Source organism: Nicotiana tabacum, chromosome 8 (genome assembly GCF_000715075.1).
Source record: "Nicotiana tabacum cultivar K326 chromosome 8, ASM71507v2, whole genome shotgun sequence".
Taxonomy (NCBI): domain Eukaryota; kingdom Viridiplantae; phylum Streptophyta; class Magnoliopsida; order Solanales; family Solanaceae; genus Nicotiana; species Nicotiana tabacum.
In genome coordinates, this window is record NC_134087.1 from 146,738,795 (window position 1) to 146,810,883 (window position 72,089).

Sequence of the window (72,089 nt, forward strand, 5' to 3'; positions counted from 1 at the left end):
AGCAATATAAGGTAATTAGACACGATTAATCAAGGGCCCATTCAATTAATCACCATACAAAATGTAGTTGAACAATCATATCATAAATCCGGCTCGATTATAACAACTTGAGTCAAAACTTCAACCAATAATTGGTTCCATCAACCCTAGATAAGTATTTAGCTACTCATAACAAAATAAGAGAAAACTACTAAATTGTTCATAATGTAAAATTGCAAGACTTAAAAGGAAATAGAAAAACTCTAATGTTTTGTTGATCTTCTCACACTTGTTCTTCCTCCAAAAGTAGTCTAAAATTGGCTTCTCCCCTTCGGTTGGGCGAGTTTCTACAACTTATAAGGGTTTTACAAAAGTTTTCCCGAAATTACACTTTGGTCCTCAAACGTCCAGCTGCGTGAACAGTGCACCGTGGTCGCGGCCAACCGCGGTCGACCGCGGTGAAAGCTGACCTTTCTGCCTCACTTCAGTAACCTGCCGCGGTGCCACCGCGGTCGCGGTGGCCTTCTTGCCCAGGCCATTTATGCTTCTTCGTGTTCGGGTACTTCTCGAGTGGGTGTTTTTCTTCACATTATCGCCTCCAAAACACTCCATGTTGCTTCCTCTCATATAATATTCCCTGCTAAACAAAAGAACACTATTTACATCATTTTGTTGGCAATTTCTCTATAAAACAACAAAGTGTGGTCATATTAAGGTGTAAATATCAACTATATCGCCTACTATCAACACCCCACACTTAAATTATTGCTAGTCCTCGAGCAATCCACCACACTCCATCAAAATTTCTTCCCTAAGCTTTTCCTTTAACGACTAACACCATGAACATTTTACAAAAATTTGCACCTAGTAGTGAACAACCTTTACCTCAAGAGTCAAACCTTTTGTACCTTGCAACATTTGTACTTACTCAAACTACTCTATACAAGAGTCAAGACTTAACTTTCCTTTGTGGATCACATGCCCTCACATCACACAAGAGAGTAGTTCCACATATAACGATAATTAGAACAAGTAGGAACTAAGATAGACAAAATTCGCTCACTCTCAGAAAGAACATTCCCATGCCACAAAGATGCGCCATAGGCTTGCCCGTAGTGTAATACTTTACTGATTGAGCCCATTCAGTCTAAGATCAATAGGACTTTACTTTGGTTGTAATGTAAGCTAAGGGGCGGGTAGGATATATTTATATATAGTGACTAACCTCCCTAAGCACTTTTAATACAATTACATTAAACTTAAAGATCATAGTTATGCCAACCAAACACTCCACCTCATTTGTTTAAAATATCTCCATCCATTAGGTACATTTTATACAAGTCACCACTTATCAACCATTATAATTGTTTATGACCCATATTTTTTTTTTCGTGGTACTTTTTCTTTTATGCTTCAAATTCCACACCTTTTCTCTATCTCAATGGTTCCACTAAAAAACCAAACCACCACCCCACACTTTTACTTTTGCATATTTCCATTACCTTTCAAGTGCTTATTGGGAGGTAAAATGGTTCAAACGGCAAGCTATTCAAACAATTGAGTAAGGTTCGCAATGTGGTTGCCAAAGAAATAGGCTTATAGGCTCAACGGGGTTAACTACGATGTATTGCATTCAGGTGGGTTTACTTTATATATCTGGCTTAACAAAGAAATGCCTATATCACTTCTAAAACTGAAAGAAACTACTATTTCGCTTTGCAAACACACAGGGCAAGTTCTAGGCATCAAATATGAAACATGGAACACAGTAAAACTCACACACACATGGCACGTGACTCACTCCAGATTGGTTTATCAAGACATTCTCTTTTGAGTGTTCAAGTTAGATACAAACGTACAATTTTAAGGCACTCTAACAGGATTTAACCAATGAAGTTAGGCGTTAGACTCTAGTGTCTATTGTGTTCAGGTGTAAAAAATTGATTTTCGCTCGTAGCCCATTAATCCTAACCTAAAACTAAAAAGAACAAAAACAAAAATTACCTATACCCGGTTCAAGCTAAACCCTTGGAAAAGAACCGTGGCCCAAAGAAAAACCAAGGGGGAGTTACTACACCTAAAAATAAAATAAAAAATCTTTTTGGTCTTTTCTCTAGACTACTTCCCTCAAGAAAATTGTCTAAAGGATCCGTCATCAGGAAGAGTCTCCATATTCCAATTTTTTTTTTCAACTTAGTCCCTCAAGAACCCCGCCGAAAGAGATCCGTCGTTGGGACAAGTCACTTACTATTTTAGCTTTCCTAATGAACTATTACTCTACATCAAAACAATCAAGGCAAGAAAAAACAAGCAAAATTAAACAGTCAATTATTACAATTACAAACATACAATGAAATATCCCCACCCCACACTTAAAATGAAGACATGCCCCCATGGCTTAAAATTTAAAGAACAGTGAGGTTAAGGAACTTCCCTGAAGGCTCACTCTTGATCGGAGACAGTGTCTGGGTTCACGTTGCACGCACGTCCCAGCGCTCTCAACCAGCCCAAGAATTTCTTCTCCGATTTCACTTGCCTCTCAGCCATCGCATCAACACGGACACCCAAATCAGTGACTGGGGTACGCAAACCAGCCATATCCTGCTCCAAAGCAGTCATACGGGTGCTCCGGCGGGGCTGTGATGGGCCTGCCATATCAGCTCTCGGAGGAGGGGGAACCTCAGCTACCTCAGCATCATCATCATCATCAGAGTCATCAACATTCACCACCGGCTCTCGTCCAATTCCAATTTTTCTCGCCCGGAACGGGGCTTTTAGTGGAAATCTCCTATCAACCCAAGGGTCTTTAGGGACTCGAGCAATACGGCACAGCCGGGTGATCAGCGAAGGGAAGTAGTGGCCCTTGGTTAGCTCAGGTGATCTAATGAACATCTCTTCATGGATGAGCCAGGCCATATCAAAATCACTGTGGGACATGAAACAGTGGATTGCGGACGCCCGTGGTAGATTAACATTTGTCGTGTTGCTGGATGGCAACAATCGACTGTTGACAATGGTGAGCCAACACTTAGCCTCCCAATTCAGACAGTGGGAGTTGAGAGTAATCATGTGCTTGATCCATAGGTGTTCTCTATCCAGCACACAGATAGTATCAAGAAGAGTGCCCCACAAGGCCCATGTTCCGCTAAAAGTACGATAAGGATCAAATTCACCCCGAAACACAGGCAGCCTGTATACCCTGCGGATGGTGTCAAAGGATGTATTTACCGGGGTATTGCGCACCATCACAACCCCATTCTCATGTTCTGGCAAGTTCGCATAGAACTCCCTTACTAGTTGAACATTAGCCTCCTCCGGTACCTCGAAGAAGATGTCCAGCTGACACCGCCTCAGCTCATTAAACATGTTGGGGCATTCCACCTCCAAAGCCGTTCGATCAATGTGCACCTCAAGTTGTAACTTCTTAGCTACTTTCTAGTTGTACCTATCCTCTGCTGCTCTGGATACAAACCGAGTGCTATCGAACTGAGGTGCACTGGCTTGGCTCCTAGCTCGTAAGGAGCCTCCCGGTCCACTAGTGGAGGGTCCGGTGTTTCGTCGCTTCCTGGAAGAACTCATTGTACCTGTCATACAACGAAACGCCTATTAGTGAGTGCGCAAAATATGTGACTATGGATGGTTACTCAGACTTCACCATAACCATGTCACAATAGCTCCTTATATCTCCATTGGGGCAATTTCCCAAACACCTTGTGAGCAGGGCACTATCCAGACACATATAGCCCTCATGGGTACATCAAAGCTCCTCCCCAATCAAGTATACTACCACACCAACACACCCCACACTTACTTCATTCAATCACCCACCAATAACACCGTTCAAACATGCAATGCACAACCCCTTCACCAATCAAACTCAAAAACGAAATTTAAAAGCAAAAACAAGAAGAAAAAGAGTATGCCAACAATTACATCCCAACACAATATAAAATGACATAAACTACAACACAATACAACACAATACTAAAAAAAAGAGAAAGAAGAGGTGAGGAACATACCGTAGTTGAAGAATGGGGAGAGGAATGGAGGTGAGGGATGTTAGTATAAGGGAAGAAGAAGAAGAAGAAGAGAGTATTTGATGGGTTAGGGTTTAGAGAGAGAGAGAAATTGGAAATATGGGGGAGGGGATCGGGTATGTTGGGTTTAAGAGGGGGGAGTTTGGGTTGTAAAATTAAAAGAGGAGGAAAATAAATAAGAAAAACGAAAAAAATAAAAAAAAATTAAAATTACCTGGGACCCACCGCGTTCCACCGCGACCGCAGTGGGTTTAAAAATTCGAGGTAGAAAGTTCACGCTTTACCGCGGTTTACCGCGATCCACCGCGGTCGCGGTGAGGTGAAATATCTGAGGCAGAATGTTTGCCTTCCACCGCGGTCGTGGTGCTATATATATATATATATATATATATATATATATATATATACGAAGTTACATGAACACACTAACAACACACTCGTGGGTTGCCTCCCATGCAGCGCCTGATTTAACGTCGCGGTACGACGCAAGCATTTGATCATCATTCCTCATCCGCGTACTAGGGCTCTTCCAAAGTGATTACCACTCTATCACTTTTTTCTTCAGCCATTCCAAGGTAATGTTTTAACCTTTTCCCATTTACTGTGAACTTGTTTGTCCCATCTTCTGATTCAATCTCTACAGCTCCACTTAAGAACAATTGCACCACTCTGTAGGGTCCTGACCATCAGGACTTTAACTTACCTGGGAACAATCTCAATCTCGAGTTGTATAACAACAGTAGATCTCCGGGTTTGAAGTTTCAATCCAAGATGTTCTTATCGTGCATTAATTTCATCCTTTCTTTGTATAATCTAGCACTCTCAAAGGCCTGGAACCTGAATTCCTCTAGCTCATGTAACCCAGTGATTCTGTTAGTACCTGTTGTCTCCATGTCTAAGTTTAACTACCGCAATGCCCAAAGTGCTTTATGCTCTAGCTCAACTAGGAGGTGGCATGCCTTGCCAAACACCAACTTGTACGGTGACATACCAATTGGGGGTTTGAAGGCTGTGCGGTACGCCCACAATGCATCATCCAATTTCTTTGCCCAGTCAGTTCTTGTTGCATTCACTGTTTTTGTGAGGACACTTTTAATCTCCATGTTGGACACTTCAACTTGCCCGCTCGATTGTGGGTGGTACGGGGTGGTCACTTTATGATGAACTCCATATTTTTCCAACAGCCGTGCGAATGCTCTATTGCAGAAATGGGTTCCGCCATCACGAGTATAGCTTTTGGGGTACCAAAACGCGTGAAAATATTCTTCTTCAGAAAACCTAGTACCCCTTTAGCATCATTGTCGGGAGAGCCACCGCTTAGACCCACTTGGAGACATAGTCAACTACTACCAATATGTACTTGTTACCATACGAGCTGACGAATGGCCCCACGAAGTCAATCCCCCACATGTCAAAAATCTCCACCTCTTGAATTGTGGTCATTGGCACCTCATGTATACGAGATATGTTGCCAGTCCTTTGGCAATCATCGCAACTTTTAACCCAAGCATGAGCATCCTTGAACAGAGTAGGCCAGTACAAGCCTGACTCCAACACATTAGCTGCTGTCTGAATTCCTCCAAAGTGTCCACCATATGGTGAAGCATGGCAAGCCTGCAAAACAGAATGTTGATCTTTCTCGGGAATACACCACCGGATCATGTTATCTTCACATATTTTAAACAATAGAGGTTCATCCCAATAATAATATCGACAATCACGAAAGAACTTTTTCTTTTGAATTGAAGAGAGTTCATAAGGTACAATACCACTTGCTAAATAATTAGCAATATCAACATACCAAGGTGCCTCATCCATTGTCATTGCCAGTAATTGTTCATCTGGGAATGTCTCTGTTATATCCTCAACCTCTACCTTCTTTTCAGCTCCTTCCAACCTTGAGAGGTGGTCAGCTACTTGGTTCTCTTGTCCTTTTTCGGTCACGTATTTCCATATCGAATTCTTGCAACAGAAGAACCCAGCGAATCAAGCATGGCTTTGACTCCTTCTTTTCTATCAAGTACCTAATTGCTGCATGGTCAGTGTAAACAATAACTTTCGAGCCAATCAAGTTTGACCTGAATTTGTCGAATGCAAAAACAACAGCCAACATCTCTTTTTCCGTTACAGTGTAATTGAGTTGTGCACCGCTCATCGTTCTGCTTGCTTAATAATTCGGGTGCATCAGTTTACCCTGTCGCTGCCCCAAGACTGCTCCTATGGCGTAGTCACTTGCGTCGCATATGAGCTCAAATGGTTGCTCTCAGTTGGGTGCAACAATGATGGGTGCAGTCACCAATCTTTTCTTCAGCTCCTTAAATGCCAACCTGCAATCATTAGAAAACACAAAGGGGTGATCCTTTTTAAGGAGTTTGCATAATGGGTTAGCAATTTTGGAGAAATGTTTTATGAATCGCCTGTAGAACCCGGCGTGCCCAAGGAAACTTCTCACCGCCTTGACCGAAGTAGGCGGTGGTAGTTTTTCAATCACATCAACCTCAGCATGGTCGGCCTCAATTACTTTACTGGACACTCGATGTCCTAGGACTATCCCTTCCTGTACCATAAAATGGCACTTCTCCCAGTTCAACACTAAATTTGTCTCCACACATCTTTTGAGCACTCTTCTTAAGTTGTGAAGACAATCTTCGAATGAATCTCCTACCATAGAGAAATCATCCATAAAGACCTTCATAATATCCTCTACTATGTCTGTGAAAATAGCTAACATGCACCGTTGAAATGTCGCCTGTGCATTGCAAAGCCCAAAAGGCATTCTCCGAAAGGCGAAGATGCCATACAGACAAGTGAAGGATGTTTTCTCTTTATCTTCGGGGGCTATTGATATCTAATTGTACCCCGAATAACCATCCAAGAAACAAAAGTGCGAGCGCCCGGCCAGCCTGTCCAACATTTGGTCAATGAAAGGCATGGGGAAGTGGTCCTTCCGGGTGGAAGTATTCAATTTTTGGTAATCCATGCAAATCCGCCATCCCGTGACTGTGCGAGTTGAGATCAACTCATTGTTCTCATTTTGCACAACAGTCATTCCCCCTTTTTCGGCACACATTGGACAGGGCTGACCCAATTATTATCAGAGATGGGGAAGATGATTCCCGCATCTAACATTTGATCACTTCCTTCTTTACTACCTCTTTCATGTTCGGGTTCAGCCTTCGTTGATGTTCTCTGGAAGGTTTGTGCCCTTCTTCCAAGAGAATCTTGTGCATACAGAAGGCTGGGCTGATACCCTTTATGTCTGCCATGGTCCAGCCAATGGCAGTCTTACTTTCCTGCAGTACCTGTAAGAGCTGTTCTACCTGCACATCTAGCAAACTGGATGATATAATAACAGGCAAAGTAGAATCAGGGCCTAAGAAAATGTACCTGAGGTGAGCTGGGAGCGGCTTCAGCTCCAGCTTGGGTGGTTCCTCTACTGATGGATTTGCTGGAGGTGTAGCCCTTTTTTCTAACTCCAGGGACTCGAACTGAGGGTCCATTTTCCAGAATCCTTGGCCTTCAAGTGCCATGACCCACTCAGCTAACCCTTTACCATCCATCTCTTCTAAATTTGTCAGACATGCCTCCAATGGATCTTTAGCAGTCAGGGTCACATCATCTTCTTGCAGAATCACATCCACTGCCTCCACTAGAGAGCAATTAGCATATTCACTGGGTCTCCTCATAGATTGCTGAACATTGAATATGACTTCTTCATCGTTCAGTCTCATTTTTAATTCCCCAGTCTCACAATCGATCAGTGCTCTCCCAGTGGCCAAAAATGACCTACCTAAAATGATAGGTATCTCCTCATCTACCTGACAATCCAAAATAACAAAGTCTACAAGTAACACGAACTTCCCTACTTGCACCAACACATCATCAAGAATACCAGTAGGCCTTTTTACCGAGCGGTCAGCCAGCTGCAGCAGCATCAAAGTCGGTCTAGCTCTGCCAATGCCCAGTTTGGTGTATACATCCAGAGGCATCAAATTATGTTGGCTCCCAAATCACATAATGCCTTTGCAAAGGCATAACTCCCAATCATGCATAGAATAGTGAAGCTACCTGGGTCTGACATCTTTTGAGCCATCAGTTTGGTCATTACTGCACTGCAGGTCTACGTCAGAGTCACTGTGGATAGGTCCTAAAAATCAAACTTCCGTGACATTAGGTCTTTCATCATCTTCGCATAACCTAGCATCTCCTTCAAGGCCTCCATCAAAGGAATATTCAACTGAATTTGACGCAGCATCTCCATGAATTTCTTGTATTGATCTTCCTTCTTTTGTTTTACCAGTCTCTGAGGGAATGGTATCGGTATCACCCTTTGTGCACTGTTTGCTGGCTTCTCTCTGTTGGGGTTATGTGGCACAAAAGACACCACCTGCTCTGCAGCTTGTTCATTTACCTTAGCCTTACCCTTTTCATCTTGACCCTGTTCAACCACCACTTCAGTCAGATTTGATGGTTCATCTACCTCTAGTGGAATTGAAGTGGCTGGCGTAGTCTCTTTGTTGGCTTGTGCAACCTCCTACTCTTTGTCTAAATCTCTCCCATTTTGGAGACTTACTGCCATCAGCTGATTCGGGTTTGGCTCCTTGGGGTTAATATTTGTGTCCACTGGCAATGTTCCCTGGGGGCGGTTGCAACTGCCCCAACTGAGTTTCAATGTTCTTTATAGCTGAATCATGTACTGCCAACTTTTCTTGCATCTTACCATTTGTCCCAATGAGTTGCTGGAGCATCCCCCTGATCTCTACCATATTGTTATCTTGCTGCTGAGGAGGTGACTGATATGTCAACTGTTGCTGGTTCTGCAGTGGGTAGCCCTGTTGTCTCTAGTAGTATGGCACCATTTGGCCTTGAACTTGCATGCCCCCAGGCTGAGGCATGTTAGGTCTGTATTGCTGATTTGGTGCCGGTCTCCACTGATGTCCTCCTTGTCTCTGACCCCCAAAGTTGTTAACATAATTCATATCTTCCCTTGCCCCTTGATTTTCACCTTCTCCACTCTATGAACACACATAAGACTGATTAACACAGGGTGTACACAGTCCTCCATTTGTCGTGTCAACAATATGAACCTATTTGGTACCCATCTCATCTATCTTTTTTGTCAAAATACTCATCTGAGTCATGATTGTGGCCATGTTCTCTACATGCGAATTATTTGGGTCAAGAGGAACTGAATGCACTATGGGTGCCAGTGTTGTCCCTCTAGTCACCCACCCCAAATTCTAGGACATCTTGTTAAGAAGGACTTTGCACTCGGTGAATGTCTTACCCAAAAATGCACCTCCAGCTGAAGCATCCACATTGGCCTTTAGATTGTCAACTAACCCCATGTAGAATCTCTGGCCAAGCATCTGGTTTGGAATGCCATGGTGAGGACACTTCACCAGCATCTCTTTAAATCTTTCCCAAGTTTCTTGAAAGGTCTCAGTCGGCTGCTGCTTGTACTACAATATTTCATCAATCTGCCTTGCAGTCTTGTTGGGCGGGTAGAACTTATTCAGGAACTGTTTACTAATTCCTCCCAAGTGACAATGGAATTGATTGGGAGCGAATTTAGCCAAGTCTGAGCTTCCCCAGTCACAGAGAACGGGAACAGTAATAGCTTGATAGATTCTGGGGTCACATTTGGCTGCCTTTGAGTCACACAATTGACAAAAAAAAATTCAAATGTTGCTGAGGGTCTTCAATGTGTGACCCGGAGAACAATCCCTTATTCTGCAGCAGATGCAGCATGTTGTTGGTGATCTGGAATGTCTCCGCTTGAATTGCGGGCACAACTATGGCAGTTGCCAGGTTGTCAGCTGTGGATTGCAGCTTCTGGCACAAGAGGTGCCACCACTCTGACATTTGGGTCAGCTGGCTCATCCATGATGTTTCCGTTGACGTTCTCTACGTCACCCATGTCAAATTCAAGCTGGTGTGATTGTTGTATTTTTTGGATCCTCCTGTTGGCACGGTTCAATGCCCTGAATGTTTTCTCGGGGTCTGAAAGTCCTTCAAGCAGTTCTCTAGTTCTCGAAGAATTTCTAGGCATACACCTGAATTCCACAAGAGTTCAAACGTTAGAATTTCAATGAAAATTGTTTAACACCTTTGAAATTTGATTTGAACTAATAATTTTAACACTACTTTTAAGCTGTAATAAATAACACCGTTAGTTCCCCAGCAACATCGCCAAAATTTGATAACGCCCAACTATACCTTTTAAAGGACAAAGCGGTCGCTGCAAATATAATCCGGTTTTTAAGTCCGGAATCGAATCCTCAGGGAACTAACCTATCTATTACCCTCTTCGGCAATGTTATTATCAACTCAATCAATCTCTAGATGCAAGATTTTTTTGATCAATAACGATTGGGTTTTTGTTTAACTACTTCGACTACTATTAAAAATAACGGTAAGCTAAAACAAAGATAATTCAATGGTAAAAAGGTCTAGGGCAGTGATTTTCCCAATTGCTAGTTTAGGTCCTGACTCTTCCGCTATAATCTCGCCATAATACTCTATGAGGATTAAGAGCTATGAGTATCGTAATTATCTTTCGATCAACTACAATAATTTACTAGAGCATTCTCTCGAACTACTCTAGCTGACAATAGTTATGCAACTCTAAAGTATCCCACCAAAGTTTTGTTATCTCTAAACCCACTTTTAAGTTCAAGTAATGAATCTCTTCAATTACCCAAAAGTGGTGTTGTTCAACCGCTGTCTAACCTAATACTCCTTTTCAAGCAATATAAGGTAATTAGACATGATTAATCAAGGGCCCATTCAATTAATCACCATACAAAACATAGTTGAACAATCATATCATAAATCCGTCTCGATTATAACAACTTGAGTCAAACTTCAACCAACAATTGGTTCCATCAACCCTAGATAAGTATTTAGCTACTCATAACAAAACAAGAGAAAACTACTAAATTGTTCATAATGTAAAATTACAAGACTTAAAAGGAGATAGAAAAACTCTAATGTTTTGCTGATCTTCTCACACTTGTTCTTCCTCCAAAAGTAGTCTAAAATTGGCTTCTCCCCTTCAGTTTGGCGAGTTTCTACAGCTTATAAGGGTTTTACAAAAGTTTTCCCGAAATTACACTTTGGTCCTCAAACTTCCAGCTGCGTGAACAGTGCACCGCAGTCGCGGTCAACCGTGGTCGACTGCGGTGAAAGCTGACCTTTCTGCCTCACTTCAGTAACCTGCCGCGGTTCACCGTGGTGCCACCGCGGTCGCGGTGGCCTTCTTGCCCAGGCCATTTATGCTTCTTTGTGTTCGGGTACTTCTCGAGTGTGTGTTTTTCTTCACATTATCGCCTCCAAAACACTCCATGTTGCTTCCTCTCATATAATATTCCCTGCTAAACAAAAGAACACTATTTAGAGCATTTTGTTGGCAATTTATCTATAAAACAATAACAAAGTATGGTCATATTAAGGTGTAAATATCAACTATATCGCCTACTATCAATATATAATTAGTTTTATGAAATTTGTTTTTCATATGTATAAATCAGATACCAAATATACAAAAGACATATTATATAAAATTTGTATAAAATTTATATTTAAGTTGTATGTTATTGTAGTTGTATTTATCTGGGTAGAAATAATGTGTGAAAGTTGTAGATAAATTGTATAATATATAATTAGTTGTATGAAATTTGTTTTTACTATATGTAAATCAGATACATAATATACAAAAGACATATTGTATAAATTTTGTATAAAATTTGCATTTAAGTTATATGTTATTTAACTATTTTCAGAATAATTTGCCAAATACATAAGCGGCACCCCAACAGTGTCATTATTGATTAAATATCGAAGAAATTTCATTCAGATAGACGGTGAGATTATATGAATGTTATTGTATTAAAATTAGAGTTTAATCAACATAAAGGAAATAATAATTAAGTAATGGATATTAGCCTTATGGCTCTCTGCTGCGGGAGGTTTTTTTTTTAAAATATTTAAATATAAAGTACTTTTGGATAATTTTCTAACTGTCCTAGAAAAGTATAATTAGGAGAAGGATTTGTTCCCGATGAATTTTGATAGCAAGGTTTCGTGGGTTCTGATGTAGTGATCATGTTTAAGTGGAATAGGTTTGGATCTTAATCCATATTTTATATCACCTGTCAACCTTTTTGATGCCCGAAGTACAGCTCATTGTTGAGGACTTTTAAGACTTTCGAGCTCTCTGCAGGCTAATTCTGAAGTATTGAGCCTCAGTGGCAAGAGGATAAACAAGGGGGTGGTATTACATGAGATTGGAACCGAAAAGCACCAAAGGAGAAGGTTGTCAAGCAGGGTATTTGAGGATATAAACAACATGGCATCTGTTTAAGAGTTGAGAAAGATGTAGCAGGTTAGAGCTTCTGGTCTCCAACATTAGGTTAGCCATTAAGTTATAAATTTCTTCTTCATCTCCATTTCGCTGTCTGATGGAAAATAAAGAAAATAAGGAAAGAGAAGAAGAGAAAAAAAAGGTAAAGGGGTAACTAAATCCCTTAATTGAAGACACTAATAATGAATTGAGAGCCTTTTAAGGTGGAATGTATATATTTTGTAAATAAAACTTGTGTAGGCAGGGTAATTTACTAAACATGAACATTTAGGGTAATAAAATTTTCAAGAGTGTATAGGAATAAAAAAATCCCTAATATAATATGGCAGTTTAGAGAAATAACCCACGATTTAACGAGATTTAATACATATCCAGATATGGTTTACGTAGAGTCTGTAGATTATTTAATTCGAAAGCGAGTTTATGTCATATATATAGCGAGAATAAGTCTACATGGAATGCTTACATGGAATAGTAACAGTTCTTCAAAGTTTTTTTTTAAAAAAAGGAAGACAAATAATGTTCTAATTAAATATTCCGTCAAATTTGCTTCGCCTAAATGCGAGTGGCCATTGTATCCGTCATTTGTGTATCATTTAAAATTTCTATCCGTCGTCTTATCTACTTAAGGTGACAACGTTTTTTGTTCCTGAACATCCGAACTGAAATGTCGTCATGTCAAATGTTTAACACTTTAATTTTATTACAAACTGTCAAATATCGAATACCTTCATTACTTTACTACTACTATTAACAAAGGAGAAGGGAGAGTAGCTTCCGGTCAAAGTGAAATGACCGAAAAATCATGATATTTTAGTTTATTCCATACCACGCGTCACTAACATTTACTGAACTATTAGGTCCCACTTGACTTTTGCTGCTTACACGTACAGTTGCATGCTTTATGACTATTTACTCTCTAACCATATGGGCCCTCCTTATTAGAGTAACTTTTATCATTGTTAGACTCAATTTTTCATGTGCACTATCTTTACAAATTCATATTGCACTCATAAATAGTTATCAGAACAAATATATAGCTAGCAAAAAGAATCTCCATTTGGTTTTAATATATCTGATAATATATTCGTACAAGTTTGTTATAGACTTTAAAAAAAAATTCTCTGATTTGACGCTAAGTTATAGTAGTACTTAATAGTTTTATCCACATTAAATCTATTCATCCAGAATGAATGTCCTATTTTACTGATTCTATTTTTACGTTACAATTAGTTATTATAGATTAGTATATAAAAATGTTAATTTGCTTTTATGCAATGTCTTACAAAATTGAGATTTATAAACTAACAAATTTAAACTAATAATCTCACAAATTTTGTTATCTTCAACCTTATAAGTGTTCTTTTTGGTTTGATGAAATTTAATTCTTTGTCATTTATATCTATTCAGTTAATTGACTTTAGTAGTAGGATTAGAAACGATTTGACAAATAAATAAAATTACAATAGTAACACTATTTTAAAAGGTTAAATAGAAACATATTGGCCCTACTGCCAATATTAATAAGACTATATAATTAGGCTAACAAACTATCAATATCGTATTTATTTTACCCAAAAGGAAGCCTGTAAAGGCAAGGAAAAAAGGAAAAGCGAGAGCAGGGAAAAGTAAATAGAAACTGGAATTCATAATAGGGGCCAAAGAACACTGCTACCATCACTCGGAGAAGAAATTACAAATAGGACACATACAAAAAAGAAATGGAAGAATAAAATGCAGAAGATCAGAGAAAGTTTTGCAGATTTGGGATTAGACCTGATGAGGTAAGAAGAGAGACAAAGAATGTAATCTGGAGAGAGTATAAGGCGTGACATATAAACCATAGTTCATAGGTATCACATGTTCTTGCTAAGTCTCAATAACTTCATTTTTGTCTTAGGGGTGTCAATTTGAGCCTAAACTTATTTGGCCCACCCAACCTGCTTAAGTTTAGGTTGGTCATACCCTTTGTTGAACTCAGTCTATCTTGATCCAGCTTAATTATTTCGGCTCATTTAAAGTTGGGCTTATTTTTAACCCAAATTGATCTATGAGTGACTTTGCTAAAATATCTTTAAAATAATTTTTTGTTTAATATTGTATATATGACGATAACAAAAGAAAAAAAGTGTTATTTGATAATTAAACAATTTATAAAAAAATAATACACATTAATTAAAGCTTGATAAGAGTTTGGCGGGTTGGGCTATGACCCAAATTTTAGCCCAAGTTGACGCAGTTCCTCTCAGGCCAAGTTACTTTTGGGCAGGTCAATGACCACCCATTTATTGACTAAGCCCAAAATCAGCTTAATCCGCTCATTTGACACCTCTGTTGTTTGGCATGCACTATTTCTTATTTACTAGAGTTTATTTACTACACTAAGAATAGTAAACAACCTCTATACAATGAAATGTTCTCAAATAAACTCAATGTCTTATAGTCCTATCTAAAATTTTATTAGAGAACTCAGAGGATGCACGTCAACAACATGTGAATTTTTCTTTTCTGCAGGTTAGGTTTTCTTGGAGGTTTGATCATTGGATTTCTATAAATACTCTATTTAGCTATTGGTCATATCTTCTATGAAATTCTGCTACTTTGTTGTTAATTTGCTTCTTTTCGCTATAACTCACAAGTAAAAATCTAGGAGCTTTAGTATACTATTTTTTGCTCTAATAATTTTCTCTGTGACATAAAAAGAGAAAAGTAGAAAAATATTCCTGCTCGGAAGTACTAATATAGATAATCATGTAGGCGAAATTAGCTTTACAAAAGACCTTTTATACTAAGATAAATAAACTTGCAGCATAAAAGTCATTGAAAACCAATTCCTACTAAAAGGGGACAACCAATATAGGCAGTAACATAAAAATATGTTTCTATCACTTATTCTCATACTACATACACAGAAGTAAAACATCTCCGGTAGAGATTTGATGGATTATAGATGCAATTTGTTTAAAAGCTTGTAAGATTCATGCTAGGTTGATTTTATTTTGCTAAAATTAAGCACTATTAGAGTATTTGATGATAGGATATAATTACGTATTTTAGTTGCTTATTACATTCTAATTTACTGCACTTTAATTGAGTTTGAGCTTTAATTGCTAGTGTTTTGCACTAATAGTGTGTTTTATGCCTTGTAGGAGTGATTTCGAGCTATGTAGATGTTATGGAATGAATTCAAGTAATTTGGAGCTTTGAAGTATGAGTAAAAGCCCAAGGAATTAAGCTGGTATCGTGTTCGGGGATCAACGGATGATCGTTAAGAACGAACGACGAATTGAGTAAGCATATTGCACACTGTCTAGTAAAATATACATAACTTTTCTTTTAGAACTCCATTTGGGCTTTACAATATATGGTTGGAAAGAAAACTCAAAGGGATACAATTTTTATGTTTTATGTTTTTCCAAATTCCAAACAAAACAGGGTGAAAAGTGCACGTCAAGTGCGCGGTCACGCACTGGCCACGCAAATGGGGCAGAACACTGGTCAATATGCGCGGCCCATCCGTATTTCAGTGATATTCAGCTGTATTAAAAAAATACAGACCTTCGAAATACATAAAAACATGCAAAAAATAATGTATTTATATAATAGTACAACGTATTTCAGTGTATTTGTACATAATATAATATATATAATTTATTGTATGTGACTTAAAAATAAAGAAAAAAAGAAAGTTCGCCTGAGGTGGCGTGTCAAGGCAATTAGCTTGTTATCCACGAAGTGTGTATATTCTGTTGTGAGCATCACAAGCAATTCCAAAAAAGCTAAAAAGGTTCGTAAGAAGGAAACTGAAATCACATAGAGCGCAAATTGTTCGGTAACTTTTAGTATCAGATATGGCCAGATCACAGTGTTTTCGCCGGACGGCCACCTATTCCAAGTAGAGTACGCACAGACTTAACCTCCCTGAGCATTATGAGGACTTGTGCATGATTACTGCGGTAGAACTGGAGGGGATAAAACAAAGTCCTTATGCGAATTGTAGTAATTCGAATGGGACAACTGAATTAGAGGAGGTGGTGTTGCAAGCTGAGTGTGTGAGGATGATTGAGAAAAGAGCCAGAGATGAAAGAGGAGACCTTCTGAGAGTGTGTAAAAAGGCTAGGCTTAATGGGAGAAAGAAGAAGAGAAAGCGCCCAGCCTGAACAGAGTAGCAGTGTCGTGCCGCGACGTTAAATCAGGCGCTTGTTGGGAGGCAACCCATCTTTACTATTTTCTTTTAGTTTTTTTTTTCTTTCTTATTATTGTTGTAGTATTTGTTTTTGTTTTGTAGGATTATAAGAATAGGAACCGCAACCATTGGATGAGTGCAAAAGCGAGTTAGACGGTGAAAACTAAGTGTGGGGTGCCACACAAAGGACGATGCCTAGGGGAAGTATGAGTACCTCGTGAGCTGCTATTGTTTCGGTCTTTGGCCTACCAGGGAGTCTCTTTTACCCTCTTGTTATTTATAGTATGCATTGAAGACATTGCACAATTTTAAGTGTGGGGTGAGGAGATTGTTTGAGTGAATTTCTGTGCTAGCGTAGCTTAGTATTCGTTCTTAGTGTAGAGTTTTTTTTTAAAAAAAAATGGACTTTTTTCGACGATGGATCTCCTAGACAATTTTTTGAGAGATTAAGGTCCTCAGAAAAACACAAAAAGATTTTCTTAGCCTTGAGTAGTTAGTAAATGTAATCTATAAGACAATAATCCCCTTTGGATTTCTTTGGCCGGTTCTTTTCCAAGGGATGAATTTTTGAACCGGGTATTAGTTTTTCTTTTTAGAGTAGTGTAGCATGTAAAGACTCAGACTAAATTCAGCATATTCTGTGACTTGTTTGATATTAACAGAGTTAGGCCTGAGCATGTGGATTATAACTTTCTCCATGAGTTTGTGAGGACTAACTTTGCATTTAAAAGTTGAATAGCTTCTTTGTGACGCTTAGGCTCATTGTCTTGACTCCTATGCTAAATGTTGTGCTGTGTGCTTTAAAAATTGGGACTTAACTCAGTACTTGCTTTGATTGAAAGTTGAATTGCAGTCATCCTAAGTGAATCATGTGCCAATGTGGTGAGATTTTTTGTATAAGTCTCGTGTTGTATATTTGTGTCTAGAACTTGCCCGGTATGTGAGTTGAAGTGAAATCCTAGGTTCTGCTCGGTTTGAAATATGATTTTAGGCCTTCTTTGATCTTTTTGAACTATAATGATACCACAAATCAAATCTATACCTAGTTAACCCTTTTGAGCTATAATCTTTTATTTGGCACCCACATTATAAGCCTATACCCTTTTTATTCTTAATTAACATTGTTTTGATCATTTACCTCTTAAGGCACTTTAATTGTAAAATGAGTGCTAAAAGAATTAAGAAGGGACTGAGTGTGGGGTGCTTCTGAGTGGAACCAATGAAAGAAAGAAGGGGGCACTTATTTTGTAAAATAATACACTACTAGCGAAATTTAGAAAAGAAAAAGAAAAAGAAAAAGAAAAATCTGAAAAAAAAGAGATAAGGAAAAGTAAATAAATTGTTGTCCTATTCTTGCTAGTGGGGTATACATTAAGGTAGTGCTTAAAGAAAAAAGGGAACGTTGTTGGGAGTGATTTTTGTTGAAAATGGAAGTTGGGATTGAAGAATTTGCGCTCAAAGTTAACTATGTGATGTGTTAAAGTGCTTAGGAGGGTGAACTACTATTCCTAAATATATCCTACCCGTCCCTTATCCCACATTATAACCATAAAAAATCCTAATTGATTTGAGATCTAGCAAGCCTACATTAGTAGAGATTTACATTAAGGGCAAACATATGGTACCTTTTGTGCGTATGTGAACTTCGTTGAGAGAGTGAGAGAATTCTTCTAATGATTTGAAGTCCTTAAATTACGTTCAAATTTTTTTTTGAGTGTGCGGACTATCTTTCTAGATTTTGTGGTGAGGGCACATGTTTCATGATGGATAGGCGACTTTATTAAACTTTTCAGTTAGAGTGAGTAAGTTGGCCTGAAAGTAGTTATCCTAAGGAGTCAGTTTCTGAGGTTGAGATGTCCCGAATGTGCTATTTGATTGGTTTGAATTGTTCAATAGCGTACTTGGCATGTTATTAACATGGATAAGGAAGTCCAAGAATGCATATGCAGGGGGCTAATTATTGGTATCAACCAAAATCATGGGTGTTTAAGCTTAATTGAAATGTGTGGTTTGATAGCGATAAGCTTAATTTTGTTCGATCGGTTGTGGGTTGATTCTACTTTGCTCGAGGACGAACAAAGGTTTATGTGTAGAGTGGTGATGTTGGGCATATTTCTATATATTTTGATGTTACTTTACCCATGTTTTAACCTCTTTTTGTTGCTATTTGGTATTAAAAATGCCCAACATAGTTTAATTATTGGTTTTATGACTAATGGAGTTGTGTGTGATGATTTAGGGTGTTTGGAGTGCAAAAATATGAAGAAAAGATGCTCCAAATAGAGGAAAGAGAGTGGATGCGTCGCACCCAACCTTGGAAAGAAGGTTACTTGGTGCACCCTTAGCAGTGAAGTCGGCCCATAGCATCCCCATAGCATCCGCACCTGGGCAAAGCTGAGATGGAGGAACAGAAGCATCCACCCTAGCATGCGAAGCTGAGAAGCGGAGGACGAGGTGGATGCGAAGCATCCACCCCAGCATCAATCCCTGAAGCAGATTCGGACTAGGATTAGGAGAACTTTGGTCTACGACTTTTGTACGCAATATATAAGCCAAAAACACCTCTTTTAGGTCATCTTACATATTGGGAAAGGAGAAAAAGCCACGACAAAGCTTGGGAACCACGAAATTCGTCTTGAGTTCTTACTTTTTCCTTCTTTTATTGATTTTTATGTATTCTTGGGAATTACTTGAAATTGTTACCATGAGCATGTGTGGCTAAGAACCCTATTATTCTAGGGTCATGGGTAAAACATGAATGTTGATGCTTGAAGTTTAATTTGACAAAGTTGATTTTATCATATTGGGTTGTTTATTTAATTCTATTTTTAATTATTTTGCTGAATAGCTAACAGTGAAATACTATCTACGAATCTAGAGTTGAACTCGAAAGTGGAAATTCTAGATTGCATATAGAATTAAATAGAGCAAGTTCTTGAACCCGGGCATCGGGGAACAGATTCACAATTAGGATAGTCATATACCTAATTGTCTTGCTTGGTTGAAATACAGGAAATAGAAATGCATTTTTGTTAATCTTAATTCTATGGACATATAGGCATTAAGTTAGCTTGAATAGGCGAGTAAGAATTCGACAGATTCTTATGAGCAATATCAACCCTATCAATCAACAATCCAGATAAATCAATTAGTCATTTTAAGCCAAGAACACAACATGATTGTTAGCTAGCCCGTGACCCTGGAGGATTCTCTCCTACTGATTGTTATTTGAAATTGCTATTTGTTCGGTTGATTTCTAGTTAATTCATTGCTTGATAGTTTTAGGTAGTAAATTAGTGACTTCTATATTTTGTGAAAAATCTCTTGAATCGATAAGTTAATTGAGTTTGACTCAGTCAATAGTTAATCACAAGTCTTCGTGGGAACGATACTCTACTCTCTACTTTATTACTTGACGATCGCGTACACTTGCGTAAGTGTTTTTGGTCGCAACAAATTACAAGAGTCTCGTTACTCACCAGTTTGTATAATTAATGAGCTAATAAGGTGGAAAATTAGTGCCAGCAGCTTGCTTATCAGTAACAAGGAGATAACAATAGAAACCCCAAAATTTTTAGTGCGTCAGAACTCCCAAAGGTCTCAGATGAACCCCGAGTAATGCACACACTGAGAGAGGTCTAATAGTAGGATTCCGGTGGCCTTGGCTTTTAGCCGGCCAAGAGTATAATCTTAGAATAGTTTAGAGTGAGTGAGTTTGAGAAAGCAGTAGCAGTAACAATAGTTAAGTTTTTTTCGGGGAAACATGGAGGGGGTTTATATAGTAGTAAAGATTAACACACAAATAAAGAAATACAGTCAATCGAACATAAACAAGGAAAGAATAACATGCAAAAGTCAATTTAGAATCGGATTAGGAGAAAAAACCAGATAAACCTTAGTTTGTCAAAGGTCAAAAATTGACTGGAGATCTCGGTAAATCGAACCCTGATAGCCTTGCTATGAACGTATACAAACAAAATATTGTCCAAATCTTGAAGAGCGAAGTCAAATTCCCTTGATTCGGAGATTGGTACTTGCCAAAGATGGGCAAGCACTTAGTAACACCATAGTCTTGTAAGTAACAACGAGGCAGTACATATAAGGTAAGTGAATCATGTAAGGAATCCATGATTTGATCAGATTCAGAGAAGATTGGGGAGGAGGCGCCTAGGATTTCTAAGCAAGATAGAGGGAGAGTGTTTAGGGGCGAGCGTCTTGGAGAAATGGGTATTAGGGTTTGGGGTTGGGTAGTTTAAAGGGGCGGAGTGATCGTGGGCCGTTGATCTTGAGAGATTAACGGCCAGGATTTAAAAAATAGATGGGGCGGGTCGTTAGTGGGTCTGGATCGGGTTTGGGGAGAGGGTTACTTGGTCTGGGTTGTGGGACATTGGCCAATGGTATGGGCTAGCTTTGGTCCGAATTTTGGCCTAATTTTGGGGCAGATTTTAAAAATAAAGAAATTAAGAAAAAATAAATTAATAAAATATCTAAAAAGTATAAAAAATATTATTTAAGAAAATAAATATTTTAAAATAATAATTGAAGGTTGTAAACATATAAAAAGTTATGTTTACCCCAAATAAAATTACAAATATAATTAATTGTAAAATATAGGCTATTATCGTAAATACTATAGATAAAACAGAAGAATGAGAATATTATTGTGTAAGAAGAGATAAAATATTATAAAATGCATAAGAGTATAGAATGTTAAATTGGATGATTTAATAAACTTAAAAATAATTTAAAGAGATAATAAATATTTCAACAAATTAACATGTGAGAAGATCAAATTTAAAGCTTTAAAAATTATTGAAAATTATAGAAAAATACTTATACGACCTTGTAAGTTGGGTAAAATGCAAAATGATATTTTGAAAATATATGGAATATTTTATAAAACATGAGGGCAAAATTGAGTATCAACAGAAATATCCAAATGCAAATTCGGACATACGTGATCATAGGCTAAAAACTCGTGTTTTAGTCGTTGTAACAACACTTTAATTATTGCATTTTACAAAGGTTTGAGCTTAAATGATAATGAATTGTACTAAATTCATGCTTTATGCCTTGCAGGAAGCTAATCCGACTTAAGAACTAACTTTGGGATGAATTTGATTGATTTGGGGCTTTGAAGTCTGAGTAAAAGCTAAATAAATCAAGTCGGGATTGTGTTCGGGAGTCGCAAAGCAAGCCCGGATAGCAAAACAAATGAAAAAAACGAAGCAACGCAAAATATTGCACTGCCGCGCCGCGGGGGGGCGATGCGTGGGGCGCCGCGGCAGTGCAAATATTTTCGCTGCATTGTTTTGCTCCTTTAAAATGCATTTTGCCTCAGTCCAATCCATGTATGTGTCGCACGGGGCGTCGCGGAGCGCGCCGCAGGTGTGTAAAAATCACAAAATTATTCTATTTCGGACTAAAAAGGGCATACTTGTCAAAACCCCTTCCTAAACGATTAAAAAGGTAAAAGCAGTGCCATTATTAAGAGAGACCTGTTTTTGGAGAAGAAAAAGAGGAAGGAGATTCATCTTGAAGAAGAGAATCAAGGAGAAACATCAACTTGGAGCAAGGATTAAAAGAGTTTTTCTAAACCTTCTCCTAGTATTTACTCATATTATGTTTATGACTTATATTGTTGATGTTTGTATAATTATGAGTGGCTAAAAACCCAAATATTCTGGGGTTATGGGTGTTAGACGATTATGTTGTTTGAAGCTTAGATTGATGATCTTGAATTTATCGTTAAGGGTTGTTTATTTGATTCTGCTGTTAATTATTTTACTGCGTCGCTAATAGTGAAATACTATTTACGAATCTTGAGTTAAACTTGAAAAAGGAAATTCTTGATTGCATATAGAATCAAATAGAGCAAGATCTGGATCCTGGGCATCGGGTGAAAGATTCACGATTAAGATAGAACTATACTTAATTGCCTTGTTTGGTTGAGAAATAAGATTTGTAAATGCATTTGAGTTAATATTAATACCATAGAAATATAGGTATTAATTTAACTTGAATAGGCGCATAAGAAATCGACAGATTCTTATGGGTATTATTAACCCTATAATCAATAACTCAGATAATTCAATAAATCATTTTAAAGCTAAAAACGTAGTATGATCTCTAGCAAGCCCATAACCCCGGGATATCTCCTTTATTAATTGTTAAAAGAAAAAATCATAAGTGGCGTAGTAACTTTGCGTTGTATTATTGTTTGTCTACTAGTTAAATTGTAAATTGGTTATTTATGTATTTTGTGATGAATTAGCTTGAATCGATAATTGTTTGAGTTTGCATCAGTCGTTAAGTTAATCACAAGTCCTCGTGGGAACGATACTCTACTTATTACTATATTACTTGAAGATCGCGTACACTTGCATGAGTGTTTTGGTCGCAACAATACGCCCAAGTCCAAAATACCATCCGGGCCTAACAGAACCATCAAAACTCCGATCCGAGATCGAATACTAAAAAGTCAAACTTGGTCAACTCTTCCAACTTAAAGCTTCCTATTTGAGAATCATTCTTTTGAATCAATCCCGAATCACCTGAAAAATAAAACCGACGATTCACACAAGTCATAGTACATCATATGAAGCTACTTAAGACTTCGAACAGCTAAACGGAATACAAATGCTCAAAACGACCGATTGGGTCGTTACAAGAATACTCCTTCCAATGTGTTTGCGTTTTCCCTCGAAATTATTAAAGCACATGATAAAACTATCCCTAACATTTGGTTATACTTTCCCCTAGCATATTTCTCACGTTGACAACTTTTGTGGTACTTTCTAGTGAAATACCAATATCAATACCAGAAGTTTTGATCATAACAGAGCAATTGAAGTGATAAAAAGAAATATACACTCAGAACATCGGCTATAAAAAGATATTAGGCTAGATGCATCACACAACATTCTCAAAAATAAAATAGCTATAATTATTAATATAATTAACTTAACTAAATTGTTCATTGTTGCAAGTTTAAAAGATATTTAATTATTTTAAATTCAACAAACGAGTCAATATAACAACATTATTGTTGTCATTTAAATGAATATCGCATCAATTTTAATGCCCATTTTTATTTTACATAATTTTATTCTTTTTTATGTAAATTTTTAGCTTATTCACACGTGCAACGCTAATATTTTAAAGCTAATAACAATAATAATATAGATAAATGATAGGCCTCAAAAATATATCTTGAGGTCCCTAGTGAAAAAATAAAACAAGTGGTTAGTCCTTTTACAATGCCTAATTTTCCGGTACTCCACTTTCTAGCTCCCTAATGAAAGTATATATACATCGTTTCATAATTGATTAGTTAGGGTCAATACCTCTTTTGCAACATATTTACAAAGTATATATATGTTCAGAAAAGTTGTTTTCTTCTTATACACTATTACATCCTTTTGTCATATTATAAGTTTTACAGGATGGTGATGGCGACAAGATGTCTTCAACTTTTTTGCTTAATTGTTTGTTCTTTGGCCATCATTAAAACTGAAAGTGCAACAGACTTGGATTTCTATGAAGTGAAGAAAACAATTGTTAAGAACGCGGTGTCAAAAGGAGCAGGTTAATTTCTTAACTTATATACAACTCAAAATCTAAATTGGGAAATCGAAAATTGAAAGAGTGTTTTTGGCCTTATTTATTGCCAGTATGTCTGGATGGATCACCTCCAGCATACCATTTTGAACCAGGATTCGGAGAAGGAGTTGGAAATTGGTTTGTACAACTTGCGGTAAGTCATGTATAATATATACATGTGTAATTCAACTATATATATATATATATGGACTTTGTGCAGGAATATTGTTTAAATATTTGAAAAATTTTACCTTGTAATATTTCAGATTTTTGCCCTTTTCGAAATTTCTTAAATCTTTGGAAATTTTCATGATATTCTTAGGGAGGAGCATGGTGCACAAGCGTCGAAACATGCAAGGAACGAATCCGTGACAATAAAGTGGGTTCTACAACTATTATGGGACCATTCACATTTCAAGGAATTTATAGCAAGAATCAGAGTGCAAATCCAGGTTTTCTTGGATTATACTATCTAAATCTCCTTCTGAATTTATAAAGAAAAATTTATTTGTGGAAACAGTAGCTAAAGTGAATATTTCTAGTTTATACATATCTTGTTACTAATTCATGAGGTAAAATATGCAGATTTCTACAACTGGAACAAAGTGCTTGTTAGATACTGTGATGGTGGTGCATTTACTGGAGATGTCGAATACGTTGATCCTGTAATGCCCTTTTCAAGTTATAATTTCAAATTACAATTTTGATATGTTTAATTATCTGTTGAATATCTACTAGGAAAGAAATTAGCACTCCTTAATTCTGAGGGTTTCTTTTATATTTTTCAAATCCAAGAACCTTACGAGAGAACGTGGAATTTAATCATACTGTATTTTGTTTAGGCTACTAATCTTCATTTCAGAGGAGCAAGAATTTTTGAAGCAGTAGTGGAGGATGTGTTGGCAAAAGGATTAAAGAATGCCAAGAATGTATGTAAATTCTATATTGTAGTTGAAATAATTAATTAAGTATACTAATTAGATTTCGTGCTGAAATTCTTTAACGATTGCAGGCTATTCTTGCTGGAAGTTCAGCTGGTGGATATCCAGCAATGCTATATTGTGATCATTTTCGCAGTCTACTGCCAAATACTCCTAGAGTGAAATGCTTCGTTGATGGTGGTTATTTTATCCATGCGTAAGATTTTCAAATATCGTATATTATCGTCTATTACAAAATCGTACAAGTTTTTAATTGCAATACTATAACTTTTGAATTATCGCTTTTTAATAGGAAGAATCAAAAGCAAGCAAGAGGCTTCGAAGAAATATACAACGGACTTGTTACTTTACATGTAAATTCTTATTCCCTTCTTATCCTACTCTACTAATTTATGTTAGTTTAATATAAGTTACTAAATAATACCTCTATTTTCATTTTATTATTTTTTGTACACGTGCGTCATATAAATTAGAACAATTATTTTAAAAATCATATAGATAATATATTAATGTATGTGTATAATGAGTAATAAAAATATTAAAACAAAAATACTATAAGGATCAATTTGACGAATACTCAGCCTATTTGAATAAAAGATTATAGTTTAAAGGTCTGCGGTAGTCGTGGTAATTTTTCAGATTAGCGTATCATGCTAGGGATTTTTTACATGTTTTTTTTCCGCATTAATATATTTTACTTTGAAAATATTCCAATAACTAACAAAAAGAAAAAAGTACAATTTGATAAATAAATATTGTCGTAGTAATATGACCTCAAATTAGAGTAGACTATAAATTTGAATATTACCATTTATTATAGTTAGCAGTTCTAACAAGGATGATTTTATATCTAAAAAGACGAAAATACTTGTACAATAAACTTTAATTTGAATATCGCCATTCACCATTTATATATTGTAGTTACCAGCTTTAACATGGATGATGCTATATCTCATAAAAAGAATATAATTATATAGTTTCATGATTTCGTAAAAAGTAACAAAGAAAAATTAATATAAAATATAAAATGATCCGCACTTTATAACCACATATATATAGATCTAGATGGGATAGTGACTCAGAGAAGAATTTAAAATCCATTTATATTAGAAAGACAAAGTGAAACTTACTTGAAAAAATAGTAGACATAAGAGAAAATTGCAAACAATCCCCATGTCGTTGATAGAATACGAGAAGCTTTGTAATGAAAAGTAAAACCACAAAAAATATTATTTTCGAAGAGAAGGCTACCTTTCTTTGATGCATGCTATTTTACTTTACTATATTTGAACATATAGACAGCTTATTATGCACTTCTATAGAATGCTATGAAAGATTGTGCAAGAAAATTATTATAGTGGAAGATAAAAAATACAAACAATCAGTGATGACTAAGAAAAATTATAATATTGTTACAATTGTAAAAAGTATAGAAAGCCTATTAACATGGAAGATGAAAAAAACAAAACATAAACATATAATTATATTTATGTATACGATTATATTATATATGGAGTGATATCTGAGTGAAGGATAAAATGATCATTCAACTTTTAATGGGCATTTTGGTCTTTGAACTTTTCCTTTAGGTCTTTATATTTATAATATAGTATGATCTGATATGATATGATATAATGTTCATAGTTTTAATGAAAGAAAGAAAAGACTCTTGGCCTATTCCAAAAGCATCCTTAAAATTTGTGGTCTAAAACATACCATGATATTTATATAACAATAAGACGTCATGTTAAGCGTAAAATAAAAAATTTAAAGTTAAACGAAGGAGTCAAGAGTTAGTCAATTCTTTTTTTTTTTTGCTATCTAAACCTATGACGAGTTGCAGGGATCTGGCAAGACGTTACCCAAATCATGCACTTCAAAAATGAAACCGCTATTGGTACGTACATGAATTACCTAATTCCCAAATTCAATTGTTGTTTGAATCTTTTGTCATTAAACTACTAATTATAAACATACAAACTCCAATTCGTGAGTGCAGTGCTTATTCCCTGAAAACATGCAACAAAATATCAAGATACCACTTTTCATTGCGATGTCAGCATTTGACATATTTCAGGTAATTAGGTGTTTATCAATTGTTATCATTTTGTTTATACCAGGTTGTGCAAAATTTAAACATGTTTGGATAGCCAATTTCCTTTTTTTTTTTTTTTTGTTTCTTGTGGGAGATTTACGATATTTTGATACGTGGAAGAACTTTTTACAAGAACTTCGGCCACTTCTTCAGATAACAAAATAAAATTAATTTATTTTTTTTATTTTTTATTTTTGGCATAAAATGTGGAATCACTTACACTAACATATTTTTTGAAAGATCTCAAGAAATTTTTTATAGACAAACTCGCTCTATCATATTCTAGTATGTGGTAAATTATTTAGATTTTTTTTCGTTTGCCACTTACTGTAGTATCTTCTAAATGAACGGCTGCAGATTAACACTACTGTAGAACCTAATTTACACGACGTCATTGAAAATGGGACATGCACTACAAGTCAGAACAAAGCCTTCAGAGGTAATTAGTACAAATTAAACAATGATTTAGTTCTTTTACTATTAAATGAGCTAATTAATTATCATATCACTACCAATGAAACAAATTCATTTGCGTTATGAGTTACATTATATGTCTAACGTTTTTGGATTTTTTTATTTCAGAATTTAGGTCGGAATTCTTAAGTACTCTGCCCAAACCAAACAATCCTAAAATGAGAGGTGTTTTCATTGACTCAGTAAATCATCATACATCGCTACTGACAAGGTGGTCTCCTGAAAACGCCACTATGATAAATAACCTGGTAAGAGATTATTTATTTACAATTTATGTTTGGATATTCACTTAAGGGTTATGTAGAATACTGTATTTCATAATGTCTTTACATTCGCTTATTCAGTTCGTGATAGATTTAAATTCATGCTATGGTTAATAGTTTATTGTGTTATAATAAGAAATTACAAGAACGTAACAAAGGAAAAAAATCGAAGAATATTTCTATATGTTAATGACTTGTGAAGTGTATGTTTTATATACAGAGTCTACCAAAGGCATTTGGTGATTGGTACTTCGATCGGAAGTACTGGTATGTGATAGATGAGCATGATTTGCCAATCTCTAAAAAGCATGAGCATGACGGAAGGGCAGACCCATAAGGCGGATAATCTCAATGTGCAATGCTTAGAATCCATTTATCTCAAAATTTGCTGACAACTTTAATTTCTCATGTCTATTGTAAATTGTTGCCAATATGATTGTTGACAAGGAGGATCACTTCCACCTAAATGGTGTCAATTTCGTTGCTCCACCATTGTGCCATAAGATTTACTTTTGAGTCGAATTTAAAAGTAATAGTGTTATATTCTCTCCGTTCATTTTTACTTTGGCACGTTTTGATTTTTCACGCTCCTTAAGAAATAATAAATGAAGTGCATAATTTACCATGATACCCATATTAATTAATACATATTTATTGGAGTTGAGAAAATGATTTGAAATGTGTCACGACTCGAAGTTCCCACCATTGAAACCGTGATGGCGCCTAACATTACACTTACTAGGCAAGACAACGTTAGAACAATCTACTCCTTTTAATAGTTTAAATTAGATATTAAAGAAGAACCGATATAACTGAATAAATTTAAAGTAACAATGCGGAATTTGAACTAACCAAATATCTATTATAATTCCTTGAACCTGGTGTCACGAGTGCACGAACTACTAGAGTAATATACATAAGGGTCTGAAATAAATAACACACTGTTCGAATAAAAATACAAAGCTAAATAGACAGAGGATGGAGATTCCAGGAGCTGCGGGCGCTGAACAACCGTAACTCAAGTTTCCGCGAATGTCTGATCCGAGCTGGCTAATAACCTCCATTGGGACCGTCTCCAAAATTTGTACAGTGTGCATAGTGCAGTATCAGTACAACCGACCCTATGTACTAGTAAGTGCCGAACCTAACCTCGACAAAGTAGTGACGAGGCTAAGGCGGGTCACCTACGCTGAAACCTGTACGCAGTCTATAATAATGACACAATAATTAAAATATAGTACAGAATGAAATAGCCAACAGGAAATGATAAACACAGCCTTGAAAATAAACCAGTGTCGTCCAAGATTACCAATCTCTACCAACTCAAATAAAAATACTGAAAAAATAACACAGCTCAAGATATAGAAATATATAGGTTATTGCGGCGCGCAACTCGATCCCACCAGACAATACATAATCCTCCCTTATTCCACCATAACAATATCAATAATAGTAGATAATATATATATGTTGCGGAGCGCAACCCGATCCCACCATATGTCAATATCAATATCGTAATTCACCGTTATTCACCATATCAATCCACCCTTTTTTCACCTTTTGAAGCATGCAACCTGATTCCACCGTATACACATATTCGCCATTATTCCACCATATCAACCCTTCTTTATCACACTTGCTGCGACGTGCAGCCCGATCCCACCATATTAGTACCAAACAGTCAATGTACACAGTCAAATCAACGGGCTAAATGACAACGCCTTTACGATAAATAATACCAAACTGAACCAACAATTGAAAAAGAACCTTGTTCAACATAGAATCTACACAAATAATACTACACAGTGAGACCAAACAATAATTTACAGTTAAAAGGTACAAACCAGTCAAATTAAGCAAATAGCAGGGATTTGGGGGAAACTATGAAAAGAACTAATATGATTAACAAAAGAAAACATTGATTAACAGATAGCAATTAAGCATGGAAAGCATGTAACAATAAAGATAGGAGGAAAACAATGAAAGAAAAACGATAAATTAGGGAAAAACAGATAATTCGGCAGTGTATAAGCACTCGTCACCTTGCATATACACTGCTCACATGGAATTCACATAACACAAAGTCCGAGGGTTCCTAATTCCCTCAAGTCAAGGTTAGACATAACACTTACCTCGCTCTAAAGGCCACTCAAAGCTCAATCACAACTTTGCCTTTCAAACACGCATCCGAACCAACAATATCTTGCAAATTATCAACCAAACAATTCAAAATAAGCTTTAGGAATCACCCACGATCGATAAGAATTCAATTTAGGCCATTATTGAAGAGGTAAACTAAAGTCAACACCCGGACCCGCTTGGTCCAAACCGAAATTCGGACCAAAATCCGATTATCCATTACTCCCGAGCCCGGATATATATATTTGGTTTAGGAATCCACCTCAATTTGAGGTCTAAATCCCCAATTTATCAAATCCCTAGTTTCTACCCAAAACTTCGAAATTCCACCATGAAAAATCTTAAATTCTAGGTTGAAATATTGTAAAATAAAGTAAAAGATTGAAAGAAATTAGTTAAGAATCACTTACCTATGATTTGGGGAAGAAATGGTCTTTCGAAAATCGCCTAGAGTGTTTCTTGTATTGAAAATTTTTAGAAATGAGCAAAAATCCCGTCTAAGTTAGGTTTTACACAGCTGCAGATGTCGCAAATGCGACCGCGGGGTTCGCAATTGCGATCCCCGCAATTATGAGAAATCCTTCGCAAATGCGAAGTGTTCCCCAGCCCTGATGTCTTCGCAAATGCGAACATTTGTTTGCAAAGGCAGCCTAAGATGATCGCAAATGCGACCAATACTTCAAAAATGTGAAGTCCACCCCTATCCTAACTGCTCGCAAATGCGATGGGTTCTTCGCAATTGCGAGGCTCGCATTTGCGAGCCAGACCTCGCAATTGCGAAGTCTGCAGACCTGTAGCACACCAGCAAGAATTCCTAAGTTCAATTCACTCTGAAGCATATCTGGAACTCACCCGATCCCTCGATGCTCCAAAGAAAACATGCATACAAGTCTTAAAATATAATACGAACTTGTGCGCGTGATCAAATCGCCAAAATAACACCTAGAACTATGAATTTAGCACCAAAGAAAATGAAAATCTCAGGAACACGTTGAAATTTCTATTTTCTCAACCGGACGTCCGAATCACGTCAAACCAATTCCATTTTTCATCAAATTTCACAGACAAGTGTTAAACATTATATTGAACATGTACCGGATTCCGGAACCAAAATACGGACCCGATACCAACAAGATCAAACATCAATACTTTTCTTAAAAACCAATAATTTTTCAGATTTCAATTTTTAACAAAAATGCATAACTCGGGCTAAGGATCTCTGAATCCGATTCGGGACATACGCCCAGGTCCCGTATTTTGATACGGACCCAACGGGACTGTCAAAACTCGAATCTGGGTTCGTTTACCAAAAATATTGACCGAAGTCAACTCAAATGAAGTTTTTAATCAAAAATCTTTATTTTTATCAACTTTCAACACAAAAGCTTTCCGGAAATACACCCAAATTGTGCAGGCAAATCGAAGAGGGATAAAATGAGGTTTTAAAGACCTCAGAACACAGAATTTGGTTTTAAATCATAAGATGACCTATCGGGTCATCACATTCTCCACCTCTAAAACAAACGTTCGTTCTCGAACGGACATAGAAAAGTACCTGAGCTAGAAAAAAAGGTGGGGATATCTACTCTGCATATCAGACTCGGACTCCGAGGTAGCTGCCTCAACGAGCTGACCTCTCCACTGCACTCGAATTGAAGGATAACTCTTCGAACTCAACTAATGAACCTGCCGGTCTAGAATAGCTACCGGCTCCTCCTCGTAGGTCAAATCCTTGTCCAACTGGACATTGCTGAAGTCTAACACGTGAGATGGATCGCCGTGATACTTCCGAAGCATGAATACATGGAATACTGGATAGACCGCTGATAAACTAGGTGGAAACGCAAGTCTGTAAGCCCCCTCTCCCACTCGATCAAGAATCTCAAAAGGCCCGATGTATCTAGGGCTCAACTTGCCCTTCTTTCCAAACCTCATTACACCCTTCATGGGTGACACACGGAGCAACACTCTCTCTCCGACCATGAATGCAACGTGACGAACCTTACGACTGATATAACTCTTCTTCCTGGACTGAGCTGTGCGAAGTCTATCCTGAATGATATTAACTTTATCTAAGGCATCTTGTACCAAATTTGTACCCAATAATCGAGCCTTCCCCAGCTCAAACCATCCAACCGGCGATCTATACCGTCTACCATATAATGCCTCAAAGGGGGCCATCTGAATGCTCGACTGGTAGCTGTTGTTGTAGGAAAACTCTGCAAGTGGCAAGAACTGATCCCAGGAGCCTCCGAAGTCAATAACACATGCACGGAGCATATCCTCCAATATATGAATAGTGTGCTCGGACTGTCCGTCCGTCTAAGGATGAAATGTTGTGCTCAACTCAACCTGCGTGCCCAACTCACGTTGTACTGTCCTCCAAAAATGCGAGGTGAACTGCGTACCTCGATTAGAAATGATAGACATGGGCACACCGTGAAGACGAACGATCTCACAGATATAAATTCTCTGCCAACCGCTCTGAAGAATAGGAAACTGCCATAGGAATGAAATGCACTGACTTGGTCAGTCTATCTACAAGAACCCAAACTGCATCGAACTTCCTCTGAGTCCATAGGAGTCCAACAACGAAACCTATAGTGATACACTCCCACTTCCACTGAGGAATCTCTATCTACTGAAGTAAACCACCGGGTCTCTGATGCTCGTACTTTACTTACTGACAATTTAGACACCAAGCCATATATGCCACTATATCTTTTTTCATTATCCTCCACCAATAATGCTGCCGGAAGTCCTGATACATCTTGGCAGTGCCCGGATGGATAGAATACCGGGAACTGTGGTCTTCCTCTAGAATCAACTCACGAAGTCTATCCACTTTAGGCACACAAACACGACCCTGCATCCTCAAAATTCCATCATCTCCAACCGTAACTTGCTTGGCATAGCTGTGCCGCATTGTGTCCCTAAGGACAAACAAATGAGGGTCATCATACTGCCGCTCCCTGATGCGCTCAAACGATGAAGATCGAGCGACTGTACAAGCTAGAACACGACTGGGCTTAGAAACATCCAGCCTCACGAACTGATTGGCCAAAGCCCGAACATCTAATGCAAGCGGTCTCTCATAGACTGGAATGTATGCAAGGCTACCCATTCTAGCTGACTTCCTACTCAAAGCATCGACCACCACATTGGCCTTTCCGGGATGATACAAGATGGTGATATCATAGTCTTTCAATAGCTCAAATCACCTCCTCTACCTCAAATTGAGCCCCTTTTGCTTGAACAAATACTACAAACTTCGATGATCCGTGAACACCTCACACGACACGCCATAAAGATAGTGCTTCCAAATCTTCAGCGCATGAACAATGGCTGCCAACTCTAAGTCGTGAACAGGGTAATTCTTCTCGTGAACCTTCAGCTGCCGCAAAGCATATGCAATAACCCTGCCACCCTGCATCAATACCGCACCAAGTCCAGATGTATCACAATATACTGTATAAGCCCTGATCCTATGGGCAACACCAATATCAGCGCCATAGTCAAAGCAGCCTTGAGCTTCTGAAAGCTCGCCTCACACTCGTCTGACCATCTGAACGGGGCATCCTTTTAGGTCAACTTGGTCAATAGGGCTGATACAGATAAGAACCCCTCCACAAACTAACGGTAATAGCCCGCCAATCCCAAGAAACTCTAGATCTCCGTAGCTGATGTGGGTCTAAGCCAATTCTTGACTGCCTCAATCTTCTTAGGATCCACCTGAATACCCTCTGCTGATACAACGTGACCCAAGAAAGCAACTGAACTCAACCAAAACTCACATTTTTGAAAAATTAGCATATAACTGGATGTCTCTCATAGTCTGAAGAACAATCCGAAGATGCTGCTCATGCTCCTCTCGACTGTGGGAGTAGATCAAGATATCATCAATAAAAACAATCACAAAGCAATACAGATAGGGGTTGAACACCCAGTTCATCAAATCCATGAATGTTGCTGGGGAATTCGTTAGCCCAAATGACATCACTAGAAACACATAATGCCCATACCGAGTCAGAAAAGCTGTCTTAGGGACATCGAATGCCCTATATCTCAACTGATGGTAGCTAGACCTCAAATCGATCTTCGAAAACACTTTGGCACCCTGAAGTTGATCAAATAAGTCGTCAATCCTCGGCAATGGATACTTATTCTTGATGGTGACTTTGTTCAACTGCCGATAATCTATGCACATCCTCATCGACCCATCTTTTTTCTTCACAAACAACACAGGCGCACCCCAGGGCGAGACACTAGGTCTAATAAAGCCCTTATCAAGCAAATATTGCAACTACTCCTTCAATTCTTTCAACTATAGCGGGGTCATACGGTATGGCGGAATAGAAATGAGTTGAGCGCCCCGAGCCAAATCAATACAGAAGTCAATATCTCTATCAGGTGGTATCCCCGACAGATCTGCAGGAAACACCTCAGGAAACTCATGAACAATGGGCACAGAATCCATAGAAGGAACCAACGCACTAGAATCATGTACATAAGCCAAATAAGCTAGACACCCCTTCTCGACCATGTGTCGAGCCTTCATATAAGAGATAATCTTACTGGTAGAATGGCCAAGGGTCCCCTCAACTCTAATCGAGGCAACCCCGGCAAGGCTAATGTCACCGTCTTGGCGTGACAATCCAATATAGCATGATAAGGTGACAACCAATCCATACCTAAAATGACATCGAAATCAACCATATCGAGAAACAGAAGATATACGCTAGTCTCAAGACCTCCAATAGTAACCACAGACAAACAATAGACACGATTTACAATAATAGAATCTCCTACAGGGGTGGACACATATACATGAGTACTCAAAGAATCACAAGGCACAACCAAATATGAAGCAAAATAGGACGACACATATGAATATGTAGAACCCAGATCAAATAAAATTGAGACATCTCCACTACAAACTGAAACTGTACCTATGATAACCGCATCAGATGACTCAGCCTCCGGCCTGGCTGGAAAAACACAACATCAGGGCTGGGCCCCACCACTCTTAACCATATCTCTAGGATGACCTCCTGTTGGCTGGCCTCCACTTCTAGTGGCCTGACTTCCACCTCTAACGGACTGACATCCACCTCTAGCAGTCTGACGCCCACCTCTAGCGGCCTGACCTCTACCTCTGGCTCCCTGACCCCTACCTCTGACTGGCTGAGTGGGCGTGATGGAACCGGTGTCAAAATCATGGCACGAGAACTCTGCTATAGCATGCCACCCAATAATCTCGGACAAGTCCTCCTAATATGCCCATAACCACCACACTCAAAACATTCATCCTGGTACTGTGGCTGCTAAAACTGAGACTGACCTAGATGGGCTGGCTGACCACGGTAATAACTCTAGATAGAAGGTGCACTAATAGGTGCCGGTGGTGCACTGTAGGTTGGCTGCCCAGAATGAGGGACATAATGACCACGACTCCCTAAAGCACTATAGGATGTCTGAAGCTCTGAATGATATGGTCTAGGAGGATGGCCCCTAGCAAAAGTACCCCTGCCTCTAGACGAGGCACCAAAAAAACCACCTGAATGACGAGGTTACTTTTAGATCCCTGATCACTCCCTTGAGCTAGTACCATCTCAACTCGCCTAGCAACATTGGCTACCACCTGAAAAGAATCTTGATCCTAGTCTCCTTAGCCATCTATGATCTGATAGGCTGAGCAAATCCCTTAATAAACCTCTTCACCCTCTCTCTCTCTCTCTCGGTAGCAAGTAGAAGAATAACATGACAGGCCAGATCCACAAATCGAGTCTCGTACAGAGTGACAGTCATAGAACCCTGCTGAAAACGCGTGAACTGCCTCTGATAGTCCTCTTTATAAGTGATAGGAAGGAATTTCTTAAGAAATAACTAAGAGAACTGGTCCCAAGTAAAAGTAGGCATGGTAGAACCTGACAAATGAAATGCAGCAAAGTTGACCCCATTGGTCTCCACTATCCCCATGTTTCGTAATACCTCATGACAACTGTCCAGAATATTCCTGGGGATCCTCTGAAGATGCACCGCTGAAGTGAACCGGGAAAATCTTGGTAAACCTATCAAACCTCCACAAAGCCTCAGAAGACATAGTTGATAAATCACCGATCTGTGCTGCAATACCCAATGGAACTGCCCACATTGGTTGGGCTGCTGGAATCTGAAACTGGAAAGCCATCTGCTCTGGAGTGTGAGTAATGGGAGTCAAGACTCCTCCCCCAGCCTAAGAGACGGTTGGTTCCACAGGAAATGTACCGGTTTGAGCAACACTCTCCATAAGGTCCACTAGATTGACCAAAGCATCCTGAAGCATTGGGATGGCGATAAACCCTTCTAGGACCTGAGCTGGTCCGACAGGCACAGTCTGGGCTGGAACCTCCTCATCATACTCTACCTGAGGCTCCACCGTTGGTACTGCTGCTCGAGTTCGGGGCTGAGCTATGCCTATGCCTCGGCTTCTGGATGACCTCAGCTTCGACCCCTGCCCCTCGTAGGATACTCAACTGAATCTACGGTACGCGTCCTCGCCATCTGCGAGAGAACATAATAGAAGAGTTCGATCAACAATGATAGAATAAAATCGCACGACAGAGAAGAATAGAAGTGAAACTGTTCTTAACTCCATAGCCTCCGGAATATAAGTATAGACATTCCCATACCGATCCGCCAAACTCTACTAAGTTTGCTCGTGACTCGTGAGACCTATGTAACCTAGTGCTCTGGTACTAACTTGCCACAACCCGGAGTTCCCACTATCGGGATCATGATGTCGCCTAACATTATACTTGCTAGGCAAAACAACGTTAGAATAATCTACTCCTTTTAAAAGTTTAAGTTAGATATTAAAGAAGAACTAAGATAACTGAATAAATTTAAAGTAACAATGCAGAATTTGAACTAACCAAATATCTGTTACAGTTCTCTGAACCTGGTGTCACGAGTGCACGAACTGCTAGAGTAATATACATAAAGGTCTGAAATAAATAAAATGTTGTTTGCATGAAAGTACACAGCTAAATAGACAGAGGATGGAGACTCCAGGAGCTGATCCGAGCTTTCTAATAACAGAGGAAAGTACATAGCCACACCTCAAGCCTCTGCGAATGTCTGATCCGAGCTCCCTAATATCCGCCGCTGGGGCTATCTCCAAAATCTGCATAGTATGCAGAGTGCAATATCAGTACAACGGATCCCATGTACTGGTAAGTGTCGAGCCTAACCTCGACGAAGTAGTAATGGGGCTAAGGCGGGTCACCTACACCGAAACATGTATGCAGTCTATAATAATGACAGAATAATTAAAATATAGTACAAAATAAAACAGCCAACAGGAAATGATAACTGCAGCCTCGAAAATAAACTAGTGTCGCCCAAGATTACCAATCTCTACCAGATCAAATAAAAATACCGAAAAACAACGCAGCTCAAGAAATAGAAACATATAGATTGTTGTGACACGCAACCCGATCCCACCAGACAACGCATAATCCTTCGTTATTCCACCATAACAATATCAATAACAGTAGATTTTATATATATATATATATATATATATATATATATATATATATGTTGCGGCGTGCAACCCGATCCCACCATATGTCAATATCAGTATCGTAATTCACCCTTATTTCACCATATCAATCCACCCTTATTCCACATGTTGCGACGTGCAACCCGATCCCAACGTATATATATATTCACCCCTATTCCACCATATCAACCCTCCCTTATTACACCTGTTGCGGCGTGCAGCCCGATCCCACAATATTAGTACCAAACAGTCAATGTACACAATAAAATTAACAGGCTCAGTCACAAGGCCTTTACGATAAATAAATACCAAACTAAACCAAGAAAAGGAACCTTGTTGAATATAAAATCTACACAAATAATACTACACAATGAGACCAAACAAATAATTTATAGTTAAAAGGTAAAAACCAGTCAAATTAAGCAAATAACAGGGATTAGGGGAAACTATAAAAAGAGATAACATGATTAACAAAAGAAAACATTGATTAACATGTAGCAGTTAAGCATGGAAAGCATTTAGAGCATATAACAATTAAGATTGGAGGAAAAACAGTTAAGGAAAAATGATAAATCAGGGAAAAATAGATAATTCGACGGCATATAAGCACTCCTCACCTTGCATATACACCGCTCACATGGAATTCACATAACACAAAATCCGAGGGTTCTTAATTCCCTCAAGTCAAGGTTAGACACAACTCTTACCTCGCTCCAAAGGCTACTCAAAGCTCAATCATAGCTTTGCCTTTTAAACACGCCTCCGAACCGACAATATCTATCAAATCATCAACAAAACGTTTCAAAATAAGCCTTTGAATCACCCACGATCGATAAGAATTCGATTTAGGCCATAATTGAAAAAGTCAACACCCGGGCCCGCTAGGTCCAAACCCAAAATTCGGACCAAAATTCGATTACCCATTCACCCCAAGCTCAGATATGTAATTGGTTTTGGAATCCGGCATCAATTTGAAGATTAAATCCGTAATTTATCAAATCCCTAGTTTCCTACCCATAACTCCCTAATTTCACCATGAAAAACCTTAGATTATAGGTTGAAATATTGTAAAATGAAGTGAAAGATTTAAAGAAACTAGTTAATAACCACTTACCTATGATATGGGGAAGAAATCGTCTTTGAAAAATCGCCTAGAGGGTTTCTTATCTTGAAAATTTTGAGAAATGAGCAAAAGTCCTGTCTAAGTTAGGTTTTACACAACTGCAGATGTAGCAAATGCGACCAGGGTTCGCAATCGCGAACCCCACAATTACGAGAAATCCTTCGCAAATGCGAAGTGTTCCCCAGCCATGCTGTCTTCGCAAATGCGCCCAATACTTCGCAAATGCGAAGTCCACCCCCAGCCCAACTGCTCGCATTTGCGAGCCAGACCTCGCAATTGCAAAGTCTGCAGACCTGTAGTACACCAACAAGAATTCCTACATTCAATTCACTCGAAAGCCTATCCGGAACTCACCCAAGCACTCGGGGCTCCAAACCAAACATGCACACAAGTCTTAAAACATCATACGAACTTGTTCGCACGATCAAATCACCAAAATAACACATATAACTACGAATTTAGCACCAAATCAAATGAAATTCTCAAGAACACTTTGAAATTTCTATTTTCTCAACGAGACGTCCGAATCACGTCAAACCAATTTCGCTTTTCATCAAATTTCACAAACAAATTTTAAATATTATATTGAAATTGTACCGGGTTCCGCAACCAAAAGACGGACCCGATACTAACAAGATCAAACATCAATACTTTTCTTAAAAAAAAATAATATTTTATATTTTAATTTTTAACAAATATTCATAACTTGGGCTAGGGACCTCCGAATCCGATTCCGGGCATACGCCCGGTTCCCATATTTCGATTCCGACCACGGGGACTGTTAAAACACAAATCTGGGTCCGTTTACCAAAAATATTGACCGAAGTCAACTCAAATGAAGTTTTTAATTAATAATCCTTATTTTTATCAACTTTAAACACAAAATGAGGTTTATAGGCCTCGAAACACAGAATTTAGTTTTAAATCATAAGATGACCTATCAGGTCATCACAAAATGAGTAATAAATACTGTAGGTATAACAGGAAAAAATAATTTGTCTTCTCTTGATATGCGTAAAGTGGCAAGTAAAAATAAAATCTATTCTTAGTATACCTGCCAAGTAAAAGTGAATGGAGGGAGTATATCTAAGTAGGTGCAAAAAGAAAACAGAAAAGGGCTATATTTGTCATTGTACAATGTCACACCTCCTTTTTCATACCTACATCCTCGCAAGAGGGCGTAAATGAGTTTTTCCAATTAAAGGACAATCAGAACGGGATTTGATTATTAATTATTCAGAGTCGCCACTTGGGATATTAATGGTGTCCCAAGTCACCGATTGAATCTCGAACCGAGGAATATATGACTCTGTTAACAGTCCGCGAACCAGAAATCCGAGTAAGGAATTCTGTTAACCCGGGAGAAGGTGTTAGGCATTCCCGGGTTCCGTGGTTCTAGCACGGTCGCTTAATTGTTGTATTTGATTTTATCTAATTTTAATACATGCTAGCTTATATGCCTTTTAATTAATTTTGAACCGCTTTTATTATCATTATTTTTAAGAATTGCGACGTCATGAGAAACGCATTTCGAACCACGTCGCAATCAATGCACCCGTAGTTGTCAACACATTTCGACTTCGTCGAGATTTGGATTTGAGTCGCATCGATGCACACTCTAATTTTAAGAAGGTTATTTAATTAAATCGTGCCTAAAGATACTAACATAGTGTTATTTTGGGGAAGAGCCATGAAGTTCGCTAAACGGCCATCCCAAATTCTAATTGTTTCGATAATTATTTGCTAAAGGCCCGCGTTTATTTATATTTTTTTTCGGTGAGGCTCGTCTTCAATTTGTGAAGCTCTTTTCTATCATTATTTATTTTTAGGAATTACGACGTCATGAAAACATGTTTCGAACCACGTCACAATCAATGCACCCGTGATTTATAAACACATTTTGATTTTGTCGAGATTTGGATTTGGGTCGCATCAATGCGCACCCGAGTTTAGGAAAGTAATTTTTAAGTAAGCCGTGCTTAAAGATTCTAACGTATTGTTATTTTGGGGAAGGCGGTGAAATTCACTAAACAACCTTTCCAAGTCTACACAATGAAATAATTATGCTATTAATTACTTGAGGATCCTAATTGATTAGGCCTACAATTTGTTGAATTTGAATTTGAATATCCGGGCATGAATGCCGAATAAATGGGCTCTGAGCCCACGAAGCCCAACTCCTGCCATTGCACATGCTGTGGGCACAGGCCTTTAGAGCACTTAGGCGTTACGTATGAAGCATGCCCAATATTTGGCTTGCAATCGTACAGCCTAGGGATCGAATCCTTGGGCACCTTTTGATTTAACTAATTTCTTGGGATACCTGCTAGTATGCCAGGCCCAAAACTGGCCCAATATGAGGCTGTTAAATATGTGATTCATACTTGACCAAACTTAAAATCAACCATGCGTATAGAACTCCAAATCAACTACAATTTTTACAAATTTGACTTCAGCATACTGTGAAACTTAAACAAATTAAAATGACAATTGTATAAACATGAAATGCACAATTTAAACAGTCCACACCCTGGACTATATACATGAATCTAAATACCCAAATGCCCACTTACTAACTAAAATAATCAAACTCATGCTGGACAGTTCATCAGTCTCAATTATACAAATCAGTTATTGGCTCGAATCAACACCAGCTGCGAGTCAAGGAAATGTACCTGAGAATTGTAATGAAAATAGAGAAAAGGAGAGGAATAAGCTATTTTCAACAGCAACAAGCAACCAACCCAGCAATATTACACCACATAAACACAGGCAGATTGCTTTGAAAACCAGAAATATAAGCAAATTCCCACAGAGCAGTTTAACATACTTCCATCATACCCCTGACCCTCACAGCTGACACCAAACACACCTGTGATACTGCTAGACCCCAATACCCAGCTGAAGTCCAAAACTAGTGATGAAACTGTGAAGCTGTTTCAGATTTCTCCATATTCTGATGTTTTTGTTTTCTGAATAGTTTTGGAAATAAAATGCTGATTGAAATCAAAAGCAATAATGAAGGCTTAAATTGAAACTTAGAGCTCAAGGCATAAAGATGGAGAGCCGCCCCCTTACCAAGGCATCTTATACCCTTTTATAAGCAACCCCAAAGAGAATAGATTAGGTTCTGATTTGCCAATCAGTCCCTCCCTATTTTCAATTCAGTCCCTCTAGTTTTATCTTGCTAAGCAAGTAACTGCACTACAACTATTAAAATTTGCACTTGTACCCCATTCTAGAAGGCCCTAAGGTATTTCTCTACCCATACAATACCTATACTGCCCTTCCCTATACCTTGATATTACTATTCCTATCAGAACTACCCTTTTCCATACCCAGATTAACCCTGAAAGCCTTTCAGAATCACTGAACCTACCCTCATCCTTAACAGCTATACCCAATATCCTAAACCATTCTGAAACTAACTGAAATTAATTAACTAGCATTCAGATACTAACTAATCAGACTGACTGAACCAATTCTGTTCAATTAACCAACTCAAACAAGCTAAACGAAATTAAACCGAGCTTAAGCTACCATGATTAATGTTAAATGAACTTAAAACTAATTCTTAAACCAAGAACTTATAATTATTCAACCAAATATCAAGCTCAGAATCCACAGTAATTAACAGAACTTAAACTAACACATTTAAACCATAAAATCAACAGAAAAATTAATGAAACAACATTGTAAATAACAATTCAAACATGCGAGTAAAAGGAAACAATAAAACTCACAAAGGCATAAGGGATTCCGGCCAGTCAGACACATCTGAATCCTTTCAGATTTTTGACGCGTAACATCCCTAACCATGTATTCTTGCAAGAGAACACATGGTTAAGGATACTACGGTTCGAAATCAAAAGGATTTGGTTTTAGGGTTTGGCCAGAGATTTTCAGATCTAAGATTTGGGTCGTTTCATGGTGATTTGAAAGAAAACAACCACGGATTAGTGTTGAGGAAGGGTCGGGGGTTGTGGGGTGTGATTTTGGACTGATTTGGACGAACTTGTCACTTGGCCGGAAAACTTCAAATTAATATTTGAAGAGTTCCGGCCTTGTTCGAGGTAAACCAATGGGTGCAATGGAAAGAGGTGAGTGAGAGGGATCTGTGGTGTTAATCTCAGGGTGAACGACATAGTTTGTGTTCACTGTCGGCAAGGGATTTAGGGTGGCGCGGATTAAGGTTTGAGGAGAAGGGGTGGGGTGAAGAAGACGAGGCAAATGGGGGTAGGGGGGAAGGATTCGGACACTTAAATACTAAGAACCTCGTCAGTTCCGGACTGTTGGATTGATGAGATCCAGCGGTCCTGATTTAATGACCCCGAAACGACACCGTTTCGTCTGAAAGGGGGGGCAGACCGGGTAGGGGCTTGGGCTGGACTGAATTGAAATGTTTTTGGGGTGTCTGGGCCTGAGCAATTCCCTTAATTTGGCCCAAATTTGGGTCTTTTATTAAGACCCTAATTTCTAACCTTACTTCCTTTTTATTTTCTTTTCCTTCTTTTTATAATTTTTATAACTTTGTTTTAATTTTTATAAAGATGTAAACTAACATGAAATCCTGATTTTTCAAAACAAAGACTAATTAATTCCTAAAATTCTTCAAAAATAATAAAATTATTAAAATGCAAAAGTGAACTATTTTTGTGATTTTCATGCTTTGTTCTAAACAAATTAATCCCTAATTGATACTAAAATATAAAACTAAAACCTAAATGCAAAAAATGCGTATTTTTGTATTTTATAAAAATTAACACGCACAAATAAAATGCAACAATTATCAGAAGATGACACCAAAACGCACAAAAATTGTAAAAATAAAGAAAAATTATTTTGTTTGGGATTTTGGGAATTATTCATATATAGGGCAAAAATCACGTGCTCACAGCTGCCCCTCTTTGCTCGAAAACGCGAAAGGTTTCCGGGCAAAGACAAGTGAGCAAATACGAGCGATTTTTGCCCGTTCGAAAATTCTGTGCGAAGCATTTTTGAAAAGCTTGACCGCATCCTGCTTCGGAAGTTGCCTACATATCCTAGGCTAAACAGGAATCAGGTCAGTGTAGTTCGGGAGTGTCTGGTAGCTGGGACTACCAGGAATTGTGATTGCACTGCGCTTGTTGCTGTTATTGCTGCTGTTGCTGCTTGCTGACCTCCCTTATTACATCGTGTCAAAGATAAAAGAAGCTAAACTAACTATGCTCTATGAATTATAAAAATCCTATCTAAATTCTTCAAACTTGCTCTTGTACTTCCTTGTTGCCTTGTTGTCTTGTTCTTTCTTGTTGTCTCATTGTCTTGTGCTTTCTCGATAAAATCCATATTGCCATTCCCTTAGGCGGGCCCCCGACTTTCGAAACTTGAACTGTATGTATTCCTCTGTTATACAGGCGGTCTCCTGACATGCTGGACTTAAAATCAAAACTACTCCTCTATTATCCAGGCGGGCTCCTGATTTCGACTGCTTAAACTATTCAACACCTCCATTTTCCAGGCGGGCTCCTGATTGCTGAACTTAAAATTGAAACTGCTCCTCTATTATCCAGGCGAGCTCCTGATTGCTGAACTTAAAATATTTAACACCTCCATTTTCCAGGCGGGTTCCTGATTGCTAAAATTAAATTGTATGTCTCTGTTTTCCAGGCGGACTCCTGATTACCAAAATTAAATTGTATGTCTCTATTCTCCAGGCGGACTCCTGATTACCAAAATTAAATTGTATGTCTCTATTTTCTAGGTGGACTCCTGATTACCAAAATTAAATTGTATGTCTCTATTTTCCAGGCGGACTCCTGATTACCAAAATTAAATTGTACGTCTCTGTTTTCTAGGCGGACTCCTGATTACCAAATTTAAATTATATGTCTCTGTTTTCCAGGCGGACTCCTGATTACCAAATTTAAATTGTATGTCTCTGTTTTCCAGGCAGACTCCTGATTTTCGGGTATATGAACTACATCCTATTATCCAGGAAGGTCCTGACAATTTACACTTGTTCTAATCCTGCCAACTTTGCAATCAAATTCGATTCTCCTTATGCATTTCAAGATTATCTTGTATTTAATCAAACCACACTTTGCAATTAAACCTGGTTACTACTTGTCTTCCTTCTTGGAGAATTCCTTTTCAACGACTAACTTTCTGCCCCTGTTACAATCAAAGAAAATTTCGTCAGTTTAAAATGGTGGTTAGTTGATGGCATTCTTGCTGAAAAACCCTTCCCCTGCATTGCTTTGTGTTGACTGGTTTCCACATACTGTCCCTGAACCTCTTGACTTTCTGACCAACTTTTAAATTTCCCGACATCCGGCGACCCAAGTGTTTTACACCCCTGCTGTTGTTTTACTTTTCTGACCTTTTGTTTGAGCTTTTGTCTTTCCCACGACATTCCCCAATCATTTCCCCGATGAAACTTCCGTTAATTCCCTGTATTCCACTTTACATCATGTTGTTTTTGGCATGCTCTGACCACGCTGTGCTTTACAATTCCGGAAACTGGTAGTGAGCTTTAAAGTCCCTTCTGCTTACTTTGACCAAAACTAGCACTAGAGTATCTCAGCTAGATAAAACCCTCAACAGAAAATGAAATGCGACGATTTTTGAGTTAAGGATAAGAAGAATCCAAAACCAGATGACTGTTTTAAAAAGAGAAGGAAAAGAAACTTATCTGAGCGAAACAGCTGGTACCCATGGTCATGACATGCATTTTGGATTAATCGGCCCAATCTGTCCAAAATGACTAGCTTTCAATTGCCATACTTTGTTGCCCAGAACTTCCATCATTTGTTCGAATTACCCAGACCTTACCCTTGTTTTCCTGCGGTACCTCGAAACATTTTTCCACCCACAAACCTTTTGCCTTTTAACCTTCTTTCAACTCCCTTTCGCCTCAAGGTGCCCGCACGAGTTTTCACCAATAAGACTCTCTCATTTATTTTTCTCTCGGCTCCCGTCTCCTTACGATGCCCGTGAGGGTTTTCACCAGTAAGACTCTCTCATTTTACTTTCATTTTTCTTGCTTGAACCAGAGTGTCGCCACTGATACGGATTACCGTCACCTGATCGCCCTGGCATTTCTTAGAAATTGATCAAAAGGTCTTTCTTTGGACCGTAATGTAGGCTTTTGGATTGGGTTAGAAAGAAAGGTATAAAAGGCTCAAAACAATTCGAATGGGTTCAAATTACAACTTTCGGAATCCAACTTTTATAACAATCACAACTTCTGCCCCAGTTTCTTGCTTGGGGATTTTAGAATTTCTATTTGATATGACTGAACCTCGGAGTAAGGCTGCCTACGTACCCTTTCGGGATCAAGTCAAACGTAGTTCGTATATTTAACCTTTGTTGTTGTGATTTTCTTTCTTTCCTTTTCTTTCGCTCTTCTTTCTTTTCCTTTTCTTCTTTTCTATTCTTTTCCTTCTTTTCCTTTTCTTTTCTTTCTTTTCTTTTCTTTTCTTCTTTTCTTTTTCTTTTCTTTCTTTTCTTTTTCTTCTTCTCTCTTTTTCTTTCTTTTCTTTTGTTTTTCTCTTTTTTCTTTTCCTTTTGTTTTTCTCTTCTTTCCTTTATGTTCGACACCTGTGTTCCCTGATAGTGCTGCTGATTCCGAAAGAGGGGTATGAAAAATAAGTAAGGCTCGAAGGGGATAACAAGGGAAAATAGTGTTTGGATAGCAGGACAAAATGCCTTCATCATTTCAATCTTTAAGATATGCCAAATACAAACAGATACATTCAGAAAATTAAGAAATCATACATAATATCTCTTGACCGCATCGGAATTGATGGTCATTTCTATGCATTTTCCTTCCACATCTGTCAAATAAAATGCTCCGTTAGACAACACTCTGGTTATTACGAATGGTCCCTACCAGTTTGGGGCAAACTTTCCTTTTGCTTCAGCCCAATGAGGCAAAATCCGCCTCAGTACTAATTGCCCGACTTCAAATTTCCTCGGACGTACTTTCTTGTTGTATGCTCTTGCCATTCTTCATTGGTACAGTTGGACATGACACACTGATGCCAATCTCTTCTCATCGATCAAACTCAACTGCTCAAGACGGCTTTTCACCCATTCATCATCATCGATCTCATCCTCTGCAATGATTCGCAGAGATGGGATTTCCACTTCTGCGGGTATTACTGCCTCGGTACCATATACCAATGAGTAAGGATTCGCCCCTATCGAGGTACGCACGGTGGTACGATATCCCAACAATGCAAAAGGCAATTTCTCGTGCCATTGTCTATATCCTTCAACCATCTTCCGGAGTATTTTCTTTATATTCTTATTGGCTGCTTTAACACACCATTTGCCTTGGGACGGTACGGAGTGGAATGCCTGTGAGTAATCTTAAACTGCTTGCATGTCTCTTTCATCAGATGACTATTAAGATTAGCCCCATTATCTGTGATGATTACCTTTGGGATCCCAAACCGACAGATGATATTTGAATGCACGAAGTCAACTACAGCCTTCTTAGTCACAGACTTGAACGTCTTAGCTTCCACCCATTTGGTAAAATAATATATAGCTACCAAGATAAACCTGTGCCCATTTGATGCTGCTGGATCAATTGGCCCAATAACATCCATGCCCCACGCGACAAAAGGCCATGGTGCGGACATCGTATGTAATTCTGATGGTGGAGAATGAATCAAATCTCCATGTACTTGGCATTGATGACACTTACGCACAAAACTGATACAATCCCGCTCCATCGTGAGCCAATAATAACCCGCTCGGAGAATCTTCTTTGCTAGAACATACCCACTCATATGCGGTCCACAAACTCCGGAATGCACCTCAGTCATGATAGTTGTGGCCTGCCGTGCATCTATACATCTCAACAAACCGAGATCTGGAGTTCTTTTGTACAGCACTCCTCCACTAAGTAAAAACCCGCTTGCCAATCACCGAATCGTTCTTTTCTGATCACCGGTGGCCTGTATCGGATATACTCCCGCCCTAATGTACTCTTTGATATCATGGAACCACGGCTCGTCGTCAATTTCCTCTTCTATCATATTACAGTAAGCATGCTGATCACGAACCTGAATCTGCAATGGATCAACATAAGCCTTATCTGGATGGTGCAACATTGACGCCAAAGTCGCCAAAGCATCAGCAACCTCATTATGAATCCTTGGGATGTGCCTGAATTCTATGGCCTGAAAGCGCTGGCAAAGCTCATGCAGACACTGCTGATACGGTATAAGCTTCAAGTCCCGTGTTTCCCATTCCCCTTGAATCTGGTGTACCAGTAGGTCCGAGTCACCCATGACCAAGACTTCCCGTACACCCATATCCACAGCTAATCTCAATCCCAATATACACGCCTCATATTCTGCCATGTTGTTTGTACAGTAGAAACGAAGCCGAGCTGTAACAGGGTAATGCTGACCTGTTTCCGAAATAAGTACCGCTCCTATTCCCACGCCCTTCATATTTGCAGCCCCATCAAAGAAAAGTTTCCATCCCGACTTCTCAGCTTGTTCCAATTCATCAATATGCATCACCTCCTCATCAGGGAAATAGGTTTTCAAAGGCTCATAATCTTCATCGACGGGGTTTTCAGCCAAATGATCGGCTAATGCCTGTGCTTTCATGGAAGTCCTTGTCACATAGATAATGTCGAACTCTGTGAGCAAGATCTGCCACTTTGCAAGCCTTCCTGTGGGCATGGGTTTCTGAAAAATATACTTCAATGGGTCCAAGCGAGATATAAGGTATGTGGTGTAGGATGACAAGTAATGTTTCAACTTCTGTGCCACCCAAGTTAGGGCGCAACATGTCCTTTCCAGATGAGTATACTTAACCTCGTAAGATATGAATTTCTTGCTGCGATAGTAGATAGCCTGCTCCTTTCTGCCCATAACATCGTGCTGCCCTAATACGTAGCCGAATGAACTGTCCACAACTGTCAGATATAGAATCAAAGGCCTCCCTGGTTCTGGCGGAACCAACACAGGTGGGTTTGACAAATACCCCTTTATCTTATCAAAAGCCTCCTGACATTCATCAGTCCATTTGACCGCAACATCTTTTTTCAACAACTTGAAAATTGGTTCACAAGTTGCCGTGAGCTGAGCAATGAACCTGTAGATATAGTTCAATCTTCCCAACAAACTCATCACCTCAGTTTTATTTTTTGGAGGTGGCAACTCCTGAATAACTTTGATCTTTGACGGGTCTAATTCAATACCCCGCCGGCTGACTATAAACCCCAACAACTTTCCGGATGGCACCCCGAAAGCACACTTTGCGGGATTGAGCTTAAGATCGTACCTGCGGAGCCTTTGAAATAACTTTCTCAAATCTCTGACATGGTCGGATTACTGTCTAGACTTCACGATCACATCATCCACGTATACCTCGATTTCCTTATGTATCATATCATGGAAGATGGTTGTCATGGCCCTCATATAAGTTGCCCCAGCATTTTTCAAACCAAATGGCATGACCCGATAACAATATGTTCCCCACGGCGTGATGAATGCTGTCTTTTCTGCATCTTCCTTGTCCATTAGAATCTGATGATAACCCGCATAACAATCCACAAAAGAGCCAATATCATGTTTGGCACAATTGTCGATCAGTATATGGATGTTGGGCAATGGAAAATTATCTTTTGGACTTGCCTTGTTAAGGTCTCGATAATCGACGCACACCCTGGTCTTACCATCCTTCTTTGGCACAGGCACGACATTAGCTAACCAAGTGGGGTATCGTGTAACCTGAATGACTTTTTCCTCAAACTGCTTGGTAATCTCTTCTTTGATCTTCACACTTATGTCCGTTTTGAACTTTCTCAACTTCTGCTTGATAGGAAGGAGTGCTGGATCAGTGGGTAATTTATGAACCACCAAATCAGCGCTTAGACCTGGCATGTCATCATATGACCATGCAAAAACATCTTTGTACTCATGCAATACTTTAATTATCTCCTCCTTGAGTTGTGGCTCCAAATGAACACTTATTTTAGTTTCCCGCACATTATCTTGGTCCCCTAAATTAATTGCTTCTATGTCATTTAGGTTAGGTTTGGGTTTTTCTTCGAAATGCCTTAATTCTTTACTAATTTCCTCATAAGCTTCATCATTGTTACGATCCACCCCATCATCACACTCGATCTCTTATATTACTACTTCTGAGCTAGATTGGCTTTTAAAATTGGGCCGAAGATTCCTCATGCATGTCATATCATTGATACCAGCATAAAAAGAACTGTACAAAGAAAGCAAAGAAAAGAAAATGGAAAGATAATTAGGGACGAAGAAAATTGCATTTCATTAAATGTAAAGACAACAAGGTTTTAACTCGTCCAAACGGACGGAACATAGCAACTGGATTACAAACCCTAGAATAATCTAGGTAACAAAAAAGGAAAACAAAACCCACTACCACGACTCCCTCCGAACTGGAAGAGGAGTAGCTTCCCAATTATTGATGTTAGCATGTGGTCCGATGTACTGTATGTCTGCTCTGCTTGACCCTTCCCCGGCCTCAATCATGTTTACTTCAGCAAATACTTTCTCAAACACCTCATCCAAACTCCCCTCTGCCCCAATTAACAAACCTGACATCTTTGCCAATGGCTGTTTCTTGATACCCGGCCTGACGAAGGACCTAGACAATCGAGGAATTGGTTTAGGCAGCACCCAAGCTTTCTTCTTCAAATTATGGGCCCTTCTGACATCTGCCGCTATTGGTTTGAACCCTAACCCGAAGGTGTCCAGATTTTTGGGCAAAGACACAGGTTGAGTAATGCCCTGAAGTTCAACCCCTAAACCTTTCCCTGGCACGAACCCATTATTCAGCATTTCTGACACTACCATGACGGTCGCAGCTGGCACCCTGGGACATGGCATGCTTTTACCCTCGGGCACCCTGCTCACCGAAACCGTGTCAAAGACCTGATAAACCCATGGTCCCCTATCATCTTCAGTCTCTATAAATGGTACTATGGCATCATTCATGGCGCATGTGGGATCTTCCCCATGTAACACAATTTCTTGTCTGTCCCACTCGAATTTGACCATTTGGTGCAGCGTGGAGGTCACGGCTTTGGCCGCATGAATCCATGGTCGACCCAGCAAAAGATTATAGGATACTGCAGCATCCAACACCTGGAATTCCATCGTGAACTCGACTGGTCCAATAGTCAATTTGAGTACAATATCCCCTACATTGTTTGTTCCTCCTCCGTCGAACCCTCGAACACAAATGCTATTTTTTCGGATTCTATCCTCATCGATCTTTAACTTGTTCAATGTGGATATCGTGCAAATATTAGCGCTCGACCCGTTATCGATTAGAGCCCGAGTAACCATTGAACCTTCACATTTGACCGTCAGATAGAGAGCCTTGTTATGTTCTGTGCCTTCCATAGGAAATTCATCATCAGAAAATGCTACCATGTTCGCCTCAAAAATCTTGTTGGCAATCGTCTCTAGATGGTTCACTGAAATTTTGTCAGGCACATAAGCCTCATTCAATATCTTCATCAAAGCTCGGCAATGCTCATCAGAGTGAATCAGTAATGACAACAACGAGATTTGAGCCGGTGTTTTTCTCAGTTGTTCAACAATGGAATAATCTTGTACTTTCATCTTCTTCAGAAACTCTTCTGCCTCTTCTTTCGTTACAACTTTTTTGACTGGTACTGGATTGTCTTTAGCGCCCTTAGCCTTTCTCAACTCTTCGGGAGCAAAACAACGTCCTGACCGGGTTAGTCCTTGTGCTTTACAACTTTCTTCCTCAATTTCCTTTCCTTTGTGTGTCACCACTACCTTGTCATATTTCCACGGTACGACTTTGCTATCAACCATGGGTAACTAGACTACCGGTTTTATGACAATCGGTTCTACATAAGCTCCCTTCACAACCACCACGGGTGCAGATACTGACCATGGTACCACTATCTTGACCGGCTCCTGCTTTTTCTTGGCCACAAACGGTCCCTTGCCCATTACTAACACTGGCTTGTCTTTTATTGCTTTTAACTGAACCACTGGCCTTGCACTCACTGTCTTTTCTTTGGTTTTCATACAACGAATCACCATAACCACCTGCGAAGGTTTCTTAGGCTCCTCCCCCTTATGTATCAGGTCGATCATGTTGGCCTCATAATGTGGTGGTAACGGATTTTGATTGATGTTCGGGGCCTCTGGAGCCTGTACCTCAATACGGCGATTATCAATGAGCTCTTGTATTGCATTTTTCAACTTCCAACACTTTTCCGTATCGTGCCCTGGCATCCCTGAGCAGTACTCACAGCTAACAAAATGGTCCAGGTTTCGGGGAAGGGTTTTTGGTGTTTTGGATTCAATTGGGGTCAACATTCCCAACTGTTTCAATCTATGGAAGAGAACAGTGTAAGATTCTCCCAACGGAGTAAATGTTTTTCTGTTTGGGGCCTTCTCACTTCTAAAAGCTTGGTTTGGGCGGAAGCTGGTTCCTGGTCTGTTTGCCCTGGGCGGTGGATAGGTGTTTTGTGGGGGTGGAGGTGTGTTTTGGGGGTTTGGTGCACGCCATTGCGAGTGCACCGGGGGCTGAGTGTAGGTCTGGGCATGGTGAATAGAAAAGTGTGGTTCTGGTGGTGGATAATAGTGTTGTGGTGGGCCATATGAGGTATATTGGTAGTTTGGGTGGTGGGGTCTGGGTTGGTTGTAGTAGAGTGGGGGGTTATTGGGCCTGGACCAAGCATTAGCTTCAACTGCAGCAACTTCTTCTTTCTTCTTCTTCCCAAGCACACCACCAGTACCGCTTTGGATGGCCTGGGTGGTTGCTTTCAACGCCGAGTAGCTCAATATCTTGTTAGATTTCAATCCTTCTTCAATCATGGCTCCCATCTTTACCACTTCATTAAACGACTTTCCGACAGATGTTACTAAGATGACCAAAATAGGTAGGTTCCAATGTTTGCAAGAAGTAGTCTACCATCTCACTCTCCCTCATGGGAGGATCAACCCTTGCAGCTTGTTCCCTCCATCGGAAACCAAACTCTCTAAAACTTTCCCCAGGTTTCTTTTCCAGTTTCAACAATGACAAACGATCGGGTACTATCTCGAGGTTATATTAAAAATGGCCAATGAATGCTTGTGCCAAATCATCCCATGTATACCATCGACCGGGGTCTTGCCTCGTGTACCATTCTAGCGCTGACTCACTCAGGCTTTGACCGAAATATGCTATCAACAATTCATCCCTTCCCCCAGCACCCCTCATTTTGCTACAGAAACCACGCAGATGAGCTACTGGGTCACCGTGCCCCTCATATAAGTCAAACTTCGGCATTTTAAACCCCGCAGGCAACTGGACATCAGGAAAAGGGCACAAATCTTTGTATGCGACGCTAACTTGGTTACCTAAACCATGCATGTTCCTGAAGGATTGCTCCAGGCTTTTGACTTTACGAATCACTTCCTCTTGTTCTGCATTCTTAACCGGTTTCTCAACTTCTCCCGGGATTTCAAAATGGGGGGAATAGGTATATGGCTCAGGCGCTTTGAAAGTGGGTTCGGGAGGGTAATATTGGGTGTCGTGAGCTTGGAATAGTGGCTCACTGGATGATCTATGTAGTGGAGCTGGGGGAGGTGCCACAAAGACGGGAACCATGGGTGGTGGAGGGTTCTGCTTAGGAGGTGGAGCTGGGGGAGCGTATGAAGTGGTACCATAACCCTGGGCCTGATAAGGGAAAGCTGAAGATGCGTTGGGAGTGATAGGCTCCTGAGCTTGAGCCAGGGGTGGGATGTAAGATGGGTTAGTATGATATAGTGGTGCAGTATGTCCTTGAGACCATGCTCGATGCATTTCAGCCATTTGTGCCTCTAATTTCCTCATCTCTTCTTTCATAGCACCCACTTCTGTTACCTCAACCTCATTCGAAGGGTCTACGATGCTGATTTCCGAATCCTGCCCTGTCATTTTTACTTGATCTTTCGACCGTGTGTTGTACGGGTGAGTTGCCAGAATTGCCAATCAACTAACCACCTGTCTGGACTCACACATTTAGACAACCACTTTGTTAGCGATTAGGTCTTATCAGATTTTAATAACCGCACGTTGGCATGAATGCACTTATTTTATTCATTTCTATTATGTGTTTGCCCGATTGCATGCGTCATCCCGGCATTTCGTTCCTTGTTCCCTTTTACTATTCTTTCACCTTATCCCTTTCTTGTGCTTTTCTTTTCTCTCTCTGTTTTCCGCTCTTTTCTTTCTTTCTCTTTTTCTCGGTTTTCCTTCTATTTTCCTCTTCATTTTTTGTTTGTTTTCTTTACGGTTATGGTCGAATCCTATGGAGATTGCCTACGTATCGTGACCCCGCACGAATCAGACCAAGCGTAGTTCGTGCAGATAAATGTAAAAATAAGGGTGGAAATAAAATGCTCAACTTTCATTAATAAAATAGACTCTTACAAACCCGACATCTTTTGTTTTGGAAAGAAACAAACAAACGCAACCTGAAAACAAACCAAAAACTCTAAGCCTGCAAACATACTCAATCCAGAAAGATAACGGACGTACAAAAGACTGACTCGAAATGGTAGACACTCACAGACACGGACTATGCATATTCTAGTGCTTCAAACTTAGGTGTCCGCGGGGCGTCGTTCGTCCTCGCCACGGGTCTAGGATCCAAATCCCTTTCAAGCTACTCTAACTCATTCATGGTTCGCTTCACATAGATCATCACTGCTGAGATAAAAGTAGTACGGGTCATGTCTTCACAAACCCGGCATCTCCTGACAATAGCATGAGCAATGGCTCTAATCCTGTCTTTTGTTTGCTTCTTTTCTATGAACAAACGTCTTATCTGATCGCTGCACGTCTTTAAAGCTCGAGAGTCTTGCAAGTGCTGGTCTTGCAGCTGTTGCACTTCTGCCTCCATTTGGGCCAACAAGTTGTAACAATGTTCGCTTTCAGTTTCAAAGTCTCTAGCCTGCCTAACCGCTTTACCCTCAAGGGCAACCACTTTTCTCTTTAAATTGGCAACAATTTTCTCATGGTCCCTTTTCAACTGATTCAAGTACTGGCGACGCTCTTCGGTTCTTGTCGCCCACTGTGCTTTAAGTTCTGCCATGATATTTTCAGATTTTCCTAACTCATCCCGCCATTCTCTGACTTCGCTTTCCAATCTTTTTACCAATTGTTCATCGGATCGGCTCCTCGGTTGCTTGTCGATGGTTATCTTCAACTGTCGGATTTGGGCCCTAAGTGCTTCATTTTCTCTAGCTAGTCTATTCTTTTCCCCTTGATCTGCGGCAACCTGTACACTATTCTCGAATTTCAGACTCTCAACTTGCTGCTTTAGTTTACCAATCTCGACTCAATAAATTTCTTCCTTGGCTAACCAGTTCCACTGCTCTTGGGATGACTTAGCGAAATCTTCGAGATGAGGTCTTTTAGCTGGTCTCCCACCTGCCATGTCACCTCTGAACCACTCGTGATACCCTGGAGCAATTTCCCCTTTGACCCTATCAGACACACAAGTGTTTGCCATCAAATATTGACACTCACTCCAAATTTGACGAACTTCTTCCTCGGGGAATCGACCGTCAGGACTAATTTCGACCACCTGGGTACTCAGATCTTCATCTCTTGGTACTACTTGATATCTCCTGAGTTGCCTCAGAACTCGATATGGTGCATAGGGCTGTATGCTTTTGAGTCCCATCAACAAAAAATGCGGTCGAGCTGCTGGCATATATATGATTTCTTCGATAGGCAACCATCCAAGCACCCACTGTATCTGGCTAGCCTTGAGGTTCCGAAATAATAATGCCCAAGCCGTGACTCCTTCAGGTAGACTAGCCCCTTTGATTCTCGTACAAAATTCTCCTATACAAGTTTTCTCAGCCGAACCATAACTCCATAACTGAGAGCGCGGGCACAAATGCTCAATCATCCACATTTGTAACAATAAGTTACATCCCTCAAAAAATTTGCCCCCAGCTTTGCACGCAGTGAGAGCTCGGAAAATATCAGCCACGATCATAGGTGCTAAAGTGCTTTTCCCCATGGTTTGCAAAGTGCTGACGACGCCCGCTACTTTCTAGTCAATATTACCATCTTTCCTTGGGAATATTACGAGGTCAAAAAAACTATCATAAATGCCACTCGTCTGTGTTCCTCCCATTTTTGTCGGCTATTTCTGCTGCAAAGCTTAAAGTCTGGATTATTGAACCCGCCCACATGGCCATATCTATCATACATGAAGCGGAGACTGCAAAAACCCTTTGCAAAATCTGGGTGATGAACTGTTCGGGGTATTTTCAAGGAATCCAGGAATCGGTGTACGGTAATGGCCCTAGGAGCAATTAAGTATTTGAATCTCAATGGAGCTTGATCACTTCCAATGTACCCCGCTATTTCTTCCAATGTTGGGGTGAGTTCAAAGTCTGAAAAATGAAATACATTATGTGCTGAATCCCAATGGGCGACCAATGCCCTGATAATATCCCCCCGAGGCTGGATGTTTAATAAATCCGGAAGGTCTTTCAAATATTTTCTCACTTCGTCTTGCCCTTCTTTGCCCAAATCATTCCACCACAATTGCAGCTCAAAAGGGATTTTGGTCATTATTGAAAAGGGCTCATTCACCATTGTGCTCATCCTGCACATTTATTAAAGCGTTTTAAGAAACAGAAAAACTTTTGTTTGATACAAAAAATAAACTTTTGTGGACAAAGATTTTAAGGCTATTTACGCAGAATCAGCCTTTCGGCGTCCCGTTTGGGAACATTTGCTAATTTTGACAAAACGGCATTATCTGGTTTATTCATGACAAAATTTAAAATTTTGACATTTTTGGTTATTTTTTTATTTTTTTTTGCAAAGGGGAAGTTGGACCCGATGAGGGTTGCCTACGTATCTCATGCCCTGTGAGAATCAAACCATGCGTAGTTCGGGCAAATTAACCGAACTATTTTGAAACATGACTCTTTTCCATTTTTATTTTTGGCATTTCATAAGCGAATAAAAACTATTTTTAGAAACAAGACTCTTTTTTTCTTTTTCTTTTCAACAAATAAAACAACCTATTTTTCCAAGCTAAAAATAACAGACTCTTTTTTCTTTTTCATTTTCCACAGACAATAAAACAACCTATTTTTCCAAACTAAAAATAAAAGACTCTTTTTCCTTTCTTTTTTCAACAAATAATGAAACAACTTATGTTTTTCAAAAAAACTTTTCTTATCCTTTTCTTTTTCAACAACCAACTTTCCAAAAATAAAAGACTTTTTTTTCTATTTTTCTCTTTGCTCTTTTTTTAGTAAAACGAAATAAAACATTTTCCTTATTTTTTTCAAAATTTCGGCAGCGTTTCGCCAGTAATTGGCCATTGATTTATCTTTCTAAAATAATCAATTAACTCCCTAACTGATATTTCTTTTTTTTCTCTTTTTTTTCTCAATTTTCCAACATTCCCGAGATTCAGAAACCGGTCAACATGCAGGTTCGAAACAAATATATGTACAGAGCAAGTAGGATGCATCAGGATGGTCTTTTCATTTCAGGTTGCTAGTCCTAGACGGACCCAACCCCTGTGTTGAGTCCCCTAAGTCAAATGCAGCGTGATGCAAATAAGCGTTCCTACTAGGGATCCGGCATGAAGTCATGTTATTCTATGTTCAAAACCTGGGTCAGTGTTTTAGACTGTGTACCCGAGCGGACAACTCGAGTCGAGGATGGGGCAACTTACCGGAAACCAAAAGGCCATCGGGCTTCGTAACTTGTCCGACCTCTTTCTTATTTCAGGGTATGACACTAATAGAATAGGGAGTCTCAACCAGTAAGCACACCCCCGGAGGTGAAGAGAGAAGGGTGTCGGCACAGTTTATATACAATTCAGATAATATCAAAGCGGTAACATTTAACACATTCAGCACGAAACATGTATGAAAATCAGATACAATTAAATACAGCAATTTTTCTAAGCTCGAACTCTGAACCCTGAACCAGAGATTCTGGGTTCGGCCCCCAGCAGAGTCGCCAGAGCTGTCACACCTCCTTTTTCATACCTACACCCTCGCAAGAGGGCGTAAAGGAGTTTTTCCAATTAAAGGACAATCGGAACGGAATTTGATTATTAATTATTCAGAGTCGCCACTTGGGATATTAATGGTGTCCCAAGTCACCGATTGAATCCCGAACCGAGGAATATATGACTCTATTAACAGTCCGCGAACCAGAAATCCGAGTAAGGAATTCTGTTAACCCGGGAGAAGGTGTTAGGCATTCCCGGGTTCCGTGGTTCTAGCACGGTCGCTTAATTGTTGTATTTGATTTTATCTGATTTTAATACATGCTAGCTTATATGCCTTTTAATTAATTTTGAACCGCTTTTATTATCATTATTTTTAAGAATTGCGACGTCATGAGAAACGCATTTCGAACCACGTCGCAATCAATGCACCCGTAGTTGTCAACACATTTCGACTTCGTCGAGATTTGGATTTGAGTCGCATCGATGCGCACTCTAATTTTAAGAAGGTTATTTAATTAAATCGTGCCTAAAGATACTAACATAGTGTTATTTTGGGGAAGAGCCATGAAGTTCGCTAAACGGCCATCCCAAATTCTAATTGTTTCGATAATTATTTACTAAAGGCCCACGTTTATTTATATTTTTTTCGGTGAGGCTCGTCTTCAATTTGTGAAGCTCTTTTCTATCATTATTTATTTTTAGGAATTACGACGTCATGAAAACATGTTTCGAACCACGTCACAATCAATGCACCCGTGATTTATAAACACATTTTGATTTTCTCGAGATTTGGATTTGGGTCGCATCAATGCGCACCCGAGTTTAGGAAAGTAATTTTTAAGTAAGTCGTGCTTAAAGATTCTAACGTATTGTTATTTTGGGGAAGGCGGTGAAATTCACTAAACAACCTTTCCAAGTCTACACAATGAAATAATTATGCTATTAATTACTTGAGGATCCTAATTGATTAGGCCTACAATTTGTTGAATTTGAATTTGAATATTTGGGCATGAATGCCGAATAAATGGGCTCTGAGCCCACGAAGCCCAACTCCTGCCATTGCACATGCTGTGGGCACAGGCCTTTAGAGCACTTAGGCGTTAGGTATGAAGCAGGCCCAATATTTGGCTTGCAATCGTACAGCCCAGGGATCGAATCCTTGGGCACCTTTTGATTTAACTAATTTCTTGGGCTACCTGCTAGTATGCCAGGCCCAAAACTGGCCCAATATGAGGCTGTTAAATATGTGCTTCATACTTGACCAAACTTAAAATCAACCATGCGTATAGAACTCCAAATCAACTACAACTTTTGCAAATTTGACTTCAGCATACTGTGAAACTTAAACAAATTAAAATGACAATTGTATAAACATGAAATGCACAATTTAAACAGTCCACACCCTGGACTATATACATGAATCTAAATACCCAAATGCCCACTTACTAACTAAAATAATCAAACTCATGCTGGACAGTTCATCAGTCTCAATTATACAAATCAGTTATTGGCTCGAATCAACACCAGCTAAATCAATTAGTAACAGTCAGACAATTCAAACAAACTAAACTATGAAAAGGCAATCAACAGACAATGTTTCCAAAGGCAACAGAATTCCAGTAGCATTCTCATTTTTCTCCACTTCAAACTTGGAGTTACATAGATGCGAGTCAAGGAAATGCAACTGGGAATTGTAATGAAAATAGAGAAAAGGAGAGGAATCAGCTATTTTCAATAGCAACAAGAAACCAACCCAGCAATGTTACACCACAGAAACACAGGCAGATTGCTTTGAAAACCAGAAATATAAGCAAATTCTCACAGAGCAGTTTAACATACTTCCATCATACCCCTGACCCTCACAGCGAAACCAAACACACCTGTGATACTGCTAGACCCCAATACCCAGTTGAAGTCCAAAACTAGTAATGAAACTGTGAAGGTGTTTCAGATTTCTCCATATTCTGATGTTTTTGTTTTCTGAATAGTTTTGGAAATAAAATGCTGATTGAAATCAAAAGCAATAATGAAGGCTTAAATTGAAACTTAGAGCTCAAGGCATAAAGATGGAGAGCCGCCCCCCCTTCCCAAGGCATCTCATACCTTTTTATAAGCAACCCCAAAGAGAATAGATTAGGTTCTGATTTGCCAATCAGTCCCTCCCTATTTTCAATTCAGTCCCTCTAGTTTTATCTTGCTAAGCAAGTAACTGCACTACAACTATTAAAATTTGCACTTGTACCTCATTCTAGAAGGCCCTAAGGTATTTCTCTACCCATACAATACCTATACTGCCCTTCCCTATACCTTGATATTACTATTCCTATCAGAACTACCCTTTTCCATACCCAGATTAACCCTGAAAGCCTTTCAGAATCACTGAAACTACCCTCATCCTTAACAGCAATACCCAATATCCTAAACCATTCTGAAACTAACTGAAATTAATTAACTAGCATTCAGATACTAACTAATCAGACTGACTGAACCAATTCTGTTCAATTAACCAACTCAAACAAGCTAAACGAAATTAAACCGAGCTTAAGCTACCATGATTAATGTTAAATGAACTTAAAACTAATTCTTAAACCAAGAACTTATAATCATTCAACCAAATATTAAGCTCAGAATCCACAGTAATTAACAGAACTTAAACTAACACATTTAAACCATAAAATCAACAGAAAAATTAATGAAACAACACTGTAAATAACAATTCAAACATGCGAGTAAAAGGAAACAATAAAACTCACAAAGGCATGAGGGATTCCGGACAGTCAGACACATCTGAATCCTTTCAGATTTTTGACGCGTAACATCCCTAACCATGTGTTCTTGCAAGAGAACACATGGTTAAGGATACTACGGTTCGAAATCAAAAGGATTTGGTTTTAGGGTTTGGCCAGAGATTTTCAGATCTAAGATTTGGGTCGTTTCATGGCGATTTGAAAGAAAACAACCACAGATTAGTGTTGAGGAAGGGCCAGGGGTTGTGGGGTGTGATTTTGGACTGATTTGGACGAACTTGTCACTTGGCCGGAAAACTTCAAATTAAGATTTGAAGAGTTCCGGCCTTGTTGGAGGTAAACCAATGGGTGCAATGGAAGGAGGAGAGTGAGGGGGATCTGTGGTGTTAATCTCAGGGTGAACGACATAGTTTGTGTTCACCGCCGGCAAGGGATTTAAGGCGGCGCAGATTAGGGTTTGAGGAGAAGGGGTGGGGTGAAGAAGACGAGGCAAATGGGGGTATGGGGGGGAATGATTCGGACACTTAAATACTAAGAACCTCGTCAGTTCCGGACCGTTGGATTGATGAGATCCAGCGGTCCTGATTTAATGACCCCGAAACGACACCGTTTCGTCTGAAAGGGGGGGGGGCAGACCGGGTAGGGGCTTGGGCTGGACTGAATTGAAATGTTTTTGGGGTGTCTGGGCCTGAGCAATTCCCTTAATTTGGCCCAAATTTGGGTCTTTTATTAAGACCCTAATTTCTAACCTTACTTCCTTTTTATTTTCTTTTCCTTCTTTTTATAATTTTTATAATTTTTGTTTTAATTTTTATAAAGATGTAAACTAACATGAAATCCTGATTTTTCAAAACAAAGACTAATTAATTCCTAAAATTGTTCAAAAATAATAAAATCATTAAAATGCAAAAGTGAACTATTTTTGTGATTTTCATGCTTTGTTCTGAACAAGTTAATCTCTAATTGATACTAAAATATAAAACTAAAACCTAAATGCAAAAATGCGTATTTTTGTATTTTATAAAAATTAACACGCACAAATAAAATGCAACAATTATCAGAAGATGACACCAAAACACACAAAAATTGTAAAAATAAAGAAAAATTATTTTGTTTGGGATTTTGGGAATTATTAATATATAGGGCAAAAATCACGTGCTCACATACAATGATATACTCCCTCCATTTAAAAACTATTGTCCTAATTTGACTTGACACAAACTTTAATAAACAAGGGAAGACTTTTGAAATTTATGGCCGTAAATAAGTCATAGCATTTGTGTGGATATAAAACTTATGAAACTTATGGCCCATTCATAACATATTTGTGTCTATAAATGCTTCATATTAAGAAAATATTAAAAAATGTTAATCTTTTTGAAATGAAATAATAAGAAAATAGTGTCAATCTTTTTGAAACAAAAAGGGAGTATTAGTTATATATAGTCTCCGTAATACACATCTACCCTCGTGTCTAACAGACGTGCACCCCAACCTTCTACATGTGGCTTCATCTTAATCCCCCCCCCCCCACCCCAACTCATTTTTTTAAAGTATCACTTTAAATCTTAATACCTAAACTAAGATTTTTTTTAATTTTTATATACTCTAATTTTCGTTTTCTCAACAAAAAAAAATACCAACAACAATCACTAAACAAGTCATAAATACAATTAGGATACACCCAAGACCTCTTTCTCTGTAAATTCATTTTCCTTTATAGAACTCAAAAAAAAACAAATACGCACACACACATAAAAACATTTAAAAGAGTATTTTTTTTGAAGATGGACGGAGGGACAAGAATTTTATTTAAGAATATTTTTATCATGATTTCTGTTTTGGTGGTACCTTAGTCAGCATTTTTGCTTTCATTTAGAGTTTCGGCCACTACTCATATTCCAAGAAACTATGCTGACTGGTGGATTTTTATGCTTGAGATATTTCTCTGACAGAAGAGGTTGAGGAGAACGAAGAGTAGAAAATGGGTAGGGGGAAGAGGGGAGGGGTGAAGAAAGTGGCGATGATGGTGTTCAAGGTGGAGTCATTCCCGGATTGGATCTTGGGTGGGTTATTAATTTGGATATTTATATTTAAGATGGAGCTTTAAAAGAAGGGTTGGGTGCTTAAGATAAAGTCACGTGTAGGAGGAAGGCCGGTCTAGGGTCTATTAGATATGAGGGTAGATGTCCCGATCCCAATTTTCCACTTTAGGATGTCGTGATAGCACCTGGTCTCTAAGACTATGTAAGCCTAACATTTAATAATAACTCAACGGAAATATTCAACAAAAATACTAAAGCAAGACTGATAAACACATAAACTCCCAAAATAAGATCTCAACAACATTTCTCCCAAAATAGGTGGAACTGAGTTATAAGCTCTATAGAATAATCTAGAATATTTACTACAACACCATCTGAATGAGAAATACAACAGAAATGAAAGATAAGGGAAGGTGACTCCGAGACCAGGGAACGCCGAGCAGGTATACCTTGAAGTCTCCGTATGACAGCTACAACCAAAACATTAACGTCCATCATGAACAGATGTACCTGGATCTGCACAAAAAGATGTGCAGAAGCGTAGTATGAGTACACCATAATGGTACCCAATAAGTATCAAGCCTAATATCGGTAGAGTAGTGATGAGACCAGGTCAAAACATCTACTAGGACATAATAAACAGAACGAAGTATAATAACGAGAAGTAATGGACAGCGGAGAAACAAGTGATAACAAAGTAGGTTAACAACATAGACTAATGACAGGATTGTAAGCCTAGAGATAACAAGAAAGGAACAAATAAAGGGAACCACAATCGGACAAAACTAGTAAGACGAGGAAGAATGAAAGCAATAAGAACTGTTTCACCAATAACACTTTACTACATGAGATAACCAACAAGAATCACAAATGAGGTACTGCCTCGCATATAACAAGAATCGCAACCGAGGTACCGCGTCATATACAACAAGAATCATAACCGAGATACCGCCTCGTATACAATAGGAATCACAATCGAAGTTCCCCTCGTATTCACATTTCTCAATTTTAATCACAATCTTTCCTTATATCACCGCAGGAGCCTTACATTTAATTTTAGAAATCATTTTTTTTCAAAATAGTTACCCGCGTTTTAGCCCACCTTATCACACCACGTGGCTTTAAGTAGTTCCCGTACTAGCAACACGTGTATCAAGCCCACTTATATCACCACATTTGTATCAACCCCAAGCCTTATATCACCACATATGTATCAATATCACAGCTTAATCACAACTCGCACCGCAAGTGCCCATATGCCACAACTTGCCACAGAATCAACAATATCAATATTTCCACAACAAAAATCTCATGGCTCAACCCCAATGTGTACAAGAATCTTAACACTAATAAAATAAAGTGAATAGCTCAACAAGAAAGCTCAACAATTAACAACTTTGACTCCAAGGGATAACGACTTTTTCAACTTCAACACCAATAAATCAACAGTAAGATATTTCACGAAATAACAACTTCAATTACAAGTAATTCAATAATTTAAAGAAGTAACAAAATACAAGGAAGGCAATAAATTCAACTAAAGCGTATAAGAGCAAATTAGCAAGTAGGAGGTGAAACAATGTGTTAACAATGTCAACTAAAGCATGTAAGGGTAGATTAGTGTCACGCCCCAACCATGGGAGGCGCGACCGGCGTTCAATTGAGTGATCCAAATTGAGCAAGCCTTTTAAACACTTTCTACCCAACTCAATATGATTAAGGGAATCATGCTTTTGTCTACTTAGACAATAATAAAGATAGTACATTCAACATTGATAGATCATTTCATATTACAACCTTAAACCGTAGTTAAGTTCCAAGATTACATATAGTCACAATTTAGAGAAACAAGAGTTTGAGATTACAACTTAGTTCATAGACCCATCCAACACCTGTACATAACCCACACAAACGTCTATGGAGCCTCTAAGGATACAAAAGACAATTATGACAATGCCAGTAACAAGGCCCCGGCTATACCTCAAAAGTGGAAATCTACAACAAAAGATGTGCAACATAACCCCCTTGAAGGAAAAAGGGGCTCACCAAGACTATGAGAGGAGGATACTTCGCTACGCGCGATCGGCATTGTCCGTTATGGAGCCACCTACATTCATTTAAAAATGTAACGCCCCCGACAAAAAGGACATTAGTACCATAGAATAGTACTAGTATGTATAACTAAACACCATCGTATTATAAAGAACTATCACACAAGAATTCAAGGAAATCACAAGAGACAATCAAAGCTTTAACCGAACACCACATCATCAAATAATGAATCATACAACTTTCACATGACTTCCATAACTTTAGTTTGGGGCATTTCATATGTTCATCATTGTTCTCAATACCACCACTATCATGAGCGGAGTCCGATCATGACCCGATCGGCTAGGTTGCCTCATTTGAGACATATACCTCAATCACCGTCTCATTTTCCTTTTCCGAAATTCAATATCAGCACATCACCACCATGTGTACGGCATGGTGTCCGATCACGGCCCGACCGGCTAGGCCGCCTTACCTAAGCGTTGTTCCTTTCTCATTAATCATCTCATTTAAATCTTTATTTCACATATGACATACCAATTCATCGACGCTTAGGGCCACAATTATCACATCATTTCCACTTTCAATGTCAACCTTGCAATTTATGATCATAGGCACATACAAAATCAATTCAAGTTGTAAGCTTAGGTAAGATTTCACATAATTAGCATGACAATCTCAGTTTTAAATCTTGACGTGAAGTCTAGGCAATTTCAACACGTGGTTCATATTCTTTGCATATCCTTAAATATCTAGAGTAGTACTTTGCACACAATGAGGCACACCTTTCATGTATATATATACAATTCCAAAACCAATCCATGTAAAATAACAATCAATACATCAATTAAGTCTTCGGTCTTACCACATTCGCACATATACATGCCAACGGTGCTCAATTTCTAATAGGAGGGGGTTTTAGCCATACATACCTCAATAAATCTTTCCTTAATTTCTTACAAAATTCCGGAACTCTTAGCAACTTCAATCTATTTTATGAAAATTATAAATTGAACCAAGAATTAGAGACATGATTAAGATTCTAGCTCATTTGAGCACATTATCAAGCACTAGGTGTGCATTGTGATAATAGGACCCTTTTGTGAGAGATTTTCATCATCTTATACCCCAATTTCTATCTTTTTAACTCATAACTTCCCCATACCTTGTTACCTCTTATGCATGCAAGAAAATCCATTTTTATACCCATAAACCCACAAGTTAATTACTCATTCTAGTGTGAATTTCAAAACCAGAGATTAGGGCTCAAGTTCTTACATCTTGGGGTGAAAGCCTAGCAAATTTTGCTTGAAAGTTTTCAAAGATTTGGCAAGGTCTGAGAGTTAGTTTCTCCCTCTAGAGCTCCCTCTATCACTCTATTTGCAGTAAAAATGACATAAAAGAGGTCCAATGGGTATTTTTAATAGGATGGGGTCGGCTTTTAAAAGTTATAAAATAGGAGCCCCAACGAAATCTGCGATCGCATAATGGACATGCGGCCTGTGAAATGGAACACGCAAAAATGGTCCCAAAAACCTGAACAAACTGTCTGGGTGTGCGACAGAAATGTGGTTCGCATATCTGTTCTGCGGTCGCATAATGCACCGCAGAACTACTTCTCACAAAAATTCCACAAGGATTATGCGATGACTATGCAACCCGCATATCGATTATGCGATCGCATAATTGGCCGCATAGTTGACCTCAAATTAACTGTCACACTGTCTAACTCTGCGGTCTGCATATCTATTATGCGACCACATAATGGACCGCAGAGACGCACTTTTCTGGAAAATATAATTTCTTAACTTTTTAATGCACAGATCAATCCAAAGGGTCCGAACCGCGATGAGCTTTTTATGAATTTCTAACACATGATCCTAACTTGTCACCACGAGATTCGGGTTTTTGAGTAGAAATTTCACTGGGCCTTACAATTAGCACATGAAAGGGTGAGTTAACAATGAAATATATAACATATTAAGACAATTCAATTGAAAGCATGATAAGAGTCTAAATAGCCTAAATCGGTCAAATACCAAATATAGCCCGTGTACCCACTCATCACCTTGCGTACACGGCTTTCACGTAACACAATTAGCACAAACAAACCAATTTCTAAGGGGTAATTCCCCCACACCAAGTTAAACAAGATACATACGTCAACTCGGCCAACTCAACCCTTAAAAATAGCTTTTGCCCTAAAATTCTCCTCCTCACGACTTAAATCTAACCAAAATTGACATTATATCATTAAACAATGCAAGGAGAAATAATTACAATAGATAAATTTATGATCTTTACACTTTTTCCAAAAAGTCAATGAAAGTCAACCCGGGGCACGTCCGATCAAAACTTGGGTCCAAAAGCAGATTCCGACTACCCATGACCCCGCGAGTCCATATATGTGAGTAGTTTAAAAATTCGAGTCCAATACGACTCTCAAAACACAATTTCTCATTTTTCAAAAACATCACAAAATTTCCAAATTTTTCCTCTTTGGTTCACATGATCTTGATATTAAATCTAAGATATATTGATGAAATATAGTTGGAAATTGATTAGAATCACTTATCAAATATTTTTAGATGAAAATCCTCTATCCAAATCTCTTCCTACCGAGTTTAGGGTTCTAAAATAAGAGAATATGTCGAAAAATCCCGACTCCCAGGCCTTTTGTCCGGCTGCAGATGTCGCATTTGTCACTTGCGGATTAGGGATCACATTTTCGAACCCTAACAGCCTCAACAAATGTCACAATTGGGACACAGGCTTCAGAATTGCGAGGCTGGTGCTCGCAATTGCGATAACTGAGCACCAACACACGAGCAATTCCATTTTTAGTCCAAAACATTTCGAAACATGTCCGAAACTCATCCGAGCTCTCGGGGCTCAAAACCAATTATCAACACATGTCTAAAAATATCATACTAACTCGCTCACATGATCCAAACACAAAAATAATATCAAGAACTACGAATCGAACACCAAAACGCATGAATTTCAAAGTACATTTCAAGAACTTCTAGAGTTGCAACTGAGCTTCCGAATTCTATCGTTTCAACTCCAAATGATAGAAAATTTTGCAGACAAGTTCTAAGTAGTATAACGGACCTATTCCAAGTACAAAAACCAAATTATGATACCGATAGCCAAACGTCAACCTACGGTAAAACTTTTAAACTTCAAATTGCCAAATTTCGGCAAAACAACACAAATTAGCCTACGGACTTACGAATTCGATTCTCGGCACTGTAAGAATGTGATTTTTGCCCTATGAAATAATTACTCCCAAAAATTCAAAATAAAACGATTTTCCTTGGTGTGCAATTTTGAGAATTTTTGTGACATTTTTGGATAATTATTTGTATTTGTCTGTGCATGTTTATTTGTTATAGCTAATAAAAAATACAAAAATATGTCACATTTGCATTTAGGATTTAATTCTATAATTAGGAGTAATTAAGTTTGTTTTACAAGAATGAAAATTACAAAAATATGCATCGTTTGCATTTTTAGCATTCAATGTCAAATTGTGCAATTTTGTTTTAATGGGTGTTTAATTATATATGATAAATGTTGCTAGGAATTAGTTAGTATTTTTGACAAGTTAATTTAGTTTATAACTTAATTTAGAATTTTAGTTTTATTAATTAGAAAGTAAAAGAAAATAGAGCAAAAAATATTAAAAAAATCGGAATTGGGCCTCTTCTTCAATTTCAAACCACAGGCCCAAAGATACCCAACCTTCCCCATGACTCGGTCCATTTCAACCCGGGTCGACCTGGTCCGCCCCATAACTAAACCACCCGCCCAACCCCTTTTCTTCATTTTCATTTTTTGTATCCCCCAAACCCTAAAACCTATCCGCCCCCCTCCCCTCTCTTTCCTTCTCCTTCACGTCCAAACCACCCCAAGCTCCCCTCCCATGGCTGCTGCCCTTCTCCCTCACACGACCTCCCCCTCCCCATCGACAACACACACACACACAGCAACATACACACACTCATGCAACACACAGCACACACACACACATACACAACAAAACACACACACACACACACACGCAACAGCCCGTCCATGGCTGCTGCTTCTTCTTCTTCATTGTCCTCACGATATCCCAACGACCCCGCCCTCAACTACGAACAGCTCCAGCCACCGCCATTTTTCTCCTCCATCGAGCTCCAGTCGCGAGCTTCACCATGAGCGACCTCATGGCACGAAGTTCCGCCATGAACGACTACCCTCGAGGTCCAGCTCCCATGGCTGCCCCTTGCTGCTTCATCTTCTTCGTCTACGTCGAGCTCCAGCTCGAGCTCCCATTGCTTCCTCCGCTCACCACTGCCATCTCCGAGCTCCAGCCACGGATGTTGGGTTTTGCTTCATTTTTTCTCCATCCAAGCGACCAGCTCGCTTCTGCTGCTCCTGCTGCATCCAGCCTCGTCGAGCATCAGGTTCAAGACCAAACTCCATCACTGCTGCTTCACTTTTTGTGTCCGCCGCTTTCAGTCCAGTCCAAAAACGAGACTCAACTATCTCGTTTGTTCGAGCTTTGGTCGGGGTTTGTCGAAGCAGTCCATACACAGTCGAGGACGTCGAGTTGTAGTGCGTCGAGGTTGTCATTCGAACCCAATCCCTTTTAATATGGTAGGATTCTGATCTATTTTGTGTTGTTGTTAGCTTTCGTTCATCTTCTGCTTAATTCTCGTTCCGGGTAAAAAATTAAATGTTTGTTTTATTCTGATTTTTCTTCTTCTTTGTATCGTTGCATATTTCAAGTTAGGAAGTTCAATCAGTCTTGTATAAAACTGTGGCTATTCCCATAAGTGTTGATTATTGTATTGGTTAAAATGGTTGGGTCTGAGGAGGGTAATATGTACGCAGACCTTACCCCTACCCCGAAGGGTAGAGAGGCTGTTTCCAGGAGGCTATTCCCATAAGTGTTGATTATTGTATTGGTTCAAATGGTTTCATTTTGTGTATTATTTGGTTTCCTGCTCTTTGTCGTTCATCATATGATTTCAGTTTGCATTTCGATTCAGTTAATTGTGATTCATGTTGTTTCAGTTTACTTTTGTTGTTAATATTGTTGTCTCCTTGCTCATTCATTTTTTGTCTAAGTTAACCAGGATTGGTTCCCAATATGGTTAACTTATTCCTATTAATTTGATGTTGTAGGATTCAATATGTGTTCATGGGATTTGTTGTTTGAATTTGTTTAGAAATTGGTTGTATTTGTTGTATTTTGGTTGGAATTGATTAGGTGAATTGGTTATAGCTGATGGGGGTAGATTGGTAAATTGCAGTACGTTCAGGGGTAAAATGGTAATTTCAGTAAGGTCGGAGGGGTATATTTGGAATTGAACATTTGAACAATTATTTAATCTGAGTGCTCTGTCCACTAGGCATTAACAATATTAAAATAATACATTGTGGGGGACAAGACATAAATTAGTGGGGAGATGATATAATTGTTTAATATAGTGGGGGACAAGACATAATGTAGTGGTGGGAATAATGTAATTATTTAAGTTAAGCATGGGGGACAAGACATAATGGAGGGGGAATAATTCTTTAGTTTAATATAGTAGGGGACAAGACACAAAATAGTGGGGAATAATTCATTTGTTTAAGGTAGTGGGAAACAAAGCATGCAATGAGGGGAATATTTCGGGGAGTGGTTCAAGACAAGAGTCTTGTTATAAATAGAGTCATTCTTTGACACAAAAAGGGGACTAGGACTTGAACTTGAAAGAAGTTTATTAGGAGGAGGATTATTATTTAGAGAGATTTTGGAGAGAACATTTTAGGAAGACATTCTGAAAATCTCAAGAGTGTTAGAGAGTTTAAAAAGAGAAAACAAAAACAAAGTGAGAAACAAGTTTAGTTTCGGGTTTAATACACATGTGAGTTGTTGTTGTTTAGTTTGTTTACATACTTTTGGGTTTGTTCTATTAAGTTGTTCGGTTTTCTTCAAAGTTTTCTGGGCCTTGAATCTGGTTCGAATTGCTGATGTTGGGTTGCTGTTGCATTGCTGTGTTATTACTGCTGCTGACTCCTCCTTTTTTTCTTCTTTTACTGCCATTTCCAGGTACACATTTTTACACTCCCGGTTTGAAGCGAAATGAAGTATTAACCAGACTTTATTCCTGTTGAATTCCTCCTGTTTAGATTTGTGCTTGAATAGAGTTTTCCTTTCTTTGTATAAAAATGTAGTTGATTGATTAATGAGTAATGGGGTAGCATATGTATAATAACTCCTTCATCTAATAATGTTAGTTTAAATTAATCAAAGAATAGTTAATTTGTTTTGATATTACTGTGTGTCAATCTCATGTTCTAGTGTTATTAAATAATAGAATATAGAACGAAAGCAATCTCTCTTTGTACAAACTCGATTGCAATTTTCCATTTGCATTAGCCGTAAACTAATAACTAATAAGTTACGTCTTTTTTTTAGCATGTAATTAATTAGGAGATTTTCTTTTATTTTAGAGACGGACTTAATAGAAAAAATGTAGTCATTATAGGTTTATACTTTTAAATAAAAATGAGACGAGCCTCGCCAAATAAAACGCACAGATTACGGGCCCCTCACAAAATGTATGTGTTAATTACTTAGAACTCGAGATCGGCCGCTTAGAGAACTTCACGGCTTTTTTTCCAAAATAACCATGCGTTAGTCTCTTTAGGCGCGTATTTAATAATGTTACCTCCCTAAACTCGAGTGCACATTTATGTGACTCAAATCCAAATCTCATCGACGTTGAAATATGTTTCTAACCACGGGTACATTGATTGTGACGTGGTTCGAGATGCATTTCCACGGCGTTGCAAATTCTTTAAAAGAATAATGAATGAGACGAGCCTCGACAAACAAAGTGCACAAGCTGTAGGGCCCTCCATACGTTTTGGTAAAATTACTTAGACTTCGAGATGAGCCGTTTAGCAAAATTCCATGGCCTTACCCAAAATAATAATACGCTAATCGCTTTGGGCGCGCATTTTAATAATCTTACCTTCTTAAACTCGGGTGTGCATTTCATGCGACCCAAATCCAAATCCCAAAATATTGAATAAAAATGTGTTCCGGATTGCGGGTGCATTTCATGTGACGCAATCCAAAGACATGTTTTTAAACGATGTTCACATTCCTTTAAAAATATAATAAAAGCGGTAAAGAGTTAAAATTTGCACATGAGCTCATAATTGTATAAAATCAGATAAACAAGCCGAATATGACAGTTGAGCGGCCGTGCTAGAACCACGAAACTCGGGAATGCCTAACACCTTCTCCCGGGTTAACAGAATTTCTTATCCGGATTTCTGGTTCGTGGACTGTAATACAGAGTCATTCTTTTCCTCGATTCGGGATTAAATTGGTGACTTAGGACACCCTAAATCTCCCAAGTGGCGACTCTGAAATAAATAAACAAAATCCCGTTTCGATTGTCCTTTAATTGGAAAAACTCTTTCACCCCTTGCGGGGACGGAAAAA

General features: G+C 38.8%; 1 protein-coding gene across 1 annotated transcript; it reads left to right on the top strand.

The window, feature by feature from the left end:
• The first annotated feature begins 23,910 nt into the window (after positions 1–23,910).
• On the top strand, positions 23,911–28,488 carry LOC107788333 (pectin acetylesterase 8-like). Its single transcript, XM_016610011.2, has 12 exons — positions 23,911–24,154; positions 24,241–24,323; positions 24,492–24,621; positions 24,755–24,834; positions 25,012–25,098; positions 25,182–25,306; positions 25,403–25,463; positions 26,954–27,007; positions 27,110–27,187; positions 27,563–27,644; positions 27,788–27,927; positions 28,163–28,488. The coding sequence occupies exons 1-12, from the start codon at positions 24,013–24,015 to the stop codon at positions 28,277–28,279; spliced, it is 1,179 nt and encodes a 392-aa protein (XP_016465497.1). The 5' UTR covers positions 23,911–24,012; the 3' UTR covers positions 28,280–28,488.
• The last annotated feature ends 43,601 nt before the right edge of the window (positions 28,489–72,089 follow it).

Coding starts and splice junctions, on each gene's coding strand:
- LOC107788333 (XM_016610011.2), top strand. CDS start 24,013: ATGGTGATGGCGACAAGATGTCTTCAACTTTTTTGCTTAATTGTTTGT. Junction 25,099..25,181: donor GATTAAAGAATGCCAAGAAT/GTATGTAAATTC, acceptor TAACGATTGCAG/GCTATTCTTGCTGGAAGTTC. Junction 27,645..27,787: donor TCAGAACAAAGCCTTCAGAG/GTAATTAGTACA, acceptor TTTTTATTTCAG/AATTTAGGTCGGAATTCTTA.